Source organism: Myotis nattereri (genome assembly GCF_964212035.1).
Source record: "Myotis nattereri genome assembly, chromosome: 5".
NCBI classification, from domain to species: domain Eukaryota; kingdom Metazoa; phylum Chordata; class Mammalia; order Chiroptera; family Vespertilionidae; genus Myotis; species Myotis nattereri.
This window is the reverse complement of record NC_138080.1, coordinates 17,475,565-17,538,335: the sequence shown is the minus strand read 5'-3', so window position 1 is coordinate 17,538,335 and position 62,771 is coordinate 17,475,565. Positions and strand designations below refer to the sequence as shown.

At 54.4% G+C, this 62,771-nt stretch overlaps 1 protein-coding gene across 1 annotated transcript; it reads right to left on the bottom strand.

The window, feature by feature from the left end:
• Nucleotides 1–9,841: 9,841 nt before the first annotated feature.
• On the bottom strand, nt 9,842–60,765 carry LZTS1 (leucine zipper tumor suppressor 1). Its single transcript, XM_081091073.1, has 4 exons — nt 60,573–60,765; nt 17,663–18,138; nt 15,854–16,654; nt 9,842–13,429 (listed from the first exon to the last, which is right to left on the bottom strand). Exons 2-4 carry the CDS (start codon nt 18,005–18,007, stop codon nt 12,758–12,760), a joined length of 1,818 nt encoding a protein of 605 aa, XP_080947199.1. The 5' UTR covers nt 18,008–18,138; nt 60,573–60,765; the 3' UTR covers nt 9,842–12,757.
• Nucleotides 60,766–62,771: the final 2,006 nt, after the last annotated feature.

Genomic DNA, 62,771 nt, shown 5'->3' with positions numbered 1-62,771 from the left:
AGGTGGTATCCCAGGTTACCAAAGAGGAGGATGGGGAGCAGGCTGAGAGCTCCCCACTCCCAGGGCAGGAGGCTAAAGGTGGGGGGCCTCTGCCCTCGGCCACCCTCCTGGGCAGCTTCACCGGGACTGGCTCTGACACCAGGTGGCCTGTGGTGCCTAGGGTTGGGGAGGCCACCCCATGTAAGCAGGTGTGACCAGGGCCCTAAAGCTCCTAATGAAACGGACGGAAGACGGAGCACCCTCCTCCACCCAGACCCAGGCTCCCCCGCTGTTTGCACAGCGCACCTGTTATTACTCATGTTTGTGTCTCCAGGACCAGAAAGCCAGTCCTGAGCGCTACTGGGGTCCAGCCCTCTCCCCACTCCCCCACTCTACTCAGCACGTGTGGATGGAACTGGGTGCCTCCGGTGCTGCGTACTGGGTGGGGATTTGAGAGAAATGAGCACCGTCACAGAGCTCATGGGCTGGAGGAAACCGGAAGGAAGGTGTTTCAACTCCTTCCAGGCCTGTGCTGTGGGGCAGCCGGCAGCCCTCCTGGGGGGCAGCACATGCTGAGGCCTGGCCTGGCCCCGAGCACAGACGCTCTTCCTGTCCCCAGGACAGCTCTGCAGGTGCTCAGCACTGCTCACTGCCAGGAACCAAACGCGTTATGAACTTGGACAAGTTACAGAGAGAGAAGGAATATTCTCTCTACGTTGAACCTCTTCTACGTGCGAGGTGACAGGCACTGTTACGGACTTCTCCGATGCCCCAGCAAATCTCCGTGGTGAGACTCCAGGCATGTGCAGGGCAGCTGGCTCCGCCAGACCTGGGCTGGCAAGGAGAGGGGGCTGGGCTGCTGTGCTGTGTGGTGCAGATTTGCGAGTCACCCAAGAGCCAGCCCACCGGTTCAGCTGTCGTAACCCCCAAGCCGCGGCCAGAAGCCAGCCAGCTCATCCTTGGCCACAGTGGGTGCTCGGTCCTTGGAGAGGGCTCTGAGTGAGTGAGCCTTCCCACAGGCTCACGGCCAGTTCCCCCAAGTGACCTCAAGCAAACCCCAAACCTCTGAGTTCCAGCTTCTCTAATCCACGTCTGAGGGTCCTTGGTGAAGGCGCCTCCCCTCCAGGTGCTGGCGAGGCCATCTCAGGCTGTACCGTATTTTTCCTGTGTGTAAGATGCCCCCGTGTATAATATGCCCCCCACTTTTCCAACCCAAAATTAATAAATCAATATTTTAAACACATTTTTATTTAGTAACTAGAGGCCCAGTGCACGAAATTCGTGCACAGGTACAGTCCCTAGGCCTGGCCTGCAATCAGGCCATCTTCCCTGGCTGCTGGCAGCCAGCCTCACCCTCCGCTGTCACCCATCCCCCGGTTTCCCTGTTTGCCATCAGGCAATTGGAGCCTGCTGGCCGGTGGGGACCAAGAGGTTGGCCGTTCTCGCCCACTAGCCAACCCTGCCCCCCCCCCCCCCAGCACTGGTCACCCTCTGTGTGTGGGGCGACTAGTGGGAAGGGGCCTTGGCCTGGCACCGCCCACATCTGCGGCCACCCACACCCAGTTCCCCATTCCCCATTGGGTGATTGGCACCTGCCTGCTGGGGGAAGGGACCGAGAGGTTGGCTGGCAGGCCCCAATCAGGTGATCAAGGCCTGCAGGCTGGGGGCAGCTCCTGCATTGAGCGTCTGCCCCCTGGTGGTCAATGCACATCATAGCGACCAGTGGTTCTGCCATTCGGTTGATTTGCATATTGCCTTTTATTATATAGGATTACCACAGATAATGTTTACATACCAGTACTATGATATTATGCAGCAGATCACTTTATTCAGCCTCTGTTGCATCACTGCTCTCTTCTTCATCACTATTTGTTCCAGACATATCAATTTCTTCAACTTTTATTGTATCACTGCTGTCTTCTGAGTCACTGTCTATATATGTGAGATCATCCTCATAAACTGGTGTTATTTTCTGAGCTAACTTTGTTGGTGTTCTCATGGCCAACCCTTCTCTCCTCATGAAATTGAAGCACCATTTTGCCTTTCCTGTAAAATCAACAATGTTCATTTTGCTTGCAAACATTCTTGCCTGACATTGAATACGCTTGGTTGACACACATAAGCCACTGTGGCTCTGCTCCATAATCCAAGTCTTGAGCCTCTGCTCCAAGTTTGCCCATTTTGCTGGTTTTCCTCTTAAGGCCTTCTTCTTTTTTGGCATCTTAAGGAGTTGTTCTTCCTGTTTTCTCCACTGTCTGATCCTACACTCGTGGGAGGAGGTCCAAATTGTCTCTCTGCAGCCCTATTTCCATGCTCTCTTGCATAGCTGATTACATTCAGTTTGAATTTTGCAGAGTAAGACAATTGCTTACCAGTATTTATCTTTTTATTTTTCGACATCTTTATGGGCTCAGAATGCTCGGTCCCTGTTGTATCTGCACACTCTCCACCTCCACCTCCAATTACAGCATTAGCTGACATCAGTAACAATCAGGCTCGTGATTGGAGGAAGCCTGTTTGACAAGGTATGGGCAGCTACACACCCACACAGCTCCCTCCTCTGCTGACTTCCATGTATAAGACGCCCCCTGATTTTCAGTCTAACGATTTTAGGGAAAAATAGCATCTTATACACAGAAAAATACGGTAAGTGACAGGGGAAGTGGCATTTCCAGGCTATTGTGCTCTGTAAAGAGGAGAGAGAGCAGGCTGCAGGATGGGGAGGTGGCCTAAGAGTGCAGAGGGCTTGCCATTCAGCCACCTAAGGAGGCCAGAGGAGATCATTAGCTGCTTCAGCCTCCCGGGTGGAGGCTGGGAGGAGACTAGCATGGGGCGGGGTCCAGGACTTCAGCTTTGCCCAGGACTCTTGGTTGGCCTGGGTGCCATCCTGTGAGGGCTTGGAGGTGGGTGGTGAGAGTGAGGATGGAGACCCCATCCATTTGGCTTTGGTTTGCAGTGCAGGGTTCAGAGGTGGGGGCAGGCAACAATGAGGGTGCAGAGAGGAGGGGGGAGGAGAGAGGGGTGGAGGGGGCAGGCCCCTCCTGGAGGAGACTCATTCCCTAGCTGAGGGAGAGTAGTGGCTGCAGCTCTCAGCTGAGGTTCCCTGAGACTCACCCTGAGCCCCTGAGCCCACAGCCACCCCTCTCCCAGGGGGCCACAGGCAGGGTGTGGGGACAGGGAGGGCTGGAGAGGTCCTCACTCTCACCCACCTGTGTGAGGATCAGCTGGGCACTCATGGTGTGTCTTCCTTCTAAGTAGCTCCCCGCTTCCTGTCCTGAAGGGGTGCCAGGACAGGTTCCCAGGAGGCTGTGCTGCGTCTGTCCTAGACCAGCCTCCTGGGGAGCCTCCCAATGTCAGCGGCACTTTCTGAGGTTGACCTGTTCCCTGGCTCCCACATGGGAGCTTCCAGCCCTTTCCCACCCACACCCACGTGTACACATGCTCACACCCACCACACACAGACACACTCACACCCATTACACACTCACACCCACCACACACTCACCGACACATACACTCACACCTACTACACACACACTCACACAAACCACACACACACCACACACACATAGACACATACACTCACACCCACTACACACACACACACTCACAGAAACATACACACACACCCCACACACTCTTACACCCACCACACACACTTACACACACAGACACACAGACTCACACCCACACATACACACACTCACACAGACACACATTCACACTCACATACACCTTGCAAGCCCTAATTTTCAATATCACCTTAAAAATATCTGGTCTAGAGGAAAGCAGCATTGTCTTTTTTGCTGGTCTACCCTGTGTGCATGTGTGTGCGTGCACGTGTGTGTATAAGAAAAATAAAGCAGCTTGATAGGCTTTTATCTTTTCCGTACAGTGTGCCTCTGGGAATTGTAAGTAGGAAAATACCTACTGAAGGAAGATATTGCAAGATGGCAGTGAAAGTGAAATTGAGCCTGAGACAGTCTGCTTTTCTCAGGCGCTGGGAGCACGAGGGAGCTGGTAACCGAAGGGGAACGCCGGGCTGTGGGCTGTGGTCCTTGGGTTCGCCCGTGGCTGTGCCTTTCTGTGATGCCAGCTCTGGCTCGGAGCTGCCAATGGGCCTCGTCGGGGCCCCTCCTGCTTTCTAAGTATAGCCTTTGAGGCCCAGCCAGATGGGAGCCGGAGCCAGAATTTCCCTGGAAAGCATTTGCTTTCACAGGGGCCTGGCGGGAAGCTGGGCAGGAGGCTGGCGGGGCTGGAGGGTGGGCGAAGGTGCTCAGCCGCCTGGAGGGCCTGGTTCGCTGGGGTCGCTGTCTGTACAGATGGTCCTGAGGCCTGAGAGGGTGGTCCTCTCCCTCCAGTCTGTCGTGGCCAAAGCTGGAGCCAGAGTAGACCAAGCTCAGGCTGGCGTTTTCAGGGGCTGGAGGATGGGTGGCCCTGGAGAGCTTGGCCACTCTGATGGGCAGTGGAGGGGAAAGCGAGGTGACCTGGACCAGCTGATATCTGGCTGCTCAGCACTGCTCCCTTGCTGTGCCCGAGCCCAGCTCCCCGGCCTGGAGCCCAGCAACCTCACCCGGCCCCTTTCTCCTCTAGATTGGGAGATGCTTCAGAACCCCATTCACTTACTGGGGGGTCATCTCTCCTGGGATATCCATACTTCTGAATGCTCGCCCCAAAGACACGCCTTTCTAACATGAAATTTCAGGATTCTAGGGTGGGAAGGGCTGTGCTGAGGGGGAGGGGAATCGGGGCTCCCTTCGTCTGTGGGCAGGTGGGCAGGAGGAGCTCAGACACAACCTCTGAGGCCTGTGAGGGACAGGGGACCTGGGCTGTAGCCAGGCGGGGAGGAGGGGCAGCCTGGCGTCCCGGTGATGGCCTCAGCGAGGCCTCGCGGCTAGGGACCTTGGCTCCCCGAGTCACAGCACCTTCCCGTGTGAAATGTGGGGCCCTGAGGGGGTAGGAGCAAGGGCAGGTTTGGGAAGTCATGCAGCCCAGCCAGTGCCCCCCATTTCCCTTCCCTGGGCCTGGCCAGCACCCCTGCCCCCCTCCCCCCACCTGCTCTGCTGCGCCCCAGCTTCCTGCCTGGAAAAACCAGTGGAGCAGAGGGAGCCTTGGCTTTGCACCCACAGGCTGTGAGCACAGGGCCTCGCGGGGCCGCAGCCCCAGAAGGCGCCACCGGTGAGGGATCTCGCAGGCTAATCATCCTGTTACCTGTGGTGTCAGGACTTTCATCTGCCTCACCTGTCACTGACCATGCACGCTGTCTTGAGCTCCTTAATGTTCAATTAGCCCTAATTGAGGCAGTGGGGGCGGGGAGCAGGAGGGAGAAGGGGGGGGGGTGTGGGGGGAGGGGATCTGTGCCTGTGTGTGTGCACACGCGAGCATGTGTGTGTGCCTGTGCGGGTGTGAGTGTGTGCGCCCAGGCTGGCACTGAGAGGCAGCGCTGGGTGGGGGAGGGGCCCTGCGCGAGGAGAGGCTGCACTGGGTGGGGGGCCGGATGCTAACTGCTCCCTCTGGCAGGGGTTTTGGTCGTCACAGGCTGGCTCAGGCCCAGGCCTTTCGCACGCCCCCTCGCACGCCCCTGGCAAATTCCTCTTTGTTCCTTTCTTCCCCAGCTGCGCCCTCTCCCCCAGGGCTTTCCCCACAAGCCAGCCTTCTGGAGCTGAGACGGGGCAGAGGGGTGGGGGAGACAGCGGACCAGAACCAGTCAGCTGTACCCCCAGGGCTGCAGCTTTGCTGGGGCGGCTGGAGCCTGGGTGCCACTGTAGCCCATCACAGATGGAAGCTGTGGCAGGCATTGTATTCACAAACAAGAATAAGCATGGTGAACACATTGTGATAGTAATAATAGTAGCAACACTAGCTTACTTTTATTGGGCGTTATCTCATTTAATCGTCCTAACAACCTCCTGAAGCACAGGGTTAAACAACTTACCCAAGGTCACGGGGCCGGGGCGGTGCAGCCAGCTCAGAATCCGCAGATTGAGCGCGTGCCCCCCGGCTGTGCTGCTTCCCATCCAGGCCCCTGGGCCTCAGGTGGGACAGGACAGGGCAGCGGGGGTGGGGGGGGGTGGGGGGGTGGGGGGGGTGGGGGGGCGGTTCTCACAACGATCATGCCTGACAAGAGGACCGTCTGGGTGTTCATTGAGCCTATATTGATGGTAGATGTGACGTTTCAGTGAAGAGACTTTGGTCAGTGGTTAGGTTCAGGTTTGCCATGGTAGGTGTTGGAACCATAAACTGGAGAGGCTTGAAGCCCGCTGAGGGCATTGAACCTGATTCGGGGGTCAGTGGGGAGCCCCGGAAGGGTGTGAGCAGAGGAGGGCGTGGTGGGAGCAGCCCGGGGGATAAACCCGCCTCTGTGTGCCGGTGTGTCTGATGGATGGAGCGGGGCCAAGGAGCCGGCAGGGTCGGCAGGGTCATCGCGGTGCCTGGGTCTGTCATTCACTAACTGTGTGACCTTGAGGAAGTCCTTCCTGGTCTCTCTTTAGCACATCTGTCCAAGTGAGGTGGGTGGAATTACATGTCTAGGATGTCTTGGGCGTTCTGTGCTTCTGTAACGACCTCAGCCGGGCCAGTGGGCGTAGGAAGGAAAGAGGAGGGAGGCGAGGGCTTTAGGAAGTAGACTCCACAGCAGTGGTTCTCAACCTGTGGGTCGCGACCCCTTTGGGGATCGAATGACCCTTTCACAGGGGTCGCCTAAGACCATCAGAAAACACATATATAATTACATATTGTTTTTGTGATTCATCACTATGCTTTAATTATGTTCAGTTTGTAACAATGAAAATACATTCTGCATATCAGATATTTACATGACGATTCATAACAGTAGCAAAATTACAGTTATGAAGTAGCAACGAAAATAATTTTATGGTCGGGGGTCACCACAACATGAGGAACTGTATTAAAGGTCGCTGGCGGCATTAGGAAGGTTGAGAACCACTGCTCTACAGGACCTAGGATCTGATTGGAAAGAGAGGATCAAGGAAAAGCAGGGGCCCAGGTCGGCTCCCCCTGCCTGACGGGATTGAGATTGGAGGAGAAAGCAGTCCTGGGGACGGTTCCAATCAGACCGTCGGCTGGGTAAATGTCTGCGGAGGCCCCAGCAAAGCAGACCCTCCCACCCCAACAAACAGACGTTTAAAAATATGTGTAGATGGATAAATTAATTGAACATTTCTAAGCAAGTTACATGGAAACTTTAGCACCCACACAAGGATGATGCATTTCACAAAGTTGTTTTCCACTTGCACACGCGGAAGAGCGATGCTTAATGCGCCAGGCTTGCCCGAGGCCTTCACTGGACGTGACGGGCGGAGTTGTCTTGTGGGAGAGGAAGGGGGGCTGCAGGAGACATCCAGGTGTAGCAACGAGAGAGGCTGCGCCAGAGGACAGTGGGGGGCCTGCCAGGAAGCTGTCTGCTGAGGCCCCAGGGAAGGTAAAATTTCCCAGAGAGAGAACTTGGGGCGGGGGGGGGGTGAGGGGGGCATGGGGAGAGGACAGGACATTTTGGTTCTCCAGCTCCCCTTTCCCCGTAGCCACCCCCCTCCCTCTGCCTTCCAGGCCCAGCACCGCCTGTGCACAGACCATGGTGCCCGTGTGTCTCCCTCACAGCGCTCACGGCTCCTGGGGATGGAGGTGCACCCGCTTTATTTGTCACTCGCACCGTGTGAGGCCTGTGAGGGGAAAGGGCCGCAGCTGCTTTCGTTCACCTGTATCTCTAGTATCTGGATCCGAGCTTGGCACCCAGTCGGCCCCGGTAAATATTTGTTGAGTGAACGCAGGCAGCACCCGAGGGGATGGACGACGGGGATGTCTGATGCTTCGCCTGTGACGCACGGGCTGCGGGGAGATCTGGGAGCAGCATGGCTTTCCTCCCTGCTGCGGAGGCTGCGTGAGGACCGTGGCCACTGCCTCCCGCCTCACAAGCAGTGGCCGGTGCGCTCTGTCCCGGGCCCGCGCTGGGCGGCCCTGCGAGGCTCCCTCTGCTTCTCCAGGGCAGTGGTTCTCAGCCTTCCCAACGCCGCCAGCGGCCCTGCAATGCAGTTCCTCATGTCGTGGTGACCCCCAACCATAACATTATTTTCGTTGCTACTTCATAACTGTAATGTTGCTACTGTAAACAATATGTAATTATATATGTGTTTTCTGATGGTCTTAGGCGACCCCTGTGAAAGGGTCGTTCAACCCCCAAAGGGGTCGCGACCCATAGGTTGAGAACCGCTCTCCAGAGTCTCTCTCTCTCTCTCTCTCTCTCTCTCTCTCTCTCTCTCTCCCCGTCTCATATTTGCCTTTTGTCCCCCCCACCCCTAAAATAATAAGCAGGTTTGGAGGCTCACAGAAGGCCTGTGTCCCGGACGGGGCTCCAGGGGAAGTGGGGGTGGGGAAAGCCGTTGTTGCTCCCCACGTTGCTGCCAACTCCTGCGGCTGGAACAGTCACTCCCCGGCCTGTCCCTTTCTGAGCCCTCTTCGTCCTCGCCCTGCGGATGGAGAGGGGCTTGCCGGGTGGCCTGTCAGGGGCCTGGCCGCCAGAGGTGTTTTGGTTATTTCCCGCTAAGCCACATAATCAATCCCCCCGAATTGAGGCCCATTTGGTGTGTGCTGGGCGCTGAGGCCAGGCTCTGGAAGGGCAGAAGCAGGAGCAGGTCTGTTCCTCAGGATTGGCTGCGTCCTGGTCACTGGCTCGGCTGCACTTAGCTGGGGCCCAGCTGGGACAACAGGACCTCCTGCCCCCTGGGGTCTCGCTAGTAGACTTGGGGGGCTTCCTACAAGGCAGCTCAGGGCCCCCAAGAGTATAAAAGTGGAAGGTGAAAGTGAGTCCCAGGGAGTGGCTGAACTCCAGGGGAGGGGGCTACACGGGTGGGAACAGTGGGAGACAGGCCAGGGGGTGTCACCCGTGCAACAGCCTAGCAGCCGTGGGCCACACCGAGGAGGAAGACCGGACAGCGTCACCCCGGGCCCGACATGACCCCTTCGCCTTGGAATCTGACCGATGCGGGATCTAGTTCCAGCTTGGTCACCGACCTTCCTGGGGCTGGAGGCTCATGGCAGCCCGGCCTCCCTCCCTCGCCAACGTGCTCCTGGCGCCTGTGTGGGCGGGAGGGACCCTGGATGGTGTGAATGCCTGTCCTGGGATGAGTTTCTTATCTTTCCCTCCTCCCATGTCTCACCCTTGCCCCCAACCCCTGCTGCCTGCCACCTTCCCTGGACATTCTGATCAGTCCCCTGCAGAGGCACGGTCTTCTGTCTACTGTCGCCTGTTCCACAGGCTGCCTCGTGTGCCTAATTCCCTTTCCACGGCACCTGCCACCTGAGTAGACCCCCGTGAGCCTAGGACCCGAGCCCAGGGAAGTAGGTGGCACTTGTCCAGGTAAATGAGGCAGGCTGACCGCGGGAGGCTGGCCAGGTGGCCCCTGGGGTGCCTGCACCTTCCCAGCTGGGAGGCCCTGGGCAGTGGCAACAGTGGCCACTCTAGACTCCTGCTGAAGTGGCCATGTGCAACAGACCAAAGGGCTGGCTGGTGAGGTGAGCATCCGGGCCGAGAGGCAGGGGAGGCCTTAGGTGGGGCTGGGGGGGGGGCTCTCTTTTGGAGGGGCCCCTCCGCCTTTGCAGAGGACCATACCCCTTGGTCTCCTTTTCCCTCCTCGGGGTCAGCCCAGGGCCCACTCATAGGTAAGTTGGTGCAGGGCCCAGCTGGAAGTCCAGCGTTCCCACCAGCCAACACCCACCTCATCAAGGCCTCCCACCGTCCCCAGTGGGAAGGGCGGCACCTTTCTTGTTTCAAATGGAGGGGCCCCAAGGCTGCTGGGCCACAGCATGGGAAGGAGGGTGGCTTGAGTAGACAAAAGCGGCCATGGAAGACATGAGAAATGGCACTCTTTATTCATAAATAAAAACATGAAACCATCAGACATAGTTTACACGGCCAAGAGGGGCATCAAAAATAAAATAAAACGAAGCTGTCGAAAGCAAAGCAAACAAAACAAGAAGCAACCGAGAGAAAAAGGACTGTACATACTCTTCCGGACGCCAGCCCGTCCCAAGGCCGCCCGGCTGGGGGTGCCAGCTCTGCCTGCAGACACAGCAGACGCTCCACACGGGAGGGCGGGGAGCACCACCTGCTCGGGGGTGGGTGGGGGGAGATGGCTCCAGCTCAGCAGAACTCGGGGCGCAGGGAACGCCCCTCCTGAAGCTGCTGCTCCATCAGCCCAGCCTGCCTCACCTCCGGGCAGCCTGGCTAGGTTGGGACCAGGCCGGGGCAGGGGCAGAGGCTCAGCAGCTGCCTCAGGGAGAGAGGGCCCCCAGTCCCCACAGAGCTCAGTGTCCACATGGGCGGAGTGTGCCCTGCAGTGGGCGCCCGCCCGAGTCTGGTCGTCCCAAGTCCCCGAGGCAGAGCCCCCTCCTTCTCGCAGAGGTGGTGTGGCTGCTGTGCTCTCTGCAGACACCTGGAGCGTTTTCAGGCCAGGCGATCTTGGGGGCGCGAGCAAGCCAGCCAGCAGGAGTGCTCAGAGGGAAGGGCCCTGGGCCAGGCTGCCTGCTCTGAGGCCCAGTTGTCCGACCTCCCCAGCCCTGCCAGCCTCTGCTGCCCAGAGCCCCGTCTGGAGAGGCTGGGTCTGGCGGGCACGGTCCAGGAGGAGGAAGCACAGTTTCCACTGGGAGGGGACAAAAGCCACGCGGTGGTGAGGTTGCTATGTTACAAGTCACTGATGCACCCTGGTGCCACTGTGGGCCATCCTGGGGCCTGGGGCTGGTGGCAGCCCAGGGAGGGATCCAAGGGTTGGCTGAGGGCAGGGCTGTGGGGTGCAGGGCACGGTCATACCCTGGTTAGCACCCACCTCTTCTCAGGTGAGGGACTGCTCTTTGGGAGGGGTGTCGGGGTGTCGGGGTGTCTCCGGCCTGGGGAGGGGCCAGTAGCCCCTTTCTCTGGCCTGTGGGGCAGTCTCACTGGGAGGAAGAGCCCAAGGCCCGGCTGGTGGAAATGGAGGGATGATGGCACAACACAGGGCATGGGACACCTTTGACTGGGGTTCTGCACAAGGCCCAGTGGCCGGTAGGGCCCTGCAGGCAGGGAGGGGGCTCTTGGCCTGTGGATTCCAGGTTTAAATCTGGCTTATGACTAAGAGCCATGGCTTCCAATTCCAGAAACGCTCCTCCGTCGTGTGAAGGCAGCAGGACAGGCACAGCGTAACCGGACTCGGGGAAGGAATGTGGTGGGTCCTGGAGGGACCGGGGCAGGAAGAGGAGCAGCTTCATTCCCACCAGGAGTCTGTAGCCGAAGGTCAGAGGTCGGGAGACAGAGGGGGACCGGTGTGGAACAGCCAAGTGCCCCGGGGAGCCCCCCTCCCCCGACAGGCAGGCATGAGGCGCGGGCACCCAGCAAGGGCTGGCTGTCCTAGGAACAGCAGCTGCGGCTAGAGTCAAAAATAGAACCTGGAACAGCCTGGCTGCCTGCTAGATCTGGCTGGCTTCTAAAAAGACAAGAAAGAAAGAAAAAGAAGAAAAAAAAATTCTGAAACAAGCAACTGAGAAACTCTACCTTTTCTGTGCTCCCCAGCGCTGCACATCCTGAGAACGGAGACCCCGCCTCCCCCGGCGCCGGCCCAGCTCCCAGCAGCTGCAGCCTCTGGCTTCCTGATAGTCCGGCTCTGGGGCTCGGGGTGGAGGGAGGCCCGCGTGGCCCTGGGACGGTCACAAGGGTGTGTCTCCCTGCCTGGGGCTCGGGTCCCGGCACTCTGGGGACCCCCCCTGACCAGGAAGGACTCTTCTCTGAACTTGGCTCTGGAACCGTGAAGGGAGCAGGCGTGCCACTGCCCAGGTCGTCCTGACCATCTTAGTGGATACAGGTTATTCTGGATCCAGCAAAGGCTGGGTTCTTGGGAAGAAAACAAGTTCAAAGTAGCCGCTGGCCAACTTAGCCAGGTGGGGAAGCCGTGCCTCCAGACCCCACCAGGAACTATCCCAGGCTCTCCTTGGCACAGCTGGAATGACACGCCCACCCGTGTCCCCGAGCCTGCAACCTTCCCTTCCCAGCACCTACCCAGGTATCTATGGCTTTAAGAAAAGTGGTCACTGAGATCAAAGGCCACCGGCTGCCCAGAGGCGGCTCACCGTGTCAGCAGGCCCAGCAGGGTTGGGTCAGACTACTGAGCTTCTCCCTCTGCCCGCTGGGGTCCTCGCTGACCAGGGCTACCCAGCTCTCCCCTCCTTTCTGTGGCTTGCCAGCACCGGGACTGTGCTGATATGGCCAAGCCAGCTTCCAGGCATCCCGCCCCAACCCCTGCGCCTCCTCAGCCAGAGGAAGAGCTCAGGTGATGACTGGGTCAGATTACAAGGATTCTGGTCACAAATGGCTTCGTTCTATTCCCAAGGCATCCCAGTGTGTCCGGGGAGAAAGACGGTGGGAAGAGACGGGGTCGCTGACCTTCGTGGCAGCCACCACCATCCCTGGGGAAGGGTATCTAAGTATTTGAATACAGGCCAAGGTGTAGGGAGACCTTGACCAAATGATGGAGACGCCTGGCCCATCTCTTGGGAAGGCTAGAGGTCTGGTGGGCGCCAGAGTGGTGAGCACTGCGCCACGGGAAAGGGGAGGAAGGCCAGGGGCAGTCCCTTCTCTCCCCTCTGCTTCCCTCCCCAAGGATCCCAGGTCTGTGCCCAGGCAGGCTTCTCTCAGAGGCTCAGCTATTGAGCAGGGAGGAGGGGAGGGAGCCCTCCTGGACAGCCCTGCACCCTGCCTCCCGATGCGGGTCCCGGCTCTCCCCTCCCAGGAGGCCCCTCAGATCTCGGTGGCTATGATGTCCTCGTAGGGGATGTCGGCCCCTTCAAGGTCAATCTCCAGAGCCTCCCCGGCCCCGTCTCTGTGGGCCAGCTGCTGCAGGGCCTTCTCCAGGCGCTGGTTCCGCTGGTACATGGTCAGGTAGCTCTGCTGTAGCTGCTTCTGGTACTGGATCACCTTCTCTTTCTCCTCCTTCCAAACCAGCCGCTCGTGCTGGAAGCCCGAGGACATCTGGTCGTGGCCTTGCCGCTCCTCCTTGAGCTCAGCCCGCAGCCGCTCCAGCTCCCGCTGCAGGGCCGGGATGTCCTCGGAGAAGGCGGGCCCCGGCCCGGCCCCCAGCACCGGCCCCCGGGGCGTGCAGTCCCGCTGCAGGGCGGCCTGCGCCCGCAGGTCCTGCAGCTCCTGCTCCAGCAGGTTCACCTTCTCCCGCAGGAGCTCGGACTCGTTCTTCTTGCGCTGCAGCTCGTTCTCGCAGACCTCCAGCTCCAGGCCCTTGGTGCGCAGCGCGCCCTCCAGATCCCGCGTCTTCAGCTCCGTGCCCTCCAGCTTGCCCCGCGTGTCCTTCAGCTGCGCCTTCAGACTGAGGATCTCGCTGGCCTTGGCGTTGACCTCCATCTGGGACTCCTTCAGCTGCTGCTTCAGGAGGGAGATCTCGCCCGACTTCTGGCACACCTGCCGGGGGTCCGGTCGGGGTGGGAGAGAGGAGAGTGAGAGGTGAGAGGCCGTCGCCCGGGGCGGGCCACAGCTCGCTGCCTCACAGAGGGAAGCTGTCCTGACAGCTCCCGGGCGTGCTGGTCTGAGTGACCATGAAGGCCAAGCCCCTCCTCGAAGCTCATTTCATTCTGCAGCCTGGCTTGCTCTGTCCACATTCCTCCCTCACCCCCAACTCAGAGTCAAAATCCCAATCTATACCCAAGCCTATTCAATGACCAGAGGTTTAACCTGCCCGTTGCTGGCATCTCCACCAGCCACGTTTAACATCAGCGGTATCGACTTCCATGTCTGCCCCATCTCCATCACCATGTTTATGCACATACTCTCTGACCTCACCCCTGCACACACCCAGCTCCCCTGTCCTCCCTACAGGACACGTTCATGCACTCACCCCCTGATGAGCACCGCGCCTGGCTCCGAGACAGGCCCGGTTCCGATCTTCCGATCTACCAAACGATGGGCGACTGTGTTCTGCCTGCCCCATGCCTCCCCCATTTCTATTCCTGTTCCCCAACAAATTCGGCCAAGATCCACGACCACCACCCAAGGCACGGAAGCAGACCGGTGCGCTTCTCGGTCTGGGCCATTCAGGGCCGTGAGTGGCTCAGAAGAAGGCCGAGGCACACCTGGGTGTGTGTCACGGAGTGCGTCCCGCTGCCCCGGGAAGGCTGGTGGAATGAGCCTGGGGCCCGGGCCTCTCACAGGAGGGATTCTGGGAGCAAGACTGGCAGCCACCTTGACATTTCTCACTTTTCCTCAGAAACCCCCTTGTTGTCATGAACTACCCCGGAAGCATCGACTGGGACCAAGAAAGCCTTTCCAGGGCCAAGCCTCAATCTGCTTATGGAGGGAGCGGCAGGAGTGAGGGTTGAGGCCTGGCTTCGGATCCTGACTTGACCCTGAGGACCTGAGTGACCATTAGCGTCATGGCTATATGGCATAGGGATGAAATACTTGGACTCTGGGGCCAAGCTGTCAGGATCAAGTCCTGGCTCTGATACTTATTATGCGGTGGCCGTGGGCAAGCCATTTAACCAGCTGCTCTTGATCATCACCCCTCTGTGCCTCAGTCTCCATAACTGAAAAGTGAGGATGAGGAACAGTACCTCCTCCATAGGGTAAGGAGTAGATGAGAGAACCGAGGGCCTGACACTTAATAAACACTCTACACATTCCTATTATAACTGTTTGGATATACCCATGTTATTATAAATGTTTACTTTAATTTATTTAACTGACTGTTTTACTATCTAGCCTGACTGGACAACCTGGGAGCGAGGGCCACAGCCATGTCCAGCTCAGCTCCAGGCTGGACGGACCAGGAGGGATGCCCAATGCCAGAGACGCCCCCGGGTGTCCCCAGGGCTGGCTGAGAAACAATAACTGCGGGAGGGTCTGCTGTGCCCACACGGACATGGAGGAAGGCACTGCTCTCACGGCTCACCTTCTTTCCGCCCCAGAAAACCTGCAAACAGGAAGTGACACCCTCCTCCCCTGCCCAGTCTCCCATCCATCTCTCCCACAGAAGGGATCTTTCCCTCTACTACTGGTAACACCTCATTCTGGCTGCCCGGATCAGTGCAGAGAGCTCTAGTGCAAACAGATGTTGGTGCTGCTAGGGTAGCGGTGCTGGTCCAACCAGACCCAGTGGCCCTGCGGTCCCTTTCCACACAGTGTTTGCCTGGGTGAGCCACAGAGCTGCTATGCACACACTCCCGCCTGTCCCAGCGCACCGCCAGGAGCCTCCCGGGGAGAGAAGCTGCCCTCAGGCCGCAGGATGGGGGGTGAGCTGGTTCTCCAGCAGCCAGATGCGGAGGCCTCACTGCCAGGGTGTCTTGAGTGCGTGCATGTGCGTGCGTGAGCCCTTGTCTTCCTGTCCCGTTTCCATCTCAGACACTGGACAGAACCCCCACTTCTGGGGGGAGCGGTCCATCCTGTCCCTGAGACCTGCCACACATGGCGGCACTCTCACCAGTGGGTGGGGACCCTCCCCTCAAAAGTCACACATCCTAGGCTCTCTCGTGGCTCTCAGACCGGCATGAACTCAGGTATGGCCGTGCTTCCACTGAGCCTCCTGTGAGCAGAGGAAGTGAGCCGGCCCTCAGATACCCGCTGGGCCTTGCTTCTTATGGCTGCAGCCTCTTGGTCAGTGACTTGGTCAATAAATTCAATCCTGGGGGCCACGAGGCCCTGAGACAGGGAGAGAGTGAGAAGCGCAGACTGACTGCAGCCCTAATCCGGGAGTCCCTCGTTTGGGTCATGAAGCTGGCCCTTTAGCGCGGCGTGCCGGGCAGTCTGTGTCCACACACCACTGGCCAGGACCTGGAGGAGGGGAGGGGCCGGGCACCAAACAGGGCGAGCAAGGCGGACAGGGGCTCTTACCTCCCACTGGGTCTCCTCCAGCGCGGGGCCGAAGCTGGTCTTCTCCTGCTCGTAGGACCGCAGCTTGCTCTCCAGCAGGTCCTGCTCCTTCATGAGGCTCTCAAGCTCCTGCCGGAGCTGCCGCTTCTCCTGCTGGAGCTGCAGCACCTGCAGGTGCAGCACCTGCTGTGTGCGCTGGCCCTTCTGCGAGGCCTTCAGCCGGCTGCTGCTCTTGGGCTCGGGGCCCTCCAGCTCCTCGGGGTAGCGCCACGGCCGCTCCTCGTAGGCCTGGCTGGAGGCCAGCTCCTTCTCGTCAAAGCTGCGCCGCAGCTTCTGTAGCTCGCCCTCCCTCTCCAGCAGCTTCTGCTCGAGCTCCTGGATGGCACACTCGTCCGTGGAGATGGGCGAGCGCACGCAGGAGGAGCCCCTGTCCGCCTTGCTCGGGTGGGCCAGCTTGCTGCCGCCGTCGGAGAAGGACAGCGCCTTCAGGCTCATCATGTTGCTGTCCTGGAGGAGGATGCCCTGGGTGATGTTGTGGGCTGAGCCCCCAAAACGGCTGGTGGGCCCCACGGCTGTGACCAGCGGGTCCAGCTGGTAGCTGCTGCTGGTGCTGTGTGTGGGCAGGCTGGACATGGAGTTGCGGCCGGAGTCAGACAGAGCCCCAGAGCACTGGCCAGGCCTCAGCTCCTGCTCCTTGGGCTTGTCCGAAGGGGCGGGGTGCAGCTGGTGGCCGGTGCTCTCGGGGGAGGCGTGCAGGACGGCTCCTGATCGCGGCAGCACCGGCTTGAAGGCTGTGGGCCGCACTGCACCCTTCTCTGAGGCCTGGGGAGACAAAGAACCACATGACCTTGGGTCTCCCTGTCCACCCAGCCATGCGGCACCCTTCTTTGTCACAGCCCTAGGCGGGCTCGCCTGGTGCTCTGAAGCTGCCGAATGTGTTGAATTTCTCAAGGAGAAGCCGCTCTGTGCCATGAACTGCCACCTGCCACCAGCTCCTCTCAGCCTCCCGAGATGAACAGCTCCGGCTGTCCTGTGTGGTGCCGGCAGGGGCGTGGGGCTGGGTGTAGAAGTCCCTGCTCACCTCTACCGCCCTTCCAGCAGACACTGGCGTGGCCTCCTCAAAGGGTTGGGAGGAGCACCTGACATAACCCTTTCCTTGTCATTTTCACTGGTAGAGCATTTGCAGTCTAGAATCCCTTTCATCTGAAAAGCTTAAGGCTCTATGCAGACACACGGGGCCACTTCCTAGGGTAGCAAAGCCCGCGAAGCGCAGGGGCTGAAGTAGGAACATGGTTTTTGGCATCCACCGGTGGGCCCCATGAGAGCTTAATCTGGAATGAGGACTGGCTTTCTGGAGTATGTAGGACTCTTTTGCCCTCATTTCTGCTAAAGATGATGGCAAGAAACTCACAGCCCTCATCCAGCCAGCCAGCCGGCTCCTGGCCCGGCTTGAGACGAGCTGCCGCACCACCAAGCAGCACATGAGGATCTGCTAACAAAAGAAGCTGCCAGCTCTCCAAGCAGACTCTCCATCTGCTCTTCCGGGCGATACCAGAGCTCCCTCTCCTTCCCATGCACTTGGAAATGCTGCTGGTGGTCTTGCCTTGGCCATCAGTTACATCCGGGAGCTCAGCAAGCCTTTCATTTCCCCTGCTCTTTGCTGAATGGCTCCCCTAAGATGGACCAACCTTCGGCCTCTGCAGCGCGGCTGAGCATTTCGGACATCTAAATGTTTAGGTCACCGCCACCCCTCCCTGCCCTGTGTTCTCCACCTGTGTTGCTCTCCCTGCCATTCCAATCCACCCGCCCTGACCAGGGACCCCCACTTACCATTTCTAGCTGATTGGAGAAGGGCATGAGCTTGGGTGGGGTCGACGGGCCGAAGTCCACCCCAGCCTGGCCCCCCAGGTCCCCACTGGACAGTGCAGTGTAATCGGGGTGGTGGGCGCCCCGGGCCTTCTGGCTGACTTTAATGTAGAAGAAGTCTTCACTCTTGCCCATTTTGGAGCTGGACTTGCCATGCCCCGAGTCCTGGGAGAAGCCGAATCTGAGCAGCCCGTCCGAGTAGCGGTTGAGCTTCTTGAGGTGGGAGGACTTGCGCAGCTTGTACTGCGAAGCGCGGCAGTGCTTGCTGTGGAAGCCGTGGCCGGAGATGAGGCTACTGACGCTGCCCATGGTGACGCGGGGCGGGGGGCCGGCGGGGCAGCGCGGGCACCTGGAGTGGCTGTGGCAGCGAGGGGCAGTCCTGGCTCCGGGAAAGGACTGCGGTCATAGCAAAGGCCTCCAGAGCCTGGGAGAGCGCGGATCTGGAAGAGACACAGGGCACGAGTCAGCAGGGCTGGCCGTGCGGTCCTGGTGGGACCGGAAGAGGAGTCCTCACTGCTGGCCCTGGCAGTGGACACATGCAGACATGCATGCGTCTGAACAGAAGCCCAGCCCTGTCCCTAGGCTCTCTTTTCTTCCTTGTCCCCAGATTCAGCAGCGTTCCCTTGAGGGTCTGCTTCCCAGGGCGCTGTTCTGAGCTGGGGGAGAGGGGGACGGGGGGGGGGGGGGGGGGAACAGGGCGGAGACTAAGACACTTACTGCGCCTGTGCCTGGGGGCTTGTGTTCAGGGTAGTATGGATGGGCCACGGACAGCGTGCACCATCTCAAGTGACAGAGGTGCTATGGGATAAAGCAGAGCGCGTGGGACAGAATTTGGGGGGCTGTTTATACAGGGAACACCGGGGCGGCCTCTCTGTTGGGGGTATCATTTAAAAAGACCCCCCAAAAATGGGGGAGCAAGCGGCATGGGAATGTGGGGGAGAGAGCAGCAGCTTGGAAGCAGCCCGCGTGCAGTCCTGTGTCCCTGCGGTGCGGCGTGCCTGGCACACGTGAGACCAGCAAGGAGGCCAGTTGGCGGGAAGCCAGTTAGCAGCAGGGAGGGGAGGAGAAGCCAGGGGCTAGCAGGCCCGGGCCACACAGAGCCTGGGGTCCCAGAGCTTTGGCTGTCACTCTGTGTTACTCTGGTGGCTTTCAGCAGCGACACCATGATCTGACTGAGGCTGTGGAGGGCCTGGATGGACCTGGTGGGCCGATTATGCCAGGCGAGTGATACCATGGCTGGGCCAGGCGGTAGCTTTGGATTACACGTTAGATTTAATTTTAAGTTTTAGCTGATAGGATTTGCTACAGGTTCATATGCAGGGAGCAAGAGAAAGAGAGGAAGGAGTCTAGTCAAGTAAGTAGAGTTAGTATGTTTATTGAGATGCAAAGACCACAAAAGGAGCCAGTTTAGGATGAAGTGGGAGTAGAAGCGCCGGGAAGAGGGAGGGGAGTGCTGGAGAGTGGGCAGCAGGACGGGCGGGAGCTGTGTCGGCTGCAGATTTCTGGGTGAACGTTGTTGCGGAGAGAAGCCAGCTATGAGAGCAGAAGAGGCCACGGAGGAAGCGAGGGCAGGAAGAGAGAGAAGTCCGAGGATCCGCTCGGGTGGTAGGAGGTGAGGAGTGTGCGGAAGAGAAGCTGAGAAGCTCCCAGCTGATGCAGGAGGCCTAAGGGAGCCACGGAAAGAAGTCGTCCCGGAAAGAGGATGGAGCCAGTACCGCCGAAGTAAGATGATGGCTGAGGACTGGCCAGCGGATTTGGCCATGGGGAGGTCATCGGTGGCCCCAGCAAGAGCAGTTTTGGTGGAGTGGTGGGAAGAAAGGCCTGATTGGAGAGGGTTCCAGAGAGAATGAGGAGGGGAAAATTACTCCCTTGAATGTTGAGAAGTAGTGATAGGAGGGTTGGATTCCCAGTTATGAGCCCTGCCTGCTATTCGGTTTCATATACTAAGGCTAAGACACATTTTTTTTTAAAGTAATAGGAAGGCATCTTATAATAAATGCTGAAAACAATAATGATGACCTTGCCCCTCATTGGAGAGAGAAATGAATACATTGGGACGTCAATAACAACACATGATGATCCAATGAAGAAAGACAAAGCTACACGCTTAGTAAAATAGGAAATCAGAAGGACCCCGCCCTCTTTATCCTGCTCTAAATGATACTGTTAACCCTGAAGGGGCAAAAGATGTCCAGGCAGGTTATGGAGAGTTGCGTGTGCACAGTGGGAGGAGCCAGAAGACTCCTCAACTCTGCACATGGAGGCTTGGATTCAACTGTGCATTGCTATCCTGAAGAATCAAGTGGTTATGCATGAGTAAATGTGTTCTATGTTCCATTAGTAAAAACAACACAGCAAAACAAGTTGATGGTCTCTTAGAATCATGGAACCATAGCCATACCTACTCCAGAGGTTCATTATAAGGGATGTGTGAGATACCACCATAAGCCAATGGGTATGTACAAGGCATTCAATAAATAGTGGGCATTTTCATTGGTATCAATTATTATATTATTACCATTGTTCCCTCCAGCATTCATCAACCCTGTTATCTTCAATGCATCCCTTTTTCCAGAAGGAGTTCTCGCTTTTCCACATGCAACTTTCTTGCATCCCAATCCCTGACAGTGCTACCTACGCGTATGGAGTTCCTCTGTTCGCTTAACAGGTGACAATGACTAAATATACTTCTCATCCCCCAGGTCACCCATCTCTTGCTTAGCTAAGACCTTCAGGTCCTTCGAGGCAAATATTCTTCTGTTTTCCATATGTAGGGAAGCTAGTTTAGGCCAAAAGACTCTCCTGCACTCTGCACAGTATACCCCTTGGGCAACTGGTGACTTACTCTTGTCCATCCAGTTGCACATTTTTGAGCATCTTTATGGGCAGTGTTGTGGAGATACGGCAGATCTGGATTTGAAAATCAACTCCTCTGAGGTTTCGTTGCTTATAAAAAAAAATAATCACTCCTTCAGAGGACCAGCATGAGGATGAAGCAAACCAACAGCAGTCAAGGGCAACGCTCGCCCATGGTAGGCGCGCTGCAGATGTGTGATCTATGCGAGGACAAGACGGGAGTGTTGCCCTCGAGAAGCGTAGACCAGTTAGATTATAACTAGTGACAGGCTCCATGGATCTATTTGTGTTCTCCTGCTCCATCGCCAGCTCCTCTCACCTGCACCTTCAGACAGACTCCAAATTTGTCTTCCCCAGTCTGAAGCGGCACAGCCATCACACACCCTGGTGAAACCCTGCCAGGCTTCCCATTGTTCTCAGAATAAAGCAGACTCCTCACCAAACCCCGCAGGCCCCTCGCAGGCCTCGGTTTTGCTCCAATCACATCTCACCCCATTCTTCCCCTGCTCATAACTACAGGTACAGCCCTCGACTCTTTTCTGTTGGTTGAACACATCTAGCCTTTTCCCACCAAGGGCCTTTCACCCCTGCTGTTGCCTTTGCTGACAAGTTTCCTCCCTTAGCTCTTTACACAGAACATCCTCTCATCCATTAGTTCTCAACCCAGATAGCACTTCCGAAAAGTAGTTTTCTCTGGTTGCCCTGGAAAATTCCATCTCCCCCATTACTCCCTATTACTCCAACCTGTTCATTCTTTCCTAACACTAGCTTTAACCTGTAATAATCTTCTTTTTAAATGTGTGTGTTGTGAATGTATCCAACAGGATATAAGCTCCATGAGAGCGAAGACTTTGCATCGCTAGCTCCTAAAACAAAGATGAGGAACATGAAGCACAGACTCAGAGAGGTCGACATGGCCCCTTGTTATTTGGTGACCAGTGACCCTGGGGGAACCTCGACCCAAGTTCCGTGAATCCGTGCTGCAGACACTGCTGAGGCTTTTAGGTGAGGCTCAGGGATGTTAGGGTCAGTCCTGGACAGCAAAGTGAGTTTCCAGGGTAGGGGAGAGAAAGCCTGGAGGACAACTCAAGGTCGTCACTTCTGGCCATGACTTCATTTCCCTTTTGGGTGGATGACAACAAGGTTTTGAGCACAGGTGAGCCCCTTTGCTCCCTGAGCAGCAGCCTGGATGCCTTGTGAAGCACAAGCACTGCCCTAGGTCCTAGGGGATGGAGAGGAAAAGTCCAATGATGCGGGGAGCAAATGAGAGGAGGGGGTGAAGGATGGTGGCCTCTGGCCTCCGGCCTCCGAGTGCATCCTTAGCCCCTGATCCCTGCCCTCCCTCCACTCCCCAGGTCATGACACACAGAGGAGCTTTGAAGTTTGAGATTATCCCCAGATCCACTTGGAGCTAAACTAATTACCTTTAAATGCCTGGACTCGTTCTGTTTTTAACTTGGAGAGAACTTCAGAGAAAGCTTGGCTGTGGTCCAGCCCCAGTTTTCCGACCCGCCCAGCCCCGCAGGACTGTGTCTCTGTGCTCAGGGGGAAGGAGCACATTTTCATTCCTGGGAAACAGACCCCACTGGCCAGGAGCACATACTCAGGGTGGAAATGAGCACACAGATCTTGGCGATCAAGCAGGAGAGAAGGAAGAGGGAAGGACTGGGGAGGGAAAAGGAAGGAACCGTGGAAATCACACTGAGCATGTTGGAGTAACTTTGTTCTGCATGACCTCCTACTGACTTCAAAGAAGGAATCCAGCAAGAATTAGACTTCAGGTCTTAAGGGAAGAGAGAACAGCTAGTGGAAAAGGACCCACTCTCGCCCCATGTTATACTCAGAATCTGACCGTGGAGAACTCAGGAAACTTCCCCCAGACTCAGTGCCAGCCGCTCCTTACCCTCCCTACCCCCCCCCCCCGGGGGGGCAAAAGACTGAGGCTGCTACACAAGGACAGACAATGATCTGGATCCTGGGGCACCCTCAGCTTTGGGATGCTTCTACTCCAGGGGTGGGCAAAGTTTTTGACTCAAGGGCCACAATGGGTTCTTAAACTGGACCAGAGGGCCGGAACAAAAGCATGGATGGAGTGTTTGTGTGAACTAATATAAATTCAAAGTAAACATCATTACATAAAAGGGTACAGTCTTTTTTTTTTTTTTTAGTTTTATTCATTTCAAACGGGCCGGATCCCGCCTGCGGGCCGTAGTTTGCCCACGCTGTTCTACTCCCACCATAGTTGCCTTTCCTGACTCCATTCTGCACCCTCCTTCCCTTCCTGAAACATGAAGATAGAGGCATAAAGATGAAGAGGGGCCTGTTGAGACTCAGGTGAGAAATAACGCTACACACCCTCCCAACCCAAACCACAGGGAAGAGCAGCTCTGGCTTACCCACACCAATCCAAACCTCTGGCCCGCGGAGGGTGAGGCTCCATATCTGCCCTCCCCTCTCCCCGGGGCCTGGAGAGGTCACCACCAGATCAGGATGCTCAGCCTCCGGTTACCTCACTCCTCAGCCCCCCATATTTCCCTTCCTGCTCTGTTTTCTCTCCCTCCTTTGCCCTCCTCATCTATTCTCCTCCCCACACCCTCCCAGGGAACAGTCCTGGTGGGAGGGTCAACGAGACACCCACAGCCACACTGCAAGGCATCTCTGCTCTCCTGCCAAAGAGGTGCCACCACCCAGCACACACCCACAGGGACTCACAGAGCTCGTGGAGGCTGTGCCAGCTCCGTTGTGTAGCTTCCTCCAGCACCCAGGCCGAGCTATGCTGCCCACTCCCAGGCCCACCAGCGGGGTGTGTCCCAGTAACTGCTGTGCAATGTCGCCTGCAGGCTGAGCCTAGATGATGGGGCTAAGTGTGGGGTTCATTTAATCATTTATTTGATAAATATTTATTCAGCATCTGACAAGGACCAAGTATGCAAAGTGCAGGGGGGAGGGAGGAAAGGAGAACAGTGAGCACATAGACTAAAAAACAAAAGCCAAAGAGAGAGGGAGGGACAGGTGTGCCCGCGCATTTACTGCCTCCCTGGCAGTGCCCAGCGAAGACCTCTGAGACGGCATTCAGGAACAGGCAGCCTGGTGACACTTTTGATAGAAAGGTCCCTCGGGGAGAACAGCAGTGCGAAGGCCTGAGGTAGAGAGCAGTGGTTCTCAAGTGGGGTGACTTGGCAGGTTTGGAGACAGTCATGACTGCTATGACTGGGACCTAGTACATGGACACAGACAGCCCCTATCCAGTACATGTGACAAAAACAGCCCCTACGACAAAGAATTATCTGACCCAAACTGTCAATAGCACTGAGGATGAGAAGTCTGGTTTTAGAGGAACAGAAAGAAAAATTTTACAACCTCAGCCCTGCCATTGACGGAGTGTGACTTAGAGCAAGTGCCTCGAGCGCTCCACGCCCGTTTCCTCACTTGTAAAGTGGAGGCCACCACGCCTGCTTTGCCACAGGACAGCCGTACTGACAATGGGTGGTCACTGGCACCGATTCAGCCCCAACAGGAACCCCAATTTGGGGTGAGGCAAACTTAATTACTGCAAGCACCTTCAGGGGGATACCGCATGGCGGGTACTATACAGTATGGCCCTGGGGCCAGGCCCTCGCCCGCTAGGAAGCTCCGCTCTACTCACAGGTGCACCACGAGACCTTCTCCAGCGCTTCAGTTCCAGCAGGGAAACCCAGTCTTCAATCTCGGAAAGCGCATTCTCCTAGCCAATGAGGACTGGCTTATATAGACAGACATTCCCACCCCTGGCCCGATTGGTCAGAACAGAACTGCTCTGATTGGATTCGGAAAGCCTCAATCCCATTGGTTGAAGTAGCAGGAACTCCTCTGTAAGGGCTGGCTCGCAGGGCAGACACACAGGACAGGCCGGGGGTTCTGCAGCCGAAAGGTGGGCAGAGGCTTCTCCCCAAGTGCAGCTTGTTTGAGAGGCCCCTGTGCAGAAATGGCTGGTAGGCTGTTCTGTGTGTGTGTGTGTGTGTGTGTGTGTGTGTGTGTGTGTTTAACTTTGAGCTCATTTAGCCACCAGGAGCTTTTCTTAGCAGGTGTCTTTTTCTTTTTTAAATTCAGGGTTCACAGTCTGAACATGAAAGGAAGTTAGAGCTTAGCTCGTATTTGGAAAAATCACCAGTGCTGGTTATTGTTAGTGTTGTTTTTCATTACTCTCCAGGCCAGCTCGCGGAGATACTCAATTACACAATAGATGGCTTATTGCAGGAGCGCCTTGCACTCCCAGATCAACCTGGCCGGCCTCAGGGGTCGGAGGACTGTGGCTTCCCCATGATGCTCCGGTACCAGGGAGACACAGACAAGGGGCCAGGTGTCACCCTCCCTTTATTGCGGAGCTTCGCCGGCTCTGGGCTGCTTCCAACCACAGCACGAGCGGCTGGCTTCAGCTCAGTTCTCCTGAGGCCTCTGGAGAGTGAGTGGGAGCTACTGACCCCCTCCTCACCAGTGTCTCCCCTCTGAGATCTGCGTATGACTTCTCAGGGTTCCTTGGCCCGGAATGCCCCTTGATTGACCCACGTTAAACAGATTAACATATCCTGCTCTGGGGGATCAAATGTGAGCTTGGGGCTCTGAGGAGGGACAAATAACTTGGTCTTAGATTCTTGTCTTAACTAATGACTCCCGGCTTTCCTTCATGGATTGGGGAGGTGGGAACAAGGAGAGGAAGTGAAACTAAAGAAACTTACCACCTCAGTGCAGCCTGCCCCTCCCAAACTCAGACTCCAAGGCCTCACAGCCCCCCTTCCCAGGACTGGGACAGGCTTCAGACCTACTTCAAAGAGGGTCATAAAATGAACAGAGGGGCCAGGCAGGTGGGGGCAGCCACCAGGACCATGATGAGCAAGACTCTGGGTGGACACCTCACCAATGCTCGCCTGGGTCCCGACATGTCGCTATTTGAGCTTTCTTCTTCCATTTAATTTTAATTGATTATTAAAATACCAAAATGCTACAAAAATAACCTGGGTCGCTCATGCAGAATTGACAGCTATTAAAATGTTGTCATATTTGTTTCAGCAATAAAACATTTAAGTTGTAATCCCCATTCCCTATTCCTTCCCTCTCCCCATTACTCTCTCCCTGGGGTGGGGGTGGGGGGCCCTATCATGAATTTCCTGGGTACATTTTTTATATTACACATATTTTTAACATACAAGAATATTCTGTATTGCTTTGTCTTCCTCCTTTTATAAACGGTAGCATGTTGTGTCATTCTGCAACCTCGAGTGTCTTATTTAACCTTTTGCATCTTGGGCCCCACTGATGCTGCTCCTTCATCTGCTGTGTAATCGTCCTACCACATTTTGTCGACCATTCCCTACTCAGGTGCTTCCATGTTGTTGCTAAAACCCTCTTATATATGATTACTTCCCCACATGTGTGGACTTTTTGTAAGATTTACTTTCTTTGAGTCTTGGAAGACACCTAGTGTTTAAAGCCCCTCCCTTTCCATTGAAACTCTCAAGACGAGGTGGTATCTGAGACCCATATTGGCCAATATATCAGAGGGCAACAAGAGTGGGACCAGAGCCCCAAATCCCACTTCCCCATGTTACTCCAGGGTGGGGGAGGCATGTCATTGTTATCAAGAAGAGGGTGCCATGGGCAGAGCGGAGGTGGGAGGGAAGGAGTCTTGGCCAGAGACACTGTCCTGCTGCAGGTGACAAAGGACCTCCTGCTCTGAGGCAGCCTGGATACGGATCAAAATTCCATAACGCTGAAGCTGTGCAGGACCTTAGAGATCCTGTACCCCAACTCCTTCACGACCCACAGAGGCCAGGAGCAGGGAAGGGACTTACCCAGTCACATCGAAAGTTCTGGACTTGAGACCAGCATGCTTCCCATTTTACCAACAGGGCAGGACTTCCATTTTCCAGACCAGGGGTGAGCAGCTCCCTGTGTGTGTGGGCCAAATGTGCAAGGGAGTGTGTGTGTGCACGCGCATGCGCGTAAGGCTGCCTGATACAGATGGGATTCTATCCTGTGAGCTCTCAGCCCTTGGCACGGCTTCAATGAGATGATCCCCCTGGGGGTTGGTGCCTGGGAAGGCAGCGGAAGCAGCTGCGGGCAGGCTCTGCTTGGGCCCAGCCGTGGGGAATGGGGGAGCTGACCTGTCTCCAGCAATGGCTGACGGTTGCTGGGCTGGGCCTAGAGCTATGCCTGCAGCTGTCTCCCTCACTCTGGGGGCATCACAGTCCAGGACAATTCCTATCTTAGCCTGGGAAGCCACGCCTTTGCTTTATCAGTTCAGTTCTATCTGTGGAGCCTGGATAACACACACTCACTATTACTCATTCCCACTGTCCTTCAGGGTAGACCACGTGCCAAATATCACCTAGGGTGCCTCGAGAAGACAGGCAAGCCTGTCACAAAGAACCGGAACTCTCAGTGAACCCTCAGCTTCCTTTCAAAGGAAGAAGCTTAGGTCTCCCCACCCCGGGCAGCCTTGAAGACCAGAGGAAGTCCCTCCACAGACGCAGACACTATGGCGCTCAGACCACTGGGCACTCGGTGACAAGGCCTGGGGACCGCTTTGCATTAGGGATGAAGGGTTCTCTCTTCATTATCGTTAAACCTCCCTGAAGGCAGCAATGAGAGAAGCTTCTCTGTGCCCCACACAGTGCTGAGCACAGTGCTAAGGACACAATACGTTCTCAGCGCATGTTTTAAAGTATTTATCGATTTCAGAGAGAAAGGGAGAGGGAGAGAGAGACAGAAACATCAATGATGACAGAATCACTGATCGGCTGCCTCCTGCACGCCCCTCACTGGGGATCGAGCCCTCAACCCGGGCATGTGCCCTTTTGCCAGAATTGAACCTGGGACCCTTCAGTCCGCAGGCCGATGCTCTATCCGTTGAGCCAAACCAGCCAGGGCTCTCAGTGCATGTTTTAATAAAATCAGCTCTCAGGGGTCACTGGCTGAGTTTGCGGAAGGGCAGGTGAGGCCCAGGGAGATGTGGGATTAGGTGGGGTCTACAGAACTAGAATCCAAATCTGGCTTCAACCCAAACTTGCAGCTCTTAGACTGACTTTGAGTCAATGGTCACCTTGGGGAGAAGGAGATTTACCCTGTCCCTCTTGTCCTTCACATCCCAGTCCTGTTCAAAGGTTTCGGCCAAGACAAAAAAATATATGAGGCAGTCTCTGTTTCCAAGGTGATAGTGGAGAGACAAGACAGGTAAGTAAAAAAGCAGCACTAGCTGAACTAAGGATTATAGCACATGAGTGGTATTTAACGTTTTCTTTATACAGAAGTGAGGTAAAAGTTGTCACTCTACTGTCTGGCTATTATGGACTGAATGTCTGTGTGCCCCTAAAATTCATGCATTGAAGCCCTAACCCCCAATAGATGGTGTCAGGTGATCAGCCTGGGAGGTGATTCGGGTGAGATGAGCATGCGGGTGGGGCCCTCGTGGTAGGATTAGTGTCCGTAAGAGACTAGAGAGCTCCTTTGCTCTCAATCTCTCTCTCCCTCTGTCTCCCCTCCCACCATGTGAGGACACTGCAAGAAGGTATTTTCTACAAGACAGGAAGAGAGGTCACACCAGAGAGAGAATCTGCCATTGCCTTGACTCTGGACTTCCAGCCTCCGGAACTGTGAGAAGTCAATGTGTGTTGTTTAAGCCCCCATTTGTAGTATTTTGCTATAGCAGCCCAGCTAAGACACTGGCCCCTCTGCCCCCACCGGACACCCTGGCGGAAGATGCCACCTAGGTCACCCTATTCCTGGCATTGTCCTTATATCCTTCCCTCCTGCTTCTGTCCACATGGTGCTGATTGCTCCAAAGTGCTCAGACCTGCTGCTGTTTGAGGATAGTTCTATAACGGAATAATGCTTGATGGAGGTCAGGGAAGCTCAGCTCTACTTCCGGTTCTGCCTCCTCCAGCTCTGAGACACGCAGCAAGCAGGTTCAGTATCTGGCCCTGCCCACTGTGACTGAGGGCAGAGCCTGTGCCTGCAGAGCTATGAGTCCATAAGAGGGAGCCATCAGGCACCATTCAGCAGGTCCCTATATGACGTATATGCCACCTGCATGATGGCATTAGGTCCTTGACAAAGGCTCACAGATTGGAGGATCTGTTTTGTCACCTGGCATAAGGTTTAACCTTCCTGCATCTCTACTTCCACATGTGTCAGATAAGCACAGCTGTATGATACCTACCTCACCGAGGTGGCATTCATATGATTAAATTATATATACTAGAGGCCTGGTGCATGAAATTGATGCAGGGGGGGGTGTCCCTCAGCCCAGCCTGCACCCTCTCCAATCTGGGACCCCTTGAGGTATGTCCATCTGCCGGTTTAGGCCCGATTCCTAAACCAGCAGTAGGACATCCCTCTCACAATCCAGGACTGCTGGCTCCCAACCACTCGCCTGGCTGCCTGCCTGATTGCCCCTAACTGCTCCTGCCTGCCAGCCTGATCACCCCCTAACCACTCCCCTGCCAGCCTGATCGATGCCTAACTGTTCCCCTGCCAGCCCGAATGCCCCTAACTGCCCTCCCCTGCCTGCCTGGTCACCCCCAACTGCCTTTCCCTGCCAGCCTGGTCACTCCTAACTGCCCTCCCTTGCCGGCCATCTTATGGCAGCCATCTTGTGATGACATGGGCGTGGCCATCTTGTATGAGAGTGTGCAGTCAATTTGCATATTACCTCTTTATTATATAAAAGGATATTAGAGGCCCAGTGCACGGATTCATGAACATTGAAAGGAAATTAATTAGAAGGTGGCTGGTGGGGTGGGACTGGGCGAGATGTGCTAGACATACCTGGGAGCCAACCTCTTGAGGTCCCTCCCAGCCGGCCACACCCAGGACAGCGCTGGGGCTTGAAAGGCATCTGTGGAGTGAGCGGGGTCCCTCCAGCGGGTGGGGTCCCTCAGCCTGGCATGCGAGGATCAGGCCGAAACCAGCAGTCCGACATCCCCTGAGGGGTCCCGGAGTGCGAGAGGGCACTCTGCAAAGTTGCTGTTGCTCGGCAGCTCCTGCATTGAGCGTCTGCCCCCTGGTGGTCATTGCATGTCATAGCTACTGGTCAGACAGTCAAATGGTCAGACGGTCACTTAGGCATATATATATATATGAAAATGCTTGACCACAGTAAGAATAATACATTGGATAAATTTACACCAAAGTGCTTGTGAAATTATAAAACAGTGTGGAAAGATGCTAAAACTAGATCCTCATGTCTTGAAGTTAAAGGAGGTCTTTAGGGAAGGATGACCACCCCACCCCCAACCCCATCTTCATCTCCTTGTGGAGAGTAGGGCCGGCCAGACGTGCCTCTCAGCCTGCTGGAGGGCAGTGGGCTTGCAGAGTGTGGGAGTAGTCCAGTAGCATCTGCCTGCTGGGGCTGGGGGTGCTGGGATGGCCCCCAGCAGCTCTGCAGCAGAGGTCTCCCTGGGGCTAAACAGGGCTCATGCCCAGGGATTACCTGACTCCCCTTTCAAGATGACTCTCCCCCTGACCCTCTGTCCCCCACCCCAGCCCCTGCCTGACTCGGCTTTCCTTATCTGGAGTTCCAGTGTTTGTATTACTGTCCTTGACCTCTCCTGCCATTTGCTGCTCTGGATAAGGATTGGGGGAGAGGGGGGCTGGGCAGGGTTGAGCCTGGGAGCTGGTTAATCATTTCAGCCTAATCTGCAAGCCTCCCCATGCTTGCTTTGCTGGTGCCTGGAGGGCTCCATGTGCAAAGCTCAATGCATATTTTCGGGTGAATGGATAAATGAAAAAGAGGTGAGGATGGAGGAGGAAGGAGGTAGGGGAGTGTGGGCAGTGCAGAGAGGCTGAGGGGAGCAGGTTGCAGGTGGGCTGTGAGCAGGGGCCCACGCAGTTCTCAATAAGTGCACTTGGGTTCCGTGGAAAGGAGCAAGTGAAAGGGAAATCGCTGGTAGGCTGAGTCATCCCATTGGGTGAACAATCGGAAGCAATTCTACTTCCCACTGCTGGGAGGAGTCAAAAGCCATTCCGCCTGGCAGCCTTTTGTGTGCGGATCTCAGCGGTCAGCTGCTGGCTGAGCCTTCCTCCTCCCCAGTGGGCAGTTTGTATCCTAACAGCGCTGATTGATGGCTCTTCTTAGGGACATGATTGCCCACCAATCCCAACCTGCACTTCTCTTTTCCAAAATTAAACTACAGTTACATGCAAAGCTCATGCAAATTTCACCCCTGCTGCTGTGAGTGAGTGCAGCGGCTGCTCCCACGGGAGGCAGCAGAAGGTGAGCCTCATCCATGCCTATGACTGGGGCACCATGGGACACCAAGGCCCACTTCTCCTCCTTTAACTTCTAAACAATGGTGACTCCGGTGATCAAAGGCATAGCCTGTCTGATGGGGATCTGTGTGCACAACCTGTGACCGTTCCTGACTGGTCTCTACATGTCCCGAGTTAATCCTCTCTTTGTACCAACTGATGTGTGTGGCTAGGGAATTCTGACTTCTGTGTCACCTCTGTCCTGATTTCTTACCCTCACTGTGTCCTCCTCCAGGGCGTTCCTGTTGGGGACCTAGAAGCCTTGCAGCCGCTGATGACAATCAAGTAACCCTGCTCCCCTGTGGGAGCCCACTGCCCCCACCGCCCTGATAGTGGGGTAATTACTGCAAAGCCTGGGGAATCCCTTAGGGTTGGCCAACAGCTGCTCCTGAAGCCCCTCATTACTGCCCCCTTCACTCTGTGATACTTTAACTGGTAGGCCTTACCATCTGCCATCCCAGAGTTGCAGAAAGGGGCTCTGAAGAGCCACGTGGAGATGCTGGGACTAGAAGGTCGCTCCAGCTTCGCTGCTGCCCCTCCTTGTGTTTCACTCCAGCGATGCTGAATGGCTCATGGTTCCCCACATTGCCTCTCAGAGCTTTTCCACTCGGTCTGCCCTCTGCCAGGAAGGACCTCCCTGACCTGTCTGTTTCTCCGGGGAAGGTAGACAATCACCTCTCTTTCTCAAATGTGTCTGAAGGAGGCAATGCCAGCCCAATGCCCTGTTTGGAAATCAAAGCCAAGGCCACAGGTACCCATTCCCTGAACTCTGGGGGAGGAGGGTGGGCACACAACAGCGGCTGGAGATTTCAGAGAACGTGAGATCTGGGCAGGAGGAGGGACCTCTAGCTGGGGAATCTTAAAGAACCCTCAGCAACATCTGAGGTGTCCCCTTGAAACTGTTTTGAGCTGGTATGGCAAAATGAGTCACCTAATCCCTCAGTGTCTCTGTGGACATTAACCACATCTACTTCATGCGATTTCTATGTGGATTCGATGAACAATGCAAGCTGAACAGACACTCAGTGCCCAGCACACCCTAAGCACTCAGTAATTGTTAGCTATCATCCTTGGGTGTCCTGAACCCGATTCACCTCAAGACCCACCTCGAATGCTGCCTCTCTGTGGAGCTTCCCACATGAATTCAAGGCCTGTGGCTCTCTAGATGCTCTTGGCCATGGTTCTTAAAGTACGGCCCCCAGTCCGGCAGCAACAGTGTCCTCAGGGACCTTGTTAGACATGCACATTCTCAGGCCACCCCAACCCAGACTCCTGGGCCCAAACATCTGTGTTTTAACGGGCCTCCAGAGGATTCTGATGCAGGATAAAGCTTGAGAACCACCGTTTTGGTATTTTCTTTGTAATTTATCATTGTATTGATCATGTGATTTAGCCTGACCTGAATGATTAAAAGCTCCTTGAGGGTAGACCTTGTCTTATATTCTGAGGAAATGTTGGGTAAGTCCATGTGAATTTGAGTTAGATGAACATTTTAATTAGATTTCATCTGAATAATTCCTAACCTTGCATTCCCCCCCTCCCCACACCCCTCAACCTTCCCATCCATCTAAGGCCCTGGGGAAATTCTTACCCTCCCTCACTCAGTAAGAGAAGATTTCTGCCTCCTTCCCTCCCTCCCTTCCTCTCTCCCTGTCTCCCAGCCTCCCTCCCTCCCATCTTCTAAGGCAGCCACTCAGGGCTCATGAAAATGACAATGTTGAAAAAGGGTGGAGAGCACTTCTGGAATGTTAGGCAACTCTAGATATTTAAGTTTGGGTCAGGGGTGTAAAATATAACTTTTTAAACATTTTTTATTGATTTCAAAGAGGAAGGGAGAGAGAGAGAGAGAGAGAGAGAGAGAGAGAGAGAGAGAGAGAGAGAGACATCAATGATGAGAGAGAAACATTGATTAGCTGACTCCTGCACGCTCTCACTGGGGATTGAGCCTGCAACTGGGGCAAGTGCCTTGACTGGGAATCAAACTGTGACCTCCTGGTTCATCGGTTGACAGCTCAACCACTGAGCCATACCAGCTGGGTGGGGGTGGGGTGGGGGGCGGTATAAGATATTGAGCTGTCCTCTCAAAATGCAAAACCAGGGCAAGGTAGTGTGGTCCTAAGCCCCTTGCACCAGATTCCTTACAGAATACTGACAACCTGCTTGTTGTAACCCATGGCATTGCAGTCAGGTGGAAGAGGGCCAAGGGCACAAGGACTCCTTTAATACCTTCCCCACTGCCACTGTGCTGGCTGCGGGCTCCTTGCCCAGGCCCTGTGGGCAGTATAACTGGAAGCTGGGGGTGACTATGGCCAAGGAAACATATGTGCACATAAACATGTGATTTCGCCAAGCTGCCAGCCACTCTTAGTTCTCTTTGTGTCCAACTAAAGCCACTAGTTTGCAAACATAAGCTTTCCCAGAAACACAGAAGCTGTGAACAAAGCACAGGCTATTGGTAGGGTGATCATGTAATTTGGACCCTTTAAAGAGTAAATGGGGGGCATGGTATTAATTACACTAGGCCAGTGGTCGGCAAACCGCGGCTCAGGAGCCACATGTGGCTCTTTGGCCCCTTGAGTGTGGCTCTTCCACAGAATACCGACTTCTGCGCATGGGCCACGAAGTTTCAATCGCGCTGTACATGCGCGCCCGCACGTGGTATTTTGTGCACTAAAGAGCCACACTAAAGAGCCACACTCAAGGGGCCAAAGAGCGCACGTGGCTCGCGAGCCGCAGTTTGCCGACCACTGCACTAGGACAACAGACATAAAATGGGATGTGTAGTCACCTTACATATCAGCCATATTTCTTTCCATGAGGGCCAGGCCAGGAGCGAGGAGATTGAGGAGGGAGGTTTGGTGTCTTATGGTTCCCTGCCCCCTCCTCTCAGCTACTTAGTGCTCAGTTGACTACAAGGGACAAGGAATGGGGAGCAACTAGGAACCAGGGAGCGCCAGCTAAATGGACCGCTCACCAGGTGCTCTGCCTACAGCATGCCTAGGGTGCTGTGGCACCTTGTACCTCAAGCACCTACACAGTGGGTCCTTATCTCATCTGTCCTCACCACAACCAGGGACAGGTATTGTAACAGAGCTCCAGGGTCACAGCTGGAAGAGCTGGTTCTAGAAGCCAGGACTTCTGGCTCATAGGCCAGAGCTCATCCACTGCCACCCAGCCCAGCCATGGGGCAAGCAAGGGGAAAGGATGGATATATTTGGCTGGGCAGGCATGGCTGTGTGTCACCTCACAGGACCTGTGTCAGTAGTTGCTTTGATAGGTAGAGACATCTGTCACTGTGAGGTGAGCTGCTGAGAGCACGTGTACCTTTGTTCAATATTCACAAGGATTTGGTGAGCATTTACGACATGCAGTCACCATCAGGGCCCACAGACACAGCAGTGAGCAGAACAGAGCCTGCCCTTCTCGACATATACAATCATCTCAGAAAGTGACAATCTAGCTTGCATTCAAGGCCCTGTGCAATCTAACCCCAACTTCTCTCCTCACCTCACCTGCCACAGTCACAAGCTACACCAACTAAGCATGCTTCCCGACTGGTCCAGGACACAGGGTCACTGACATGCAGGGATCGGCTGACATCTAGAGTGACCTCCTGGCCAGCATCCCTGAGCTCTCTCAAGGGTCCATGTAGCCCTTTCCCTTCTACGTGCCTTTGCCATGCCGCCCCCTCCCATCTGAGGCATAGTCCCTGGCCTCTCCTAGATCATCCCTCCTGGTTTCTCCTGCTCAGAAGACTCAGCATTACTGACTAGTGTTTTTGTCACCTAGAGTAAACTCTTTTTGAGCCCATATTCTGATGGGCATATCAAAAAACCAAGAGCCTCCAAGCAAGCCTTGACTCTTGCTGCTGCCTTTTGTATTTCTCAAGTCAAATTTACTAAACCTTCTCCACTCTGCAAGCCTGCACCCACCTCTGCACTTGACTCCTGCAGGTCACTTCATCCACACAATACAGAGACCACTGGAAGCTCTGAAGGAAAATCTCTCAGTTCCTCAACGCAACTGACGTGCTTCTTGCCTCTTTGTGCCTCTCACTATGGCATGCCCTCACGTCAGGTCATCCTTTCAGCTTTGCCATGATTCCATCAGCTCCAACCTTCTCAGGGGTCTTGCTCCAAGAATTATGTTCTCTTTTTCCTATTTCAAGGTCTTGCTTTTTCTTATTCTCTTTTGTGAGCACTTAAAGATGCACAAGTCTGCCAACTCAAAAGCAACACATTAAATCCTAAACTCATTTCCCCTCCAGGAACAACCATCGTTCCTCCCATTCACAGCCATGCTTCTTGAGAGAGAAGCTATACTCATTATTGCCACTTAATCATTTCCAACTTGTCTTCAGTCCACAAAGGACTGACTTCTGTTCCTACCAACCCTCTAGAACTGCTCTCCAGGGATATGGCTAAATCCAAGGGACACTTTTCCATAGTTATCAAACTTGACCTCTTAGTGGCTCGATATTTTTTTTTTCCAACTCCATCCTTTGAGACAATCTTTCCTTGGCCTCTCCTTTGTCACGTTTACCTCTTTCATCCTGAAATGGTGGTTCTCTTTGGGATTCCATCCCGAGCCTGTCCTCTGCTCCTGGTGGGCCCTTCCTTTCCCGTGGTTTCAGCTGCATCCGCCTGGTGATGAATTTTGGATCTGTGTCTGCAGCCCAAACCTCTCTCATGAGATCCTGACCTGAACATCTAACTGCTGCCAGGCATCTTCCCTTGGATGGGCTACCGCGTCTCATAGTCAGCACCACCAAAATGGAATATAGCAGTTCCTCTCCCCTGCCCTCACTCACCTTCCCCCAATGTGTCCTTGCTTCTGGCACAGCCAAGCCAGAAATCTGATTCCAAGAAATCTGACCAACAGTTGGGTATTAGACTTATCGGGGTTGTCACTTTGTAAGTTGTATAAATGTTTAATCACTATGTTGTCACCGGAAGCTAATATAATATTATATGTCAACTGCAATGGGGGGGGGGGGGAGAAACTCGACCAAGCCAGGAAGCCTTGATTCCTTCTTCTCTCTCACCCCCACCTGAATAATCACTAAGTCCTGTCTTATGACGGAGTTTCCTCAAAGCCAGCATTCCCCTCTAACTCCACTTCTGCTACCTTCATCTAAGTTTCTGCCATATTCCTCTGGGGATATTAATAGGCCTGTTATTTGCTCTTTTCCAAGGTCTCCCAAGGATTCCCTCTTGCCCGAAGGATAAAGTCCAAGTTCCCTAACATGGCAGAGAAGGCATCCTGATTACAACTGTTCACCCCTGCATCTTCCTGCTGTGTGGCACCACTGCGCCCGCACCCCTCCTGCCCTCCACCCATTCTGACGGGTGGGAGTCGGTGTGCAGAGGTCTCCCACTGGCCCTCTCCCGGGTTTCCCTGGGCTGCTCCCTAGGCCTCCGTCCCTGGGATCTGCTGAGAAGGGCTTCTGTGAGGCCTTCCTGTCTTCAGCACGCCCTCTGCTTGTTCTTACAGCAGCGTTCATCACACCATAGTGCAGGGCCTCCTGACTCACATCTGTAAGACTGTGTTTTATTCAACACTGCATCCCTAGCTTCTAAGCACAGTACCTGCCCCGGAGTCCAATAAATGTTTGTGAAATGAATGGATAAGCATGAGTTTAAAATTCATATTCTATTTTATGGTTCCACGAGCAGCGCCCTTTCCTAGCTCCACGCCATAAAACACGACACAGTGGGTTTATAAACCTTTTCAGCTTAACCCCCACCCCAGGGGGCTCCTTGGACCGCACTAGGTAGCCTGGAGCAGAGCTCTGACAACCCTCCACGTTCTAGAGAAGCCTTCCTTGTGCCTCAGTGGCTCCCAGGTCTGAGTGTTTGGTCCAGGGCCTGGGGTGGAGGGTGGGGAGTGGGGGAGGGGTGTTGGGGTTTGCAAGCCTGTGTGAGACCTTCCTCATGCTGTAAGAGCACAGCTGCAGGACTGGACTGCGGGGGCGCACATTTATGCACCGGACTCAGCATCCTATTGGTATTGGGGTTTTCTAAGGTGTCTGTGCTCTGAGCTCCGTTTTGAGCAGAGAATCTGGGACTCACAGACTGACCAGCTGTCCAGATTTGCCTGGGACTGTGGGAATCCTGGGGTGTGAGAATTCAGCACTGACACCGGGAAAGTCGCAGGAAAAACGGGATGGGTTGGTGGCCTTATCTAGTCGGAAATTGGAGTTAGTACAAAAGAAGATTGAATTCGTCCTAGTGACATCCTGACCTGACCCTCGGCCTCTCACTGAGTGGCTCCCTGGGGTGATGTTATAGAAAACAAAAGTAGAGTAACTGCTTGTGTGTGTGTGTGTGTGTGTGTGTGTGTGTGCGCGCGCGCGCGCAAGGGGGTACCTATCAGTGGTGTGATGCTGGGCTCCTGGAGGGAAATGTCTGTAGGGCCATGAGTTGAGGGCAAAGTAAAAGCCATATAGAGGGGGTAGGTGAATCTTTAAATTGGGGGTCAAAAGTAAAGCAAGAACTGAGCACATCAGTTAGCCCCCATCCCTGCTCCTTCCTGACGGCAGCTTTCCTGAAGACCCCAGAGAGAGGTGAGCAGGAGCAGGTCTAAGAGCATTAGCGAAGGGTGGGACCCCAAAGGGCGAAGGGAAATCTGGGGAGGGGGAGAATAGAGAAAAGAGGGAGGAGGAGGAGGAGGAGGAAGAGGAGAAGGAGGGGAGGAGGAGGTGAGGGGGGGGAAGTGCTGGTTGGCTCATCTGGGGGGCTCAGTTGGAAAAGGCCTTCATTGTGATGTAAATGCAGTGACTGAGAAGGGGGGGGGCGGGGGCTGAGTGTGGAAGGTGAGGGTCCTGCAGAAACATCAGGGGAGATAAAGGCAGAGATTATATCATCGCTGCTGGGTATGGAGATCTGATTCCTTTTGTGCAGATGTCACATGCTGGCTGAGCTGTTATTAACTAAAAGCAGTCAGGGCTCAGTAGCAAGCGGTGTGTGGCTGAGTGCAGTTTAGCATGGCAGAAGCAATCTCGCAGCCTGCAGAAATGAAGGCCGCACACATGTTAATAGGCAGAGACATCGCTAACCAGTAGCCACCCACTCCCCCCATCACCACCACTATCAGCACAAGAAGTAAAATAAAACAAGTGTAAGAGGCCTGCAGGTTATCAACAAATAATAAAATTCTGAAGTAGGCTTGTTTTCTTTTATCCATTTTAAGGTACAATGGCTTGAAGAGTGGATAATTATTGGAGGTATGCCCAGGAGTGAAGGAAAGTATGTAAGGTTGGTATTAATTTTTTTTATGTTTATTTTTTGCTGGTATTAATTTTAACCAAGAAACGAATGGTTTCAGAACTGGGCTTTGAACCAGGCATTTTCACTTTGGAGGTCACCCTGAGTGGGAGGGAGGAGGGAGAATGCTAGGAAGTCCCCGCAACCCCAGGCAGGCACACTGTCCTAGAAGCACCCCCTTCTCTCTTTCACCCACTGCAGAGCCAAGAACGTCCTGCAAGAGCCAAAACAACAGGATTCGTCAGCGTTTTGGAAATTTCCCAGAGGGGCTATCAGTGTCTGTTGCCAACTCTGACTTGGTGCAGTTTGGGAATTCTGGGCCTGCAGGGAAGCTGGCTGGAGGACAATATGTGTGAGAGCCTCCCGTGCAACCAGGCGTGTCCGGGACAGGCGTGTAGAAACAGCCCCATTGACTGCGAGCTGCTGGGGCTGTCTCGTTGAGCACAGCGCCTGGCACATAGTTGGAACTTGAGAAATGTTCATGGAGCAAATGAACGAGCAGACTTCCCGCCTTAGGTCTCTTCTCGCTCAAATCGAGCTTCCACGTGGCAACACTACAAGTCGCCTTTCTGAAACACAGACCGGGCGTCAGGTTGACGTCCTTTTCAGCCTCTCCCCTTTGGAATAAGTGTCCTAACTTCCTTCCTCAGGCACCTGTGCGCCCAGGGCATTCATGACTCTACGTGACCTGGGCCCCAACCCCTCTTTCCAGTTCTGTTCCACCGTTTACCCTCCAAGACCACTTTCCTCACCATTTCTCCCAAGACCACTCTGTATATAATAGAACCCGCCTAGCCTTGCTCAGGTCAACCTAGAATCTCTTTCACAACTTCCCGTGACCCCAGCTTTCAGCTTGTGATAAGCCACTCTTCAGAGTCCCACTCAAATACCGCTTCCTCCAGGAAGCCCTCCTGCATCTCCCCCTGCCTCTTTATCAGTCATTTCACACCAGGGGGCCTGACTCCAGCCTCTCTCTTAAATTGCTGGTTCTTTACCTATCACCCTGCAGTCGTAACTGGGCTTCTTGAAGACTAACACTGTTTTATTTGTCCCCACAGACTCCGTTCAATGATTCGTAAAGGAAGGAGGGAGAGAAGCCAGAGAGGCTTAAAGGGGTTGGAAGAAGAAACGTTAATGGGGTGACGCTAGGAAAATAAAGAATGGCAGACACCTAACCCTTTGCCTCAGAAATTGCTGTAATTGGCACAGATTTCCTTTTCCCGATTTAGCTTCCATCCCAAGAAGCAGAACTGCTACTGAAAGAGGGGGGATGAGGGAGCCTCATTCCCCCACCCGCACCAAGTTCCACCAGAGAAAAGCCCAGACCGGTGTCCCTCCTTCCTCAGGTCTTCCCTTAGCCCTGACCTGAGGGTGCTCCTTCCTTCCCCTTTCATCTGCCCAGGAACAGGGCCGATGGGAGGGCTTTCTCTCCGGCAGCCCTGCTGTGTCTGGCGTGACAGTCCCCTCTCATTTTCTGGATGTGGACACTGTCCGGGCTGGCACCCTTCCTTGGGAGTCCAATTGTCATTCAGGCCCCATGAAAGGCCCCTTACAACTCGCTCATTCACTGCACCGCATTGTTCCTGTCCATTCACTGGCATTCACGGGGATAATGCCTCCTGTGCCACGTGCATGGAGGCGCGTGCACAGGCGTTCAGACCCGTGTTCCATTAGCCGTGGGGACACTTGAAATAAAGGGCAGCGCTGCCTGGATGCGCCCCGCCCTCCCCCTCCGACAGCTGGGGCAGCCACTGCGCAGTGTTATTTCAAGAAGCAGCCGGAGAACTGGGGGCCTCCCCACAGCTCCCTTCTCTAAACACCGGCAGCTACATCACTCCAGACCGGCGCTGCTCTCCCTCCCCAGTGCCAGTTAGTTCTGAGGTCCAGCCTCTGCCTTCCTCTCAGCCTGTGGTCAACAAACCGTGGCTCGAGAGCCACAGGCGGCTCTTTGGCCCCTTGACTGTGGCTCTTCCACAAAATACCATGTGCGGGTGCGCACGTACAGTGCGATTGAAACTTCGTGGCCCATGCGCAGAAGTTGGTATTTTGTGGAAGAGCCGGTATTTTGTGGAAGAGCCACAGTCAAGGGGCCAAAGAGCCGCATGTGGTCCAAAGGTCTCCACAAGCCAGCTCTCAAGGACCTTCCGGGCTCATCTGCTGCCTCCTCCCTCCACAGAGCCCGACCCCACCATCCAGGGCTTTGCTTATGCCGTCTTGGAATCACTGCGGAGGGGCCAGGCGGGCGCAACGGCAGAACGCGTGTTCTGTCTCAGCAGCTCAGAGGAATCACTCTTTCAACATTTTTTAAGGTAATGGTTAACAAGACTGCTGTTAGGGCCACGAAGAAGTCATCAGAGGAAGCAGGGCAAATGTCAGACCAAGAAGGAGACAGAGGCGAGAGTGAGTGGTCTATTCTATCTGCCAAACCAGAGCCCTGCTTCCCCCGCCCAGGCCTGGCCTCAGAGCCAGGCTCATTCTCCCAGATGTCAGAATCCCAATTCTCCCCTGAGCACTGAGTCCCCCCTAGAGGCTCCCAAGACCTGCTCTAGTCCCGCCCTCCCGTAGGGAGACATCCCTGATCCCCACCGGGACCCACACTCCTTCTGATGCCCGTGGGCTTCTGGGTAATACCCTCAACTGGCACTTACCGGGCCCCTCCATGTGCACGTATTGTAACCACTAGGTGAGAGCCCAAATTTCTGGAGGGAAGAGGTGGAGCTCACACCCCGTAAGTTCACAGGCTTCTGGTCGGCGGGTGCAGATGCCTGTCTGCTTGCAGAGTGAGAAAAACCTGTCCTCTCCCCGGACAGGTGGGACTTCGTGGGCAGTTGCTCTTGAACGGGGCATTTTGTAACCAAAGGAGTATGGGCTTTTGGGTCAGACAGATGTGGACAGCACGCATCTTGGCTGCTGCCCAGCTGTATGGTCGCGGGGTAGCTGCTTAGCTCTGAACTCCAGTGTCTCTGTGTGCATTTGTAAATTGCAATTGGGTTTGCAGACTTGGCATATTACAAGTTGGGCTAGCCCAGGGGTGGGCAAACTTTTTGACTCGAGGGCCACAATGGGTTCTTAAACTGGACCGGAGGGCCGGAACAAAAGCATGGATGGAGTGTTTGTGTGAACTAATATAAATTCAAAGTAAACATCATTACATAAAAGGGTATGGTCTTTTTTTTTTTTAGTTTTATTCATTTCAAACGGGCCGGATCCGGCCCGCGGGCCGTAGTTTGCCCACGGCTGGGCTAGATCATTCCATGTCGTAAGGGGCTGTCCTGTGTATTTAGGAAGTTTAGCAGCATCCCTGGCCTCTATCTATCAGATGCCAACTATACCTCCTCTCCACCCCTCTCCCGCCCAGTTGTGACAAAAATGTCTTAGACACTGCAAATGGTCCCTGGAGACAAAGTCTTTCTCAGCCGAAAAGCACTAATGTGTACGCCCTGGGGTTGTTCTAAAGATTAGACAATGTGATCGTACGTGTAAAGTGCCTGACACATAGAGTAGGTGCTTCATGAAGGTTAGTCCCATTTGGTATTTTAAGTAAAATCTGGCAGTTTGCCTTCCATCCTCACCTGCCAGGGCGTGTCCCTGGGCCTGGGAAGTGGGTGGAGTGGGACAGCTCTGGGGAAGAGCTCAGTGGAAGGTGTCTGAGCCCAGCCATCTCTCCAGTGGCTTCGCTGGTCTCGGGGGAGACGGCTCAGGGAGGCTCAGCTGTGTCTCAGGAGTGTCTCAGGGGAAAGAGGTGGCGTAGCTGGAGGCCCAGAAAGGTGTCCACAGAAAGCCTTTCCCAAGCAGGCAGCCTGGTTCTGCTTCACTCCCTCCTCCCCACCTGGCCACTCTGGGGAGACAGACGGCTCTTTCTAGACGAGGGACTGCAGCTTACATAGAGTAGCAGTTTGCCCCAGCAAGGAGAGCGTGTGGAAGACACTGCTGAGAAGCTGGCTTGGCTGGGGCGCAGGAGGGAAGGGCCCAGGACACCGGCTGAAACTGCAGGCCTCAGAGGACGACTGCCCGCCCGCCTAGCCCTCGGCACATCTGGCCTTCGAAGCTGCCGCGTCTTGCCTGCCCAGCTCCAGGCCTCGCCGCTGGGGCAGGAAGACAGAGGAAGGGAGAGGCCTCTGGGGCTGTACTTCCTTTGTTCCATGGACATCTTCCCAGTCCAGAAGAGACTTGTATGAGAGTCAAAACGAACCCAACACGGGACTCTCAGTGTTGCCCAAGCTATAGCCACCCCGCCTCCTCTGGTTGGTTTCTTCAAACCAATGGTTCTCAACCTGTGGGTCGCGACCCCTTTGGGGGTTGAACGACCCTTTCACAGGGGTCGCCTAAGACCATCGGAAAACACATATATAATTACATATTTTTTGTGTGATTAATCACTATGCATTAATTATGTTGAATTTGTGTAACAATGAAATTGGGGGTCACCACAACATGAGGAACTGTACTAAAGGGTTGCAGCATTAGGAAGGTTGAGAACCGCTGCTTTAAACGGTGGAGTAGAAATGACAGTGGACTAGGGCAGTGATGGCGAACCTATGACACGCGTGTCAGAGGTGACACGCAAACTCATTTTTGGGGGTTGATTTTTCTTTGTTAAATGGCATTTAAATATATAAAATAAATATCAAAAATATAAGTCTCTGTTTTACTATGGTTGCAAATATCAAAAAATTTCTATATGTGACCCGGCACCAGAGTTAAGTTAGGGTTTTTCAAAATGCTGACACACCGAGCTCAAAAGGTTCGCCATCACTGGACTAGGGGCTTGAACTTTCTCCTCTGACCAGTGACTAGTTGTGTGGTCCTGAGTGAGTCATTCTCTCCTGCGCTCCCTTCATCATCTCTCTGGGGCCGCGTCAGGACTGCTCTCTCAGATACAGACACTCTGAGAGGCTCTGGTGAGATCAACAACCAAACACACTTTGAGAAGAGAGAAAGGATTGTTGGTGTCCGCTTGCCACCGCCAAGTTCAGCCTCATGCTGAGGGAGCACAGGGCACAGCAGAGCCATTTAAAAGGGAGTCACCGGATGAAAGGACTGAGCTAACAGGACGAGCGCAAGCCAAGGCGGGTCACCTCTGGGAGGCCGGAGGGAGCGGCCCTCGGAAGGTTCATGAGTTCAGTGTGTAACAGGAGCGGGAGCCAGCCCACGGCCCTGGAAGAGGGGGCTCAGCGGAGGAGATGCAGGACTGTTTATTGTTTGGGGTTTAGATTTCATCCATCATGAGATTAGCTGCCTGATCTGTGACTCCTCCTCTGCGCTGCTCCCTCTCTGAGGGTCTGCATCATCCCAGGCCCACCCTGTGGCCACAACCTTCAGGATGGCCTGCTGCCGCCCATTCTGCACAAAGGTCTTCTAAACACGGATTTCAACACTCTCATCACTTATCTTCCTTGATAACCTTTTTTGCTCCCATGGCCGAGCTCATCAAGGCCAATGCCACCATCTGCTCGTGGTGAAACCTACCTTACCACTTCCTTCCTCATGGAGAGACTTTGGCCGGGCCTTTTCACGCTGAGCCCTTTCCTCATCTCTGGAAATGACCTTGCATGTGACCTCATGTGCAGTGAGGATCGATGACAGAGTGGATGCACCACCATTATGGTCCACTCAGGTCTCTTCCACCTTTCTCAAGCCCATCCAAGATGGTTTTCTCCTGTAGTTTCTCTCAATAGGGATTCTCCCTCCTTCAACTGGCCAGGCAAGTCCTGCCCTCCAGGGCTCACTGACCTTCTCATCCCGATGACCCCTTCACTAAGGGCACCTTTGGTACTGAGTCCCTGTCCTGCCTCACTTCTTTTGCACACAGACAGGAGTTAGTGAGCCCCTCGCAATATGCCTGGGATTTATCCATGACCTCATTTAATCCTTGCAATAAATGTAGCAAAGTGTCTGGATTCAAGGTCTGTATACAAAAAACAGTTGCACTTCTATATACTAGCTATATACTAGCACCAAATTAAAAAATAAATTAAAAACGTCCCATTTAGAAAATGTATATGCCTGGGAACAACTAACATTGTACATGATCTCGATACTGAAAACTGTAAATATGTTATGATAAATTAAAGGGAATCTAAGCAGAGGCAGACATATGTCAGGTTCATGGATTCGGAAGACTTAATATTCTAACGATGTTCGTTCTCTCCTAATCGATCTACGGGGTCAATATAGCTCCAATAAAAATCCCAGCACTTATATAGGGTGTCCCCCCAAAATGTATTCACACACTTTGAATAATTATAAAGGCAATGTTTATTAAAATACACTTCATTTTCAAAATTGAGCTATCAGCTGTTAAAGTATGTTCACATTTTGGGGGGGACACCCTGCATAATAAAATGCAAAGGGACAGGAATAACCAAGACCATCTTGAAAAGAACAAGGCTGGAGGGTGCATGTTCCCAGATTTCAAGACTCTGAAGGGAGAGTACTGAAGACAATGTCGGGTTGACAAACAGCTGGAGAAACTGACCACGGGACAGAATAGAGTCCAGAAACAGTCCTGCCACTGATTTATGACAAAGGGGACAGTGCAGAGCAGTGGGAAAGTAAAGTTACGTTTATTAATTGCTGCTGGTTGGCTGGTACCCATTTATAAAAGAAGTGAATTTTGATTCCTACTTCACCCTACACACAAATAGTTCCAGGTGACTTGTAGACAGAAATATGAAAGGTAACATACTAAAGCGTCTAGAAGGAAACACAGAAGAACAACTTCTTTGGATAGACAAACATTTCTTAACCAGGACATCCAAAACATTAACCACACAGGAAAAAATATTGACAAATTAAGAATCTCTCTTCCTCAGAGGGCACCACTGAAAATAAACGGCAAAACAGAGTGGAAGGAGGTGTTTCTCAGATACATATCTGACAAAGGACTCCTATCCGAACCAAAAAGAGCTCATGTAAAACTCTAATGAAAAGGCCGAAACCAAATTAAAAACGAACAAGAGAATTTAAGTAGGCACTTCATAAAATAGAATATGCAAAAGGCAAAAAATGTATAGACAGGCATTCATCAGGATCATGCAAATTAAAACCACGATTACTAGTAAATACCGCTGCACAACCATTACCGTGGGTAAACGAAAAAGGCCCATGACATCAAGTTTTGGCGAGGACATGATGCAAGTGGGGCTGTCTCACAGCGCTGGGGGCAGGGCAGATGCCCTCGACCTCACTGAGAGGGAGGGGCTGGCAGATGCACACCTCATGCCCCAGCGGTTCCCCTTCGAGGTGTGCACCCAGGAGACATGTTCCCGAGTTTACTAAAATGTTTACCAAAAGACCTAGCAGCATTATGTGTAAGAGTCCCCACCCGGAAACACCTGGAACCCTCAATCCCCAGTGGAATTGACAAGTATCCCCAGTGGAATATTTGTGCAGTAGCACGTTACGGAGCTAGAGAATGCCAGAACTATGGTTGCATACAACCACAGGACCAGCCTCCCCAAGGATGCATACCTGAGAGTCTCTTAAGAAGATGTTCACAGAGAGGTAAGCGTTGGTGCCAGGGGAAAGAATGGACGTAATCCGAAGAGGAGCAGAGGGGCTCCTGGATATCGATATGTTCTGTCTTCTGCCTCGGGTTTTATTTATGTGAGAACTGTGAAAAGTCACCTGACTGTCCAGCCACGATTTGTGGATCTTTCTGTATGTATATTATACTTTAATAAAAATGTCACTTAAACAAATTCCTACAAGGTGGTTTACTTCTTTCCTCCCCATTTACCAGTGAGGAGACTGGGGTCAGAGAGAACAAGGAACTGGTCCCAGGCACCTGGGGATGAGAGGTGGAGAAGGATTCAAACCCACCTGGGTGGGCCCCTAAGCACCGTCTCCTGCCGGGGGGGGGGGGGGGGGGGGGACAGTGCTGCTCTCTCCCTCAGTTGCTCAGTTCCTCACAGGGGCTTTGCACCCTCAGTTAGGAACCCTGACTTTCCTGCTTTGTGCTCCCCTTGCTGTCAGCACAGGGTTGCACACTACTGCCCAACAGATGCTCGGAGCTATGGACTGAATGTTTCTACCCCCCTCCCCCAAATTCACACGTTGAAGGCCTAACCCCAAGGTGGTACTTGGAGGTGGAGCCTGTAGGGGGTGGGGGGGGGGTGATGAGGTCAGATGAGGTCACAAGGGTGGAGCCCCTTGACGGGATTAGTGCCCTTATAAGATAAGAAGAGGAAGAGACCAGGACCCTCTTTCTCCACCAGGAGGACACAGCAGGAAGGTGGCCATCTGCAAACCAGGAAGTGGGCTCTCAGCAGATGCCAAATCTGCCAGCACCTTGACCTGAGACCTCCCAGCCCCAGCACTGTGAGGAATGAATGGTTACTGTTTCCGTCACCCACTGTGGTATTTTGTTATAGCAGCCTGAGCTGACAAAGACACAGGAGAGGAAGGCTGGAAGCTAAATTTATAACTCACCCACCTGCCCCTTTCCTCTCCCTCACTCCCTCCCTTTCTCTCCTGGCTCTAAGAAGTGTTCCCGAGCTTGCCAGGCTCTTGACTCTGCCTCCTGACTTGGCAGAAAGGTATCACCTTTAAGATGGGGCCGGCAGGTGGCGTCAGCCGTGCTCCCAGACCTGGGGGTCTCCTTCACTCAGCTGCTCCTCGTGAGACCCTCCCGGGCACAGGGCTCTGGACAGCAGTGTCTGCTCAGCTCTCACCCCTCCTGCTCCCAGGGCTTAGTCCTGGCTCCTCCAGCTCCCTCAGCCTCGCAGCTCTTTTCTCCAAGAAAAAGGGGGGGGGGGGAGCGCGGTGAAACAAGTTGGCAGATCGCTGAGCAGGGCTTCCTTCCCGCTGCCTCCCCCCTCCCTCCCCCGCACAGCTGGGGATCCTTAAGTCTCTGTCTCCCTGGAGAACCAGGACCTGGAAGCTGTCGGGAGCCTCCTCTGGAAAAGCTGATCACCAGCCCCCCATGGCTCAGGAATGGGGGCGCTGCTGCCCAGGAAAAGCCACGGGAGCTGCCCTCCCTTCCCAGCTCCTCTGCCAGAGGAGGATGTCCAAGCAGGACCAGAGGCCGGTGATGCCAAGAGGGGGAAGAGCTTCCTCTTCAGCTCCCAGAGCTGAGCGTTTCCTTAGGTTTGGACTAATCACCATGCACACATGATCTGGTGCAAGCTGCACCGCAAAGCACCCCAAGAGGGAGGCACTACTGTGATCCCCACCTGACAGACCCACAGATGAGGCCTCAGGTTTTATACTGGCAAGTGCAGTGCCTGGCTTTGCCCCTGAGTTGTGGTGAGTCGCTACTCTGGTTCTTTATCTCCAGCAGTAGACTCACCCCTGGCCCCTATCCACCCACCTCCCCGCAGGCCTGGGGCTCCTCCAGACCTCACCCTAACTCTGCCCTGTAGCCCAGCCCCTGCTTCATCACTCCCTGTGCTGTGGGTTCACCCTAGTCCTTGGCCCCGCTGCAGCCTCTCCACACTTCTGCTTCCGTCTGCAGACTGGAGCTGACGGCAGTGCCCGCCTCACAGGGCTTCTGTACATATGGAGTGACATTTTAATTGTAAAGGCACCAGGATATAAGCAAGAGCTTAACCAATGGCAGCTGGTTTTTGTTGCTATTTTTAAACATATGGGACTTGGTGACTCAAGACACCGCTGGGCTCTAAGGCTAGGCTCAAACTCCTGATCTATTTTTCTCCAACTCTGCAGGTCCCTGGTCTCCACCATTTTTTTTTCGTCATCTAAAGAACTGGGGACATTTCCATTTGGGGCATTTAGAGATTAGATTTTTTAAAAGGTGAGTAATCACTTATCAATTGTTTATAAGAATTGCTCTTAAAAGTACTCACTGATCTGACAGGTGGACAGTAACACCTCTCAGGCCCCCTGGTGTCCCTGGGCCCCCGCACAGAGCCCTCCAGGCAGGACTCCGGACGCTCAAGGAGAGGAGCAGACAGTCAGCAGCTCGCTGTGCAGGGGGAGCAGTCCCAGCCTCAGGCCTTGGTGAACAGAGGGTAGAGGCGAGGTGTGTTCAGCGGTAGCATCTCCTGCTCTGCAGTGCTCGGTGCTCCAGCCACAGGCGGCTCAGGGCAGGCAGCCCGGGCCTCCCAGAGGCATGTCTGTGCATCTCAGCCCAGCCGTCCTCCTGGGCTGCAGCGCGGTCTCTGGCCTCCACTCCCAGCCCACACGTCCACCACTACCTCCTTGAGGAAAACGAAACTTCACCTGTGGGGGTCCTTTCACCTGAGTCCAGGGAGGGGCAAGGAGGGGACAGGGGCCTGGGCAGAAAGAGTGACCGGCAGGCAGCCAGGGCTGGTTTGCCCTGAGCGAGGCTTAGTCTTGCACAGGGGCTGGTGCACAATGAACACCCCTGGTTTCCTTGCAAAAGAAACCGTCATCGTCACCAACCGCTCTTAGAAGCCAGACTGCCTTCTGCCGGTGCCCTTCTGTGACTGAATGTGGAAACATATTTGCCTGCAAAGGCTGAGCTCCTATAAGGCCTTCTGGTCCTCAGGGAAGTGGGGTCCCCCGCCACTGCGCCCCTACAGACGGCCGTCCCGGCTGCCTCAGAAACGCTGTGCAGCCAGCACAGGTCTGGGGGAGGCAGGGAGGCAGCACCGTGATGAGACCAGATCTGCAACTGGCTGCTCCCAGAAGTCCCCATGCCTCCCTGTGCCTGTCCCGGCGCTGGTTGCTCGGGTTCCGGTGATGGAGCACAGTCCTCAGCTGCAGGTGGAAAGTGTGCGGGAGGGTTTGTGCTGCCATGTCCCGGGCCATCTCTGAGGGACCTACGGGGCAGAGACATCTGAAGCAGGCCTGTGTTCCCTTAACGAGTTCCGCGTCTCTGTCAGCTTCTCAGTCACAGAGCACAGGCAAGGGGTGGTTCATCGACTGTCCCAGGGACAGTGAGAGGGCAGTCAGTCCTTCGAACTCTGTTGGGAGGTGGGCAGGCGGATGCCCGATTTAGGGTGGGGGGCAGAGACGGCCCCATGCAAGTCCCAGGACTTCTCTGTTCCTGGGCAGCGCTTTGAGACCTTTTCAAACTCTCCTGGTCCCAGAATAGAGGCTCCTGCGGCTGGGCTGGCATCCCCTCCCCCTGAATGCCATGTGAGCCCCACGCTGGTAGAGGCACTGCCTTCTCCCTGGTAGATACCAACACGCTGGGACAGAGAAACCGCGGGACTCGTCAGGTCAGAAACCTAGCGGCTGTATGCTGCGTGCCCTGGAGGAAATCCCTTCAACTCTCTGGGCCTCACTATTAAAGTGAAGTTTCTTCTACTTAAAAATATAAGCATCCAGAGGACGAGGAGAAGGCAGTGGAAGGTGCATTCAATGCCCGCTGCTTGTTTCGCGGGGAGGATCGGTGTCTGTGTCCCTGCTGGGGAATGTGTCAAACAGGAGCAGCTCCTCCTTGTCCACCAGGCCCCGCCACCCCAGGTAGGTGCAATAAATGACCTCATTTTCCAGCGCAGAATTCAACTTCAGTTGTCTGCACGCTCCTGTGGGATGCAGCCGGACCCTGGGCCCCCTCACATCTGTGCATCCCCCTCAACTGAATGCACAGAGAAGCTTCAGTTTACTTGTTTGTCTTTCTCCCCCTTTCCTGACCTTCCGTGGTGCATAATCCAGAAAACAATCCAAATGGGAAAGACCTTGGCCTTAAAGCAAGAGGCAGAAGGAAGGAAGAAAGAGACACAGCATCTACCCCTTCCATCCAGCCCTTCGCCCTGGGGAGAAACCGTCCTCCAGGTGCTGGAGTGGAGCTGTGGGGTCCTCCCTGAGGCAGAGGGCACTCCCAGCTGAGCCCTGGCCTCTGGGCCTGCCTCCCACCTCCTTCTCTCCTTCCACACGTGGCACAAGCCAAAGTGAGCAAGATACACTTTCAGCACCGAGTCTCACCGAGGACATTCAGTGTCTCCCTCGCTGATTCTGCCTCATATCACAAGTCAAAATTGAGTCAAATTGACAGAGTGGATGGAGACCCGCAGGGACAAGATGGAGTGGTTCCCTCACATTGTTTTCAGCTACAATGCTCTCCCTTTGCAGAGGAAGCAGATAAGAAGGTAGTTGTCACAGAGAGTGCTGCCTGACTCCAAACTTGTCCCTCCCTGACCCCCGGACATGTGTCTGGACCACAGGCTCAGGAGCCTCTCAAATAGAGAACTTACTCCTATGCCTGGCTTCCTTCCCTTGGGGCTGATGGGAAGGGGCTGAGGTTAACACAAATGAAGCTCCTACTATGTTTCATGGGTCTTTACTCATATTGGCTCATGGAATTTTCATAAAAATTCCATATGGGACACAATGCATTTTACAGATGAGAAAAATGAGGCTCAGAGAGGCGAAGTGACCTGCCCAATGCCACACAGCTAACAGACAGTACGCACAGCTGGGATCCAAACACGGGTCTCTGATTCCTTCTGCTGTCCGCTCCCAAACTCGCCACACTTGTTTCATGGACTCTTCAAGCATGAAAAAGCCCATGCCTCACCTTTAGGACTTGCCTGCTCCCTCTGCCAGGGCTGTGGTTGCCATCCAGGTGAAGACGGACATGGCAGGGGCTGAGTTATTTCTGGAGGAAGGCGCTGTGTACAGGTGTCTTCACCAGAGGCTTCACAGGACACTGCCCTGGCGATGCCCTCCCTTGACTATGCAGGTAGTTAGCAAGCAAGAAGCAAGCCCTAGCTGGTTTGGCTCAGTGGATAGAGCATCAGCCTGTGGACTGAAGGGTCCCAGGTTCGATTCCGGTCAAGGGCACATGCCGGGTTGCGGGTTCAATCCCCAATAGGGGGCGGGCAGGAGGCAGCCAATCAATGATTCTCTCTCATCATTGATGTTTCTGTCTCTATCTCTCCCTCTCTCTTCATCTCTGAAATCAATAAAAATATATTATAAAAAAAAAAAGAAGAAGAAGAAGCAAGCTCTTGGGCAGGTGCCAGGCTGAGGCGCCTTCCAGAAGAAGGTGGGGAATAGTGTTCTGAGAGCTTCATGGCTGTGGGCAGGGGACCCCCTGGCACCCTGTTCCCCTGAGAGTAATGGAGGTCCCTGCTTGACAAGACCTGCCTCCTGTCTGGGACTCTCTGCCCATGTGGCATCAACACCCTGGGCGGTTAGCACAGCTGATTGGCACCCACAACCTTTGTGTTTCGTTTGGATTTGGTTTAAAGAGCTCGGATGAGACAGAGGCAGAGAACAGGTTTCTCATTTCTGAAAGGTGCCAACTGGTAGCAACTGCAACTGATAGTAAGCTTCATTGTCACATCAGCTGGGAACTTCTCAGAACCAAGGAAAAGGCAGAGGAACGGAGGAAAATAAAATGTCAGAAGCAGCCAGAGAGCAAGAAAGAAGACAGAAGAGAAAATGGAGGTCATGGGTCTCGGCTGTTCCTGACGCCCCGGCATCCCTGGGCCTGCTGGGGAGAAGTCCAGAGTCTGAGAGCACCCACTGCGGACGTGTTCTCCTGTGTCCCTGGGGCCCACCAGCCGAACACTCACGCTGAGGGTCTGGTTAACGCTCCTGGCCCTGCAGTCCGCTCCCCGTTACCAGTGGGCGACAGGAAGGAGCCCTGAGGTGGGAGCACAGCTCTGGTTCTGCCACGAGCCAGCCTTGGGACCCTGAGCAAGGCCCTCCAGTCGGGCCTCTGTGCCTTCAGCCGCAAAAAACAAAGACAGAAAGAAAAGCCAGCTGTGAGTGGTCCCGGGGCCAAGGCAAGGTGCTAGCCTGTCTCCTGACATAAGTCCTCCACACGGCACATTAACCCTGACCTTTGACTGTGGACTAGGAACTCCCCTCGCCTGGAGGCCTGGCTCCCCCACATTTCCAGGCTGAGTGACCTCTCTAGGAACATGAGCTATCAACGCGCAGACAGGGAGGACAGAGAGGCGTTCTAATAAATGATGTTATTTCTAGAAAGTGTCCCCCCCTCACCTCCATTCTATACTCCATTGCTAGATGAGCCTGCTAAAAACCAGCTTCGCTACGTGCCAGTCCTCTCCTATGACTCCCATGACTGCTGGTTTGGCTCAGTGGACAGAGCATCAGCCTGGGGACTGAAGGGTCCCGGGTTCGATTCCAGTTCAGGGCACGTACCTCGGTGGCGGGCTCAATCCCTGGCCCTGGTTGGTGCGTGTGCGGGAGGCAACCAATCGATGTGTCTCTCTCACATCAATGTTTCTCTCTCTCTTTCTCTCCCCCTCCTTTCCACTCTCTCTAAAAATCAATGGAAAAAATATCCTTGGGTGAGGATTAACCATAAATAAATAATTGAATACAAATTTTAAAAATTTAAAAAAAAAATCACAGCCAGCCCGCAGGGTCCTTCTCAAATTCTACATCTTGGTATAGTGATACATTTTAAGGTACCTGTCTCCTCCCCCAATTCCAGGCCAGCTATGCCTGGTGGAGGGGTCTCCTCCCAGGCCCTGGCAGAGTGCTTGACAGGGACATAGCATTCTATGACTTTGAAGGAATGGAACTAAAATAGAAAGAACTGTGTTCCTGGGTCCAGAACAACAATTCTTGGAAGTAAGCAGGGAGGAAGAGACAGCTTGGGGGAGGAGATTTTGCTAGGGGGGCGGGAGGAGGGGGTGGACGGCGGCAGATAGCCTGGGACTTAAAGATCCCTTCAACCCTGAGATAGTGTTTCTGTGCAGAGTACCGGCCCTTTCTTCAACGCAGGCTCTTTAGTTTCAGGTAAGTCTTGGACCCTGTACTTGGAGGTCCTGCTGTAGCTCGAGCATAGAAGTAACTCCGTCCAAAATAGAAAGTTTCTAAGTGAACAGATGGCCCAGGCGCTGCTAGGAGGGGGGTCTGGGGAGGCTGAAAGCCTGGCTTCCAGTCTTCCAGGTGGATGAGGAAATGTCGCGTCAGGAAAAGCCCCGCGTCCTGCCCCCAGGCGCCCCGAGCTGGTAGAGCCTTCAGGCAGGGGAGGCTGCAGGCCAGCCAGGGAGGAGGCAGGCAGCTGGAGGCCCTCCTGGTCCGGCAGCTCCCTTTCCAGGGCAGGTGGCGGCTGGGGGCTGCCTGGGGCTCGCTTTCCCCCACCTGCCTGCAGTGCGGTTTGTCTGCTGGCGCCACTGAGACGTGGGGGCTGGGGGAATTTGATCAGCAAGGAGGGGGAGGCTGTCTCCCCAAGACGTGATCCCAGTCTAATCCTTCCCTCCTCCTCCGCCTGCACTGCTGAGATGCCCTTCCCCGAGGCGCAGAAGGGAGCCCAAGCAGCGGAGTCTGAAGGTTGCAACCAATAAGGGAGGGTCCTGAGTGCTTCAAGTGCCTTCTGAAGCCCCTCCGCCCCGACTTCACCGCTGAGGTCCGGAGACACTCAGACAGTCTGCCTCTTAGCGACTGGCAGAAGGTCAAGAGCAGGGCTCATTCCCCAGGCTTCTGACCCTTGACATTCGGAGTGTGGTTTCCCAGTGTCCCTGCCTCCCTAGCCGTGTAGCGGCTTTTGTTCTCAGAGTTCCCCCATTATCTTATTGGAGAAGAGGGTGGGAGGGAACAGGGGTGGGGGCCCACTGGGTTCCAAGCCGGCATGGATTGTTGCTGTGTTCTCCTTCTACCCTGTCCCTGGGAGACCAAACAAATCTTATCAGGGACCCAGCGAATCTCCTCTCAAGGTCACACTGACCTTACCCGACGATGTCTCTGCTGTCTGATGTGCGAGCCACTCCTGGTCACCTCCTGCCACCCCCAGTGTAATGCTGGCTGAGCCATCCAGGAGCCGCACCGCACCGGAGCCTCTGCACCAGGACACGGCGCTCTGAGTGTCCGCTTCCCTAGCGGGTCCGCTTTCTCTTCCTGCAACTTCCTCCCCAAGATGGGAGGCCAACCCTGAAGCTCCTCTGTCATTCCTGCTACTCTTGGCTGCCTCGGTCCCCAGATCTGGAGGCCCCTGGGCAGCACAGGGAGATCTGAAGTGGCTGGGTAGGAAGGACCACGGCAGGCTCTCCGCCATCAGTCCCATCCGTTTGGGGCCGAGCCCTAACTGTGTCCAGGGCCTGGTGCTACGCACCTAAGGCATGACACTTGCTCGTTCAAGGGGTTTATAGTCTAGGCAGGGAGCAGGGGAGAGATGAGAAGTAATCACACATGGGAACAGATGCTCACTGGGCGTGACAGCACCTACTGGGCGTGACAACTTAAAGAACAGGGAGCTAAGGAGGGTGAGGTCTTTCTCTCCCCACAGCTGATGTCCTTTCCGCGCTCCAGACCACGCAGGTGCTGCCCCTCGTAGTGTGTGTACCCCTCTCACCCTAGAACCCCAGCCGCTCCTCCTACTGAGCCCAGACCCACACACCCATGCTCACTGCCCCTTCCACCCTCCAACACTGTTGGGGTCAGGGGAAAAGGTGCTGGGGCACCCAACCTTTGCTTCCCTGCCTCCTTCACTTTCTCTTAGCTCCTTCCCTCTCTCCTTTCCTTGCCTGCCTATACTCAATTCTCTCTCTTTTCAGCAGGAATATAATGTTCGGCTGCTTTACACCCACTCTCTGAATGCTGCCAGTGAATAATGACTAAGGTGGTGGGTGGAAGTACAGCAAGTTGAGACCAATTTAGCAGTCCAGGGTGCCAGGAGGAGGCTGACTGAGCAGCAAATGGCTTTGCCACAGCAAGGAGAGTGCAGCTGCCCCGGAGTCAGCAGGCCAGCCAGCCTCCTGCACAGCCCTGGGGCCCGGCAGGCACTGCCTCATCCACCCACAGTCTGTGCACAGAGTTGGAGCCATGCATGGGGCTGGGTTTGTCCTTAGGCATGATTGGATTTCCAGAGCTATACCCATCCCACCCCGATTTTAGCTCCGCTTCTGACCCCCTTGAGGGGCTGTTTCCTTGTCCATCCGCTGGGCTGCGAGTTTCACCTAGACCTTTCCCTCTGCTTCTGAAGGATGCTTTGGTCTGGGGGCATCGGCAGCTCTAAAGGGCTGATGGCAGCCAGACGGACTGCTCTGGGCAGGGCAGAAATGGAGGTCCTGGGGCGTCAGGGAGGTGGGCTGCCGGAGTACACTTCACATCATGCCACAGAGAGGCCAACCCAGATGTGACTGCGAGTGTGGGTACCACAGGAGAGCATGTCTCACAGGGAGAAATGACAAGACTGGATAAATGAATGAGTGTGTGTGTGAGAGTGTGTGTGTGTCTGCTGGCTGCCATCCTGAAAGCAGTCATCTTCTCCCACAGTGACTCACTGACATGGAGGCAAATCTATGGGTGATCTGGGTACAGTAGCTCTTTACTGCCTTTGTTCTAGGTCCTGGATATAACCCACATCATCTGTTCAAATACCAATTTGGCCTGTCACTTAGTAAGAAAAATCACCTTTCTGCTGGATTGATTAGAACAATTAATGAGCGCGCGCGTACACGTACACACGTACACACACACACACACACACACACACACACACACACACTGTTTGTCCTCTGTCTCTTCCATCTCCCTCCAAAGCCACCACACCCTTTTCCCCATCCATGCTCCATAGGAATCTCTCCTAAATTTCTCCTTATTGGAGGCAGCCTCCATGTGCAATCACCTCCCAAGCCTGGTTTCCACACTCTGCTCACATTGCCAGGGGAGACTGCCAGCCCGTTTTACTTTGGAACTTAGTTAATGCCCATGGTGGGAACACCGACAAAGATGATAGAGTCAAGTTTGGTATTCCAATGAAATGTCATGAATTCAGATTCTGTGAAGGCAAAATTGCTGTAATTTTAATGTGGAGGGAATGAAACGTTTCGAATTGACCAGCTATAAAGAAAGAACTGGTATAAAATAAAAGTTCATTTCTTAAAGTAAATCTCAAGTAGACATTCCATTATGCTAAATACTTCTTAGTTTATTGTTTATTGATTCAGCATACATGCATGACAAGTGCTTAGGGAGAAGGGGGGCTTAGAAAAAGTGAAGGAAACTCTGATTCCCACCACACTTGTAATTATAATGATTACGAAAGTAACTGAGTTCTCATGATTTTAAAAATATACTTTTTGCCCAGCTGGCATGGTTGAGCATTGACCTAAGAACCAAGAGGTTACAGTTTGATTCCCAGTCAGGGCACATGCCTGAATTGCGGGCTTGATCCCCAGTGTGGGGCACACAGGAGGCAGTTGATTAATGATTCTCTCTCATCATTGATGTTTCTATCTCTCTCTCCCTCTCCCTTCCTCTCTGAAATCAATAAAAATATATTTAAAAAATATCCCCCCCCCCGAAGATTGAACATTTGTCAACAATGCAGGGAGCCTAAATCTGTCTAATTAGTGAGGCCTGATGATGGGGGGCCATAGCCCGGATTGGCAGTCAGGATGGCTGGGTTCAAATACCAGCGTTCCACTTAAAATCTTGGGTAAACTCTTTCACCTCTGACGAGCTCACTCAGTTTTCTCATCTGTCACATTGTAGAAGAACTCTTCCTACAGAGTCCTTAATAACAACGTCCCTTTTAAGGTGTAAAGTCCTGGACAGATAAAAGGGGCTATTAGAATCATTATTGCAGGAAGCCCAGGAATGGCGTTCACCGTCTGGTGGAAGTCGATGTCTGGCAGGAAGCAAGAGAGTGAGAGAAGCAGGATGGAGATCGCAGACACAGAGGCAGCCGTGCCAAGGGCAGCTCGCCCGAAGCCCAACTCAACTGTGCTCGACTGCCACACATCCCCACGCACGGCTCTAAACCGTTAGAGGAGGAGGCCCAGGCCAGTCTGCACACTCGTTTGGCTGCAGGCAGTTATAAGGTGAGCCCTCCCACCCTTCATTCCCAGCTCTGTCTGGGCAGGGTGGCTGGCTGAGCGGGGAAGGAGGTAACAGGGTGCCCTCAGGGCTCCCCCTGGAAGACAAAGCCCCGTCCTGTCCCCTCAGCTCTCAACTTGCATCCTGGAGCTGTGACCTGGCTGCTGTTACGTCTCCTCTCTCCTAACGTCTGTCTTGAGGGTCAGTCCACCACCTTCCTGTCATCTTTGAGCTCACCTTCCTCATGCTGAGCAGCTGCTGTGTTTAAAGTTAGTATAATCCAAGTGTCATTGATTCACGTGTGCTGCTAACCCTTCCCAATTCTCCTCACAAAATTTAATCTCAGACCATTATTTAGGCATTTTTTAAGATCGCCCATCAACCTGGCACCTTGCATGGATAAGACCTTTAACAAACAGTGAGATGCAGAGTTTTTCAAACTCGAGTCGTGATCTTTGAAAGGAAAACTGAAGTCCTCACAATCCCTGAGAAGGCATGGGGCAACCCTGATAGGAGAAATAATGGGGTGGTCCAAAGAGCATGGGAAGGGAGTCACCAGACTGACTGTGTGACCTTGGGCAAATCATGGCCAGATTACCTCCCCAAACATGGTAGCAATTCACACTCCCAGCAGCAGAGTCCGAGTGGCCAATTTAGATCAGTGGCTTTCTAACGCAGCAACACAAAGACCTCTTCAAAAGGAACCTCAAAGGCCAGCCGTGTCAATTGCCTGAAGATTCCCCAGGCCTTTGGGCACTTCTTTGCTGGCAAAGTCCCAGAAACACCTCATCATCGCCCTGCAACCACTGCCCCCCTGGGGTTCCAAGTCTAGATCACACAGAGCACCTCCCTTCATCATTGTACTTGTCGGCTGACTGGGCTGGAAATTGAGTGGATTGGCAGATAGAGTGGGTGGGTGGGGGCCAGGCTTTCCTTAGGCTCCCAAACTGTTGGAGGCAGGAGCTGGGATGGAGAAGCCCTGACTAGGCAAAGCCTCTGAAGGAACTGGCCCAAAGCAGAGGCTGGAGTATCAGAGGCCAGCCAGCCAGTGTGCCCCCAGCACAAATCTGCTATTGGGAAAAGTGACCCCTGATAAGGGTCTCTCGCAGCTCTTTTCCCTCCCATCCCTCCATTAACTAAGGGCCTACGCAGAGTAGCCAGACACTACTTTGCGCTGGGAATTCATCACACAACCTCTGCCTCTAAGAATGTTGCTGGCTCTTGAGGAGCCAGTGGGTACAGGTGGGATAGCCTGGAATGACAGCAGGAACTCAGGAAGGCCCGTGACCCAGACTTAAGGAAAGGAGAGGGGACGGTTTCTTGGAGGAGTTGATCCACATGGTCGAAACCAGAAGTGCAAGCGGGAGCTAGCTAGGTGGCGGGACTGGGCAAGAACATTTTACAGGGAAGAAACACGTATTTCTACGTTCAAAGGTAGCAGGACAAAGTGGAAGCGCCAGGGGCAGAGCTGAGTTCAAATCCTCACTCCCTCCTCCATTTGCTATCTCCTCCTCTGATCATCACACATACCCCGCAGGGCTGCGCTGACAATTAGATGAGATAATGGATAAAAAAAACAGCAGGCACAGTGCACGCAGTGGATGTTATTAGATGCCGTGAACTATTACCCATTACGCTCATTGCTAAGCTGCTTAATGACAGGTTTGCCATCATTACTTTACTCATCTTTGAAGCCTCACTGCCTGGCCCAGAGCCTTGCATTCTGTTGGCACCCAATGAATATTTATTAAGTGAATGTGGAATGCGTGTAAAAGTATATACATAAATTTGGGGAATGAGAAGGCCATATTTTATGATTAAAGCCCATCTACCTCTTGGTCTATACAGGCAGATGCACGGCTTCTCAAAACTGCCTGGCAAATCCTCCCCTGACCCATGCCCAATGCACAGGCTCTCCCAACACCCACACTGCATAGCAGCGCACCTTGACGGCAGCTACCCTGCCGCAGGTCTGCTGAGGCACCCGCACAGACACACGTGCACACGCTGAATGGCTGAAACAGGTTCTACCTCGCGAAGCACACAGGCTGCCATACATGTTCAATAACAAACGTCCTCCCCTTGTTCGCCCACACCTTCGAGAGACACCCTTCTCTCTCCACCTGAGTTTCTTCTCACAGCGAGTCCAGTGAGTCCCCCATCACATCCATCCAGCTGAGACCTGGTACTTGAACTCCCAGTTGCTAAGTCTAACTTTGCTCCCATTAGCTGTGGACCTCAGGGAAAGCCCTGCCCCGCTGGTGCCTCAGTTTCTCCACTGGTAAACACAGAGAGTGAACCATGCTTCATGCCCACCTGGTAGTTATGCTGTGAGGATAATGAAGATGACAAAGCAGATAACATCAGTGAGATGCAGAGAGCGCCTCAGAAGAAAGGCGCTGGATAAATAGAAGGTGCAGACACCACGCCTGGTTAGCGTACATGCCTCTGCCCACAGACTTGGCTCTTTCCCACCCTGGAGCACAGACACCCTTCCCCCTGCAAACTTCGTCTCTAATACCCACTTTCACGTGCCTACACATACATTCTCCCAGCCCCTGCATTTCCCCCAGCATGCCCACAGCAAATTGTTTTTGAACTTAGAGGAAGCTCAGGTTACAAACACCCTTGCTCCCACAGACGGTTCTCAAGGGTCTCTCGAGAACTGCCAAGCAGACAGCTCATCTCTCCATCCATGGCTGGGCTCCTCTGCTCCCACGATTATAATTAGGCTGCACTTCCAGCAGAGCAGGAGCCCCTTATCTGGTGCAGCTCCTGCCAAGAGCTCCCCAGAACTCAGAGCCTCCTCATTCATTTGCCAGCACCCAAGACCAGTGTGGATGGAATGAAGAGGAAGGACGTGGGGGCCTCAGATGCTCAGGTCCCTACGCACTCCTTGTTCCTGGGAAAGGGAGGGCTCTGGAGCTAACAAGGCTGGGACACACTCCTAAGGCTGACACACTCGTGGGCGAGCAGCACACTCATTTGCTCCACAGTTCAATCCTTCCCACTTGGAGCAGGAAAGAGAAAGATCACCTGGCTCTTGTTTCGGTGCCTTAAGCATGTGGAAGGGTGTGTGTGTGTGTGTGTGTGTGTGTAGGAGTGCGGAGAGTGGGGCGCTGGCTGCCTGTGGTGGGTGAGAGAAGTAAGTGAATGTGGTGTGTGTGTGTGTTGTGTGCATGTTCAGGACTGATCCTGGTGACTTGCAGTACCAGGGGGTCACTTACATCCTGGGGTCATCACCCCCCTCTCTATCTACCTCATCCCCTCTGGCATGCTCCTCCAGGGAAATACTCCAAACCTCTGACTGCATCAGTGTCCCTGCCCCTGATGGGGACACAGCCCATCACCAAAGTTCAGAAGGCCAAGTTCAGGGGCCAGGCTGCAGCTGTCAAACCCTCTGTCTGGGGCCAGGGCCCCTCCAGCCTCACCATCACCTCTGGCTTCCTCATCTCGACACCAGTGTCACCCAACACTTATGTCTATCAGATTCGGGGCTGGGAGTAGATACACCCCGTCTGCGGGAGACAGAGATAAAGGCAGAAGGACAGACGTACCATTCTCTCCTCTGGGCTGGGACCAGCCAGCAGACCCACCCTGGCGGAGGCGAGACCCTGACAGTTACGCACAGAGACAAAGACACCTAGACAGACCTGGCGCAGACAGACAAAGACCGACGGACGCGCGGACGCGCTGCACCCCTCGGGGAGCGCGGTGTCCCCGGAACCTGGGCGTCCTCCGTGGCAACAGACCCTCATGGAAGGGAGCGAGACCCCGCGTTCACCGCTCCTTACCTGCCCCCGCGCCTCGGGCTGACTTGAGAATTATCTTTCAGGGCTTCTGCAGTTTGTTTTCGTCCCTCTTTCCTCAGCGGTGCGGGGTGGCTCTGGCTCCCGGGACGAGGCAGGCGGAGAAACTTCGGCCGCTCCTCCCGCGCGCTGCCCGCCACCCGCCCGCTCCTAGCGCGCCTGCCTCTGCTCGGTGTCCCGGAGCCGCGGGCGAGGAGGCGGGAGGGGCCGCAGGAGGGGCGGGGCGGGGGGAGACTGGCACTTCTCATTGGCCAGGCCTGGCATGGGCGGAGCCTCGGACGGAGCGGGGCGGGGCCGGAGCCGTGGCCGGCGCCGCTCATTGGCCGGGGCGGGGCAGAGTCGCGGCGGGCGGGGCGGGGCCGGTCATTGGTCGGAGCAGGGCGGGGCGGGACTAGCGCCGGCGCCGCTCATTGGCACAGGCGTGGCCCGCAGCCCCGCCCTCCTGCTCCGGGGCCTTTGTTTCTGGATGACAGCTGGGGCTGCTCGCGACCCCCAGGCTCCTGGGCGTTCGTGCGGGAGCGAGGTCCCGGGCCCCCATCTCCCCGCTCTCACTTCCAGCAACACCCGCAGAGCGGCCCTGTCTGCTCGGTCTTTCTCTCCTCCCTTTCTCGCAATGTTCCCATCTTGCTCTTCTCTCCTCCCTTTCTTTCATTACCTGCACTCCGTTCTGACTCCAGGTTTCCTTTATGCATTCCTTCTCTTTCTCCTCTTCTCCGTATTTGCCATCTTCGTTATCACCCCTTCATATTCACTAGCATCCCTTTACAAGGCTTCCTCACTCCAAGCCCCAGGTCCCGCCAAAAGGCTGTATTTCTAAGGTTCAGAGACTTGACCAGCAGCCTGGTGAGGGGCACTGCTTCCCCAGGCCAGGATTACAGGCCGGAACCCAGAGCACTGGCGCTCTTACTCCCAAGACATTTCAAAGGCAAACTTTTTCAGTTCCCTCCCAGGGACTGCGTTTCAGGGAAAAGCTGAGGCCTGTTTCAAGTTTACAGCTATTAATTTCACCCAGTACCTTTCTAACACTATCATTTTCTTTACCACACTCACTTTCAACTTTTCGTAATTGAGCTAGGAGGAAAACCAAGCTTACAAGCTTCGGTTGGACAGTTAAACGGGGTGCCAGGTGTTGCATGAAGCTCTGGTTCTGAGGGTGCACTGGAGCTAATCCTCTAAAAGCCAGGCCTGGCTGTGCCCAGGCAGCATCAACCTCAGACAAAAGAGGTGTGTGTGTGTGTGTGTGTGTGTGTGTGTGTGTGTGTGAGAGAGAGAGAGAGAGAGAGAGAGAGAGAGATTTAGTAGCTGACCTCTGATTGTAAGTAGAATGGAGGGAATGGAGGAAGACAGCCCTAAGGGAAGCAACACCCTTTTGTTTCTGCTGCCCTTTGCTCAATACCCTGTAGGAGATCCTCACTAGATCTAGACCCTTCCTGGAGGCAGCATAGCCTGGGGTCTGAGAGCACAGACAGGTTCTGTCCCTTATCATCTGTGTGACCCCGAGCAGTGCTTTAACTTCCTTAGATCTCAGTTTTTTCATGTGTAACATGGGGGTGACAATTCCCAGTATGTAAACTCCTGAGGGCAGAGTCTATTCTCTTGTGTTCATGGCTGGGGGAGTTGGTCTTGTTTTGTTCATGGATGCATTCCCAACGCCTAGAACTTGCCTGGCATGTAGTAGGCACTCAATAAATATTTGTTAAAGAATGAATTCATAGTTTGTAGTTTGTTGTGAGGATTCAGTGGGAAACCTGGCATATGGTCAGTCCTTACACATGGTAATTATTACAAGTAATACTACAGCTTCTCAGTGTCAACCCCAAAGGCTACTCAGCCTTCTTTGAACTTCACCTCTTCTCTCCTACCTTTGTCTGTACTTGTTCCTCCATTTGAAAAGCCTTTCTCTACCTGTCAAAATTTGAGACCTACCATGCACACCTTCTCTGATCATCCCAGGCAGAATGATGGCCCCTTTATCTAAAGCCCCATGCTTCCTGCAGCCCATTCAGGGACATAGCATATGCATGCTTGCTTGCATGGTGGCTGGGACTGTAGGTCTGCCTCCCTAGGGTGTGAGCGGTCCTTAGTCAGGGACTGGACTCTATACCTAGCTCCAGAGACAAATGCAGTGCCTCCCAGGTGGCAGTGTCTCAGGAATATTTGCGGAATGGGTCAGTATTGACCAAA

What these genes read in the sequence shown, in the direction of transcription:
- LZTS1 (XM_081091073.1), bottom strand. Translation starts at nt 18,007, where the DNA reads ATGGGCAGCGTCAGTAGCCTCATCTCCGGCCACGGCTTCCACAGCAAG. An exon ending in TCTCCAATCAGCTAGAAATG is followed by an intron (nt 16,655 to 17,662) that starts GTAAGTGGGGGT and finishes TTGTCTCCCCAG; the next exon opens with GCCTCAGAGAAGGGTGCAGT. An exon ending in TGGAGGAGACCCAGTGGGAG is followed by an intron (nt 13,430 to 15,853) that starts GTAAGAGCCCCT and finishes GACCCCCGGCAG; the next exon opens with GTGTGCCAGAAGTCGGGCGA.